The sequence below is a fragment of the Pongo abelii genome, chromosome 8 (assembly GCF_028885655.2).
Source record: "Pongo abelii isolate AG06213 chromosome 8, NHGRI_mPonAbe1-v2.0_pri, whole genome shotgun sequence".
NCBI classification, from domain to species: domain Eukaryota; kingdom Metazoa; phylum Chordata; class Mammalia; order Primates; family Hominidae; genus Pongo; species Pongo abelii.
In genome coordinates, this window is record NC_071993.2 from 2,373,256 (window position 1) to 2,445,344 (window position 72,089).

Sequence of the window (72,089 nt, forward strand, 5' to 3'; positions counted from 1 at the left end):
AAATAGCTAAAAGAGAAGCTTTTGAATGTTCTCACCAGGAAGAAATTATAAATGCGTGAGGTGATGAATACACTAACCACAACTGATTGGATCATTATGCAACATAGATATTATCAAAACATCAAATTGTGTCCCATAAACATTTAAAATTATAATATGTCAATTTAAAAAATAAATATTGAAAAGAAAAGAAAAACAATCTACATAGAACTTCTCAAAGAGAGAAAGGCTTGGTGCTGTATAAAAATCTGTTAGGTGGAAACAGAAAGTCACACATTGTAAAACCAATGTGAATATCAATTTGAATATTTTTTGAGCAGATGCATTGCAATTGATAAAAACAGAAGCCTCATTTCAGTAAGTTTCACAGTAAATGCAAAAGGTAAGGAAGGAGATATAGAGAAACTAGTTTACTGTTTAAAGAACAGTCTCTAAGAATATAAACATAAATAGCAAGTCTCTAAGAATATAAACATATAAGAAGCAACTCAACTCTTACCCACATAAAACCAATTGTCTAACGCTACACTATCCAATACAAATATTGTGTGAGCTGCTTTCATACATTTGAAATTTTCTAATTGCCACATTAACATTTTAGTAATATATTTCATTTAACCCACTATTTCAAAAATGCTATGATTTCAACAGGTAATCAATGTGAAATATTGCACGCAGTTTTCTTTATTGTAAATCTTTAAAGTCTGGTGTGCATTTCCAATCATGTACATCCCAATTCAGACTAGCCATCCATCAAGTGCCCAGCAGTCCTAGGTGGTTAGGAAACGTGGTATTGGGCCACACAGACATAAGGGATTCTCAAAGCAGGGAAATGTATACTCAGTCAAAAACAAAGTGAGTCTATTAATAAATTCTGCTACAAAGGAGGAAAAAATCTTGATCCATTTTCTTATAGGCTAAATGGAAGAATTAATCTAGAAAAACTTTGGGGAGCAAGTTGACTGTTTAGATGCTAGATAATGGCTAATTGCCTGTCATGTTTCAGAAAAAAGACACTGTCATTTGCAACCTCAGGAAAACTGATGTGTGAATTATTCAGGAACAAGCAATACCAATGGCATGTTACATATTATTTCAGAATAGACTGAAAGCTGTCATTTATATACACTGAAGCTGTACTACATAAGTGCTGTGATTTCCACATTTAATAAATGAGTATCAAGTCATTGTTCTCTGATTGTTTACAGCAGACCATCTGAACTAACTAACTGGAGTCTAATTTAAATTGTTGTGAATATTGTATACACCAATTACCCTGATCTGATCACTACACTTTATATGGATTGAAACATCGCTATGCACCCCACAGATAGGTTCAATTATCATTTGTCAATTTACAAACAAGAATTAAAAGGAAACCTACAATGATGTCTTTGAAATAGGTCCAAGCATTTTGAAGTAGATCTAGGGAGTAAATGACATGGGTTGATTACTTTCAAATTTAAGTGTCAAGGGCTTTGATACAACCCCGAACCCACTAAAGACTTTATGAGCAGCAGGAGGAAAGTGTTGTGAGTAAGAAGCATGACAGGATGTGGGCGTCTGAAGGAGAAGCGGCGAGCCCACAGTGTACGCACCCTTGTGAGCCTGGGGATGACAATCGGGAGACAGTCAAAGTGTGGTCCACAGGAAATGCTCTCTCTGTTGGCTCTTTGCTGGGAGTCATCTGTTTTAAAAGACTGTGTCTTTGTAGCTTGGAAGATTTGTGAGTGTCCTCAGGAAATTATTCTAATTTTCCTATGGACTACTTAGAAATCCACATTGGAAATCACCGATGACACGAATCTAAGAATGTCAGGTTTGTCAAACTAAAACAGACAGCATTCATAGAACATATTTACGATTTAAAAAACTATTCATTGTGCATCTGAATCTAATTTAATTGAGTGTCCTATTTTTTTTTCCTGGCAACCTATGTTAATCCTGTTTTTTAGAAACAATGAGCCATGAGTGTTTTTCCCCATCGTCTTCCCAATGTTAAAGACATTCGTTGGGAAGGTGAAGTTTTCTGCCGCGATAACTGGTCGAAAGTCTCTGTCTCTGTGGCCTCAAGCCAGGCCATGTGCAGGTGCTTCCCAGGCTCTGAGACAACCTTGCAGGCAGTGCAGCTGCAGCTGGACAGGTGCAGACTGCGTCCTACCCTGGCTTCTGTTTTGAGAGAGCTCACCTGAGCATCCTGCTCACCTCTCCATCTTGGCTGGACCTGCCTGGAGAGTAAGCCCAGCTGTTCTGCTCCTCCATGACCTGTGTGTCTCCTGCTCCTGGCTATGCTGCTCCTCCGTGGCCCACGTGGCTCCTGCTCATGGCTGTTCTGTTCCTCTGTGGTCCCTGCTCCAGGACGTTCTGTTCATCCATGGCCTGCGTGTCTCTTGCTCCCAGCTGTTCTGTTCATCCGTGGCCTGTGTGTCTCCTGCTCAGGGCCTGTTTTGTTCCTTCATGGCCCACGTGTCTCCAGCTCCCAGCTGTTCTCCTCCTCCGTGGCCTGTGTGGCTTCCACTCCCGGTTTCCAGGGTCTCTCTTGTGATCCTGTGATCTGGAGTCCTGGCCACAGCTTCCTTCATAATATGTTCCCCTCTCCGTAGCCCATGGAACTGTCATCCTATCTAGGAAGACTGCCATGAGCTGTGTTTTTATAAGACTGTGGGATACTTTTGAAAGATTTCAATCTCTGTGAAAACTCACCACCTTGTCTGGAATTGATGGCACCTCATCTTATTACTGGGGGAATGCTCTTCACAGGAAAGAACTCTTGAGGCCCATCCTGTTATCACCATTCGAATTCTTCCCTCTGGAGGATGTGCAAGCAGCGGGGTACCCAGCACCCTTTTGCATGTTGTCTGGCAATATTTTCTCATTTCCTTTACGTATTTTAATGTAATCAGAACAGCTCACATCTGCCTAGCAATCAAATTACCAAGTCAATATCATCCAATGAAGTGCTGAGGAGTCCGGTAATCAAATTCAGGTTAATATTAAACTTTCTGCACCTGGATTCGGAAAGGAGACAGAGAGAAAGAGAAAGACAGTGAGGAAGAACCTATTTCCACTAATCATCAGATATTTATTATATTCTCTGACATTGGTGAAACTGCTTCTTTTCAGGCTTACGTTAAATTGTTTAATCTGAAAATATACACTTCTTCTGTTGTTTGAACTGCGATTGTAGCTACACATGCATGAATCTTTTATACGTAGAATAACCTCAATATGAATATGTCATGCTCATGAACTAAAGTGTATTTTATTTCTAAGTAAAGAATAAGTCACATCAAGGCACAGAAGGGAAAGTTAGAAATTCTTAATTTAATTTTCATTGTTCTACCTCACATTATTTAATTAAATAATAAAATTCATTAAAAATATAATATATACATTGCATAAACATTGTTTAGGCCATCATTTGTAGCATGGAACAGAATAGAAACATATTAGAAATTAAATTAAAAGACACCAAGTATGCAGCATATGGGACTATCTCTGAGTGTTATTTTTTTTCATCTGTAAAGTGAAGTAATGGTTAATTTGTAGCACTAGGGTGAGAATTCAGTGATAAAAAATGTAAGAGTACTTAATAAAGTTTCTTGCACACAGAAAAGTTAAATTAATATTCATGATTTTTCTCTCCATAGAGATTCATAAAAGTTGAATAGGATTTTCACACCTATCACGATATCATTGTACTTTTTATTCAGGTATAACTTTAAATACTAAAATTTATAGATCTCAATTTGTATAACTTGAAGAATTTTTATATAGGATAAACTTGTGTAACCATCATGAAGATAAAATAGAGAATATTTTTAGACACAATTGTGCATGTTCAGGCTGGTATGGCCGTAGATGATAGAGAATATTTTCATAATATTAAGAAGTGCACCTCTTTCTAGTGAATAATCCTCCAAGATTAACTCCTATGTTGACCTCTACTGCCATACACAAATTTTGCCTTTGTTTGAACTTCATGTATGTTATACTCTTGTGTCTCTCTTCCTTTCTTTAATACCACAGATGTGAGATTCACTCATCTAAATTACTTTGTGAAATGGCAGTAATATTTTAATGATTCCATATGAAAAGAAGGGGACATAATGCTGCAAAAATAGCTAATTCTAAGGGCAATTCGCAGAATAACTAACATCTCAGGTGACTAAAATATAGGGTGCATAAGAGAAAAGATAAACGTACTTTAAATGAAAAAATAAGGCAAGATGTTGAAAGAAAACAAACTTAAGGAATTTAGAATCTGCCAGGCACAGATCATGCCTGTAATCCCAGCATGTTGGGAGGTGAAGGTGGGTAGATTGCTTGAGCTCAGGAGTTCGAGACCAGCCTGGGCAACATGGTGAAAACTTGTCTCTATGAGAAAAAAAAAAAAAAAGAAAGAAATTTAGAATCTACTTTATTTTTTCTAATTAAGGAATAGGTAGTCACTGAAGAATTTTGAACAGTGAATTAACATGTTTGAAACTGCACTTACAAAAAGTTAATCTCAGTATTGTGAACATGATAGAAGAATCTGAGATAAGAAAATTAGTTAATAGCCTATTGAAGTGTGCCAAAAATAAAGACAAAATTTATCAAAATCAGCAGCGTAAGAGAAATAAAAATAAAAGCATGTGTTCGCAAAATTTCATAATAACATTTTAAAGGAAAAGGACATATGTGAAAGAAAAAAAATGCAAGATTTTATGACCTCCCTCAATTCCAAATGGGGTTGGTTTACTCAAGAGCAATTACATTCATTTTCATCACTAAAATAATTTCATCCTTGGAAAGAATTTTGTTTTTTTTCTTTAAGAAGAAAGTTATAAAAATCAGGAGATTTATGTGACAGTCTAGAAAAGGCAAAACTATAGAAATGGTAAACAGATCAGTGGTCACAAGTGGTTCTTGGAGGGGAAGAATTGAATAGACAAAGCAAATAGTTTTCTTTTTCAGTGGTGAAATTATTTTGTATCATTTCACAATGGTGGACAATTAACACTATGCTTTTATCAAAACACATAGAACTTTAGAGAAAAAGGAATGAAACCCAGTGTATACAATTGAAGCAACAAATAACCCCAAAACGATGAGGTCTAGAGATTCTAGGGTGAAATGCAGACTGTGATGACAGAATTTAACTTGATAACAAATGTACAAAATAACTTCACTGAAGGCGATGAGTGAAAAGGTTGCTAACATGAATAACTGAAAACGAGTGGAGACACTGAGAAATGTACGTAAGCCCTGTATTCTAGTTGATAAAGTTGTTTCTCAACGGAAATGAGTTTTAACACTTTTAAAACCACATCCAGGTGTGCTGGAACTGAGCCCTGAAGGAGATGGGCCACACACAGCAGGACTTGAATGATCACTATGGAGGCAGGAGGTTACCAGTGAGGAAAAAGAGCAGGCTAGAACAATCCACGTGATCTTGGAACAGAGTTGCAGACATTGGTATAAACTCATGTTTGGCCTCATATAGATACACATAGAAACATTCATGCATATGTTTATTTAAATGGGTTAGTATACACGGGTGTACTCTTCAGCTCTGCCAGCTGAGTGCCCTAAAAGCAGCAACACCGCAGTGGCAACGTGTACATTCAGCACCCAAATCTTGATTTCTAACACCATTCTCCTGTAAGAGGAACCAGGGCTCCTTAGAGAAACACCTGATTCTAGGGCTGGGCAGGAGATAGATAAGATGAGCCCAGAGCATCTTGTGATGCCAGAAAGTAAGGAAGTTCTCAAAGAAACAAATAAGGAGCATTTTGAGTGAAAAAATGAACGCAGTCATATTGGATTATAACCCTAAGCACACACTAGTCCACGAGTCCCTGCTGATATACAAAAGCTGCCAGATAAATTATTAAATTCAGTGAGGATGAACAAATATCCCATGCAGAAGAATTCCAAATAATTTATGTAGATTCTTGGTCCTCATGGAGGTGGGACGTAACATTTCCCTCCTTAACTGCGGGTTGTGCATAGTGACTTCCTTCCAAAGAACTCAGTAGGGGCAGGGGAAACGGCAACTTTGCAGTGGATAAATCTGAAAACACAACTTTAGCCGGATTACCAATATTGAAATAATGTAGGGAAAGTTGATAGTCCTTACCCTCAAAATGAAGTGATGTTAATTGCATTTATCTCTGTGATTTCCCAGTCTACTCACAGGGGAAACATCAGACTAGTGTCAGCTGAAGGATATTCTACAAAACCCTGACATGCAGTCCTCCAGATGGTCAGTCTACAAAACCACCGACCAGCAGCCCTCCAGTTGGTCAGTCTACAAAACCCCCGACCAGCAGTCCTCCAGATGGTCATTCTACAAACCCCCGACCAGCAGTCCTCCAGATGGTCATTCTACAAACCCCCGACCAGCAGTCCTCCAGATGGTCATTCTACAAACCCCCGACCAGCAGTCCTCCAGATGGTCATTCTAGAGAACACCAACCAGCAGTCCTCCAGATGGTCATTCTACAAAAACCCCAACCAGCAATCCTCCAGATGGTCATTCTAGAGAACACCAACCAGCAGTCCTCCAGATGGTCATTCTACAAACCCCCAACCAGCAGTCCTCCAAATGGTCATTCTACAAAACACCAACCAGTAGTCCTCCAGATGGTCATTCTACAAACCCCCGACCAGCAGTCCTCCAGATGGTCATTCTACAAAACCCCCGACCAGCAGTCCTCCAGATGGTCATTCTACAAACCCCCGACCAGCAGTCCTCCAGATGGTCATTCTACAAACCCCCGACCAGCAGTCCTCCAGATGGTCGTTCTACAAACCCCCGACCAGCAGTCCTCCAGGTGGTCATTCTACAAACCCCCGACCAGCAGTCCTCCAGATGGTCATTCTACAAAACCCCGACCAGCAGTCCTCCAGATGGTCATTCTACAAAACGCTGACCAGCAGTCCTCCAGATGGTCAAGGTCATCCCACAAGGTCTAAGAAAGTGTCACAGCCACAAAGAGCCCAAGAGACCTGACTCATAAATGTCACATGGCACAAAGATAAATTAAAAATTGAGGAAAACTAAATAGAGTATGAACTGTAGTTAGTAATCATGTACTAATACCCGTTCATGGTTGTGACAAATGTACCATACTAATATGTTAGTCACACAGGCTGGTGGGTGTGAAATGTGGCAGTTATCTGTAATATCATCTTAACTTTCCTGCAAATTTATACCTACCCTACAATTTTCAAAAAAAGTTTATTTAAAAAATTAAAAAGTTGGCGGGGGGCAATGGCTCATGCCTGTAATCCCAACACTTTGGGAGGCCGAGTTGGGCAGATCACCTAAGGTCAGGAGTTCGAGACCAGGCTGGCCAATGTGGTGAAACACCATCTCTACTAAAAACACAAAAATTAGCCGGGCGTGGTTGTGGGTGCCTATAATCCCAGCTACTAGGGAGGCTGAGGCAGGAGTATCCCTTGAACCCAGGAGGCGGAAGTTACAGTGAGTGGAGATTGCCCCACTGCACTCCACCCTGGGTAAAAAGAAGAAAACTCCATCTCAATAAAAAAAAAAAATTAAAAAGTGAAGGAAACCAAAAACACAAAGTGGGAAAGTCAGGAAACGTTGCTCGACTGTGGCACAGGATCCAGGTCAGAGGATACAACAAGGCCTTGTTTCTGCTTTAATTATGAGTCTGCAGGGGGAAGGGAGTGGAAATTAATATCTCCACATCGTTCAGGGCATGAAACAGCACATGTGTGTTCTTTCCAGAACAAGAAACTGTCTGCCTTGGGGAGCACACACGCTGCCCACACCAGCACAGAGCGGAAAGGAGCAATGGCCCCATGCACTACGCCATTTGGAATCCTAGGGCTGACACTTCTGCACTGGGAAATCACCGCAGCTGCAAATGACTTTAACCCCACTCTCTCACAGACACACCTCCTACCTCAGCACAGGCCTAGAACCACAGCGTGGTCACTGCCAGCGGAGAGCTAGACTGGAAACAACATCTCTTCTCTAATTGGAGTATTGTTAGGCCCTGTGGCTGACTTTCAGACTTCTACTTATTTTTCGGCAGGCAGGCAAGTAATGCAACTTCAGATTATGGGATAAAACAGAGTTTATATGCAGGCAATCATCACTTTGTTCTTGGACAATTTCATCACTAATTCATGAAACGTCCATCTCCACTTTAAAATCTGGGTCATTTCAATGCAATGTGGAACTGTAAACCTCTTGAATCTTATTTTGCATGGAATACACTCAGTTTAGAGACTAAAATTTGGTCCCTAAACTTTAAAAAAGGCCGTGCAGTATGTTACATGTGCAGTGTGTTACAGCATGTCACATGTACAGCATGTTGCAGCGTGTTGCATGTGCAGCATTTTACAGTGTGTTACAGTGTGTTACATGTGAAGTGTGTTGCAGCATATTACAAGTGCAGCATGTTACAGTATGTTACATCATGTTGCATGTGCAGCGTGTTACAGTGTGTTGCATGTGCAGTGTGTTACAGCGTGTTGTATGTGCAGCATGTTATAGTGTGTTACAGAGTGTTACAGTGTGTTGCATGTGCAGTGTGTTACAGCGTGTTGCATGTGCAGCACGTTACAGCATGTTGACGTGCACACTGAGGGCACATCTACTCTGCTCTATCACAACGGCCTTCGTGCTGAGCCAGGACAACATCACCATCAAAAGGAATACAGGGGTTCAGATGGCTTCACTCTTAAGTACTCAAAACAGAAGCTATTCCAGAGCTTAGTTTACAGCATACTGTGTTTCATTTAAACTTTTTATGGCTTCATATACACACAGAAGCAGTAGGAAGAATACAATGAGCTTGCGTATAAACATCATCCAGCATTGACACCAGCATTTCCCAATCTTGTCTAACAGATTGTACCCCACACTTCTCTATACTTCTCCTTCCTCCCCAACACTCTTCCTCCCTTCCTCCTATCTTCCTTTTTTCCTTTCTTTCTTTCCCTCTCTTTTTTCCATTGTTGGAATACTTAAAACAAGCCTTGGACAGCATGTCGTTTAACCTACAAATACTTTTCTATGCATGTCTAATTGAAAATAATATATGTAGCTGATTAGTAGGACAATCATATCATTATCACACCTAAAAGAATTTTAAAAAGAATCCTTAAAGTCATTCATGAGCCTGTCTATGTCCAAATATTTTAATTATCTCATATAAATGTATTTTTAAAATATTTGGTTTATACAAGTTAGGATCCAAAAAAGGTATGAATAATAAGCCCTATTTCATTGACTGAAGCACCTAAAATATCATATACACGCTGCTTTCTTCTTATTCATGTGTAGTCTCATTTACATAAGAATAATTTCAGAAGCAGTATCTGCCTCTTCCTTCTTTCAGAGATGGAAGGATTGTGCCTGATAAATCCTGAAACAGTATAATTAATTATAAACATCTCCACCCTATCATACCTATTGCTTCTGAAATTGTATTTTTATCATTTTTACTACAAAAACAGACCCTGATTATATTTAAATGTATAAAGTCCACTTTAGAGGTGAGTTAAAATGAATGAAGATAGAAGAGGGGAGATGCCTGGTTGAAAATAAAAGAAAAGAGAGAGGAATCAATATTTATTAAAAATGTTTGGCCATCATAGTGTTAGAAAAAAATTTATAGGTTTTGTAAAAAAATATATAATTTTTAATCTAAGAAAACTGAAAAAGTTGTTAAGGCTCTTTCCTGAGACAGACAGGATTATGTGTTAGCTAAAAACTCAGGATGTTGAAAGATAAAGATAGAAAGTCTCTGATTTACAATGGTTACACTTACTAATTTTCACCTTTAAGTTGTGCAAAAGCAATGCACATTTAGTGGAAACCAAACTCCAGATTTTGAATGATGATCTTTTCCAGGGCTGATGATGTGGGGGGGTGATACTCTCTGGCTGTGCTCAACAGGGCAGTGACAGCGGCTCCTGGTCAGTCAGCTGGCCTCGAGGGTCTACACTGATCCTCTCCAGGGCATGGTATTGACAGGTCTCGCCCAACAGTAGGAGAACGTGTGTTCTGAGCACTTTCACCGCAGGCCAGGCTAACTATGATGTGTGGTAGGTTCAACGTATTAAATCCTTCTTAACGACTGTATTTTCAACTTAGGATGGGTTTATCTGGTCATAACCCCATTCTAAGTTGAGAATCATCTGGATTCAGTTTGATCTTAGGTCTGTCGATTTGAAAATTTTAGTTAACTTCCTTAAACCCGACTTCTTTATCTAAAACAGAGGTGGCAAATGTATCTACCTCAAGGAATAGATGCTATCTTTAACTGAGGTAATTTGTGTAGTTGACTAATCAGATTCTAAAGGGTTGATGAGTGACGTCACTGTTGTGGTGGAGTCTTACTCTATACTGTATACTCCCTGTAGCCAGAAAGTTCCTTTTAAAAACATGGGACATGGCCAAGCGTGGTAGCCCACGCCTGTAATCCTAGCACTTTGGGACGCCAAGGCAGGTGGATCACCTGAGGTCAGGAGTTCCAGACCAGCCTGGCCAACATGGTGAAACCCCATCTCTACTAAAAATACAAAAGATTAGCCAGGCGTGGTGGCAGGCACCTGTAATCCCAGCTACTCAGGAGGCTGAGGCAGGAGAATCACTCGAACCCGGGAGGGAGAGGTTGCAGTGAGCTGAGATTGCACCACTGCACTCCAGCCTGGGCAACAAGATCGAAACTCGGAATCCAGCTAGTAACTGCCATCAAAAAAGCAGAGGCCAGGTCTTTTGCAGCTCACGTCCCAAGTCCTCTCAGACGGCTTTGGGTCTCTGCAGCTTCCCAGTCCCTTGAGGCTTATAATAAACGCATTCAGAGCTCTCCCAGGGCTCATTTGTTTTAGAAATGCCTGCCTCGGTTTGCCTTTAGAGCACTGGGTATGGGGAGGACCTACGCTTGGAGCCAGGGCTCTGGAATTCTCTTTGGCAGGGCTATGTGCAGTCAATCATCAGCTGCCCGGGGGCTGAGAACCTAGAGGCTGTCAGGGGTCTTCCCAATTTCCTAGCAGGGCAAGGAGTAAGATCAGGACTGGGAAAAACGGGCTCAGCTGGACTAGGAGCTGCCTCAGAGAGAGGACTTTTATTTTATTTATTTGTTTATTTATTTTTATTTTTTTTTTTGAGACAGAGTCTTGCTCTGTGCCCCAGGCTGGAGTGCAGTGGCGTGATCTCGGCTCACTGCAAGCTCCACCTCCTGGGTTCAAGCCATTCTCCTGCCTCAGCCTCCCGAGTAGCTGGGACTACAGGCGCCCGCCACCTGCCCAGCTAATTTTTTGTATTTTTAGTAGAGACGGGGTTTCACCATGTTAGCCAGGGTGGTCTCTATCTCCTGACCTCGTGATCCACCCGTCTTGGCCTCCCAAAGTCCTGGGATTACAGGCATGAGCCACCACGCCTGGCCAGAGAGAGGACTTTTATGCTCGGAAGAGGGCAGTGCCCATGGGCCCTGGAGGTTCCTAAACAAGAACCTTTTCATCCATCTTGGGAAGTCCCCCAAGAGTCCTCATCAACAACACCCTGGTCTCCTCAAGAACTGGATATCAGCATGGGGTTCATCTCCAGGCAGAAGTCCAGACATGGGGCCTCTCCAGGGTTCATCTCCAGGGTTCATCTCCAGGATTCATCTCCAGGCAGACATCCAGACATGGGGCCTCTACGAGGCTGTGGCTGAGGTGACCAGCAGGATGGCAGGTGTGAGCCCTTGGAATGTGGCAGCATTCACAATGGGAGCTACAGACTCAGTATAAACTCCAGGAAGCCACTGTGTATGTGTGTCTAGACAAACTGATGCCAAGTTTAAAGACAAACGACCTAGAAAAGCAAATGCAATCTTTACACACAGTGGCGGAGGACTCATCGTCCACCAAGATACAATAAAGCACAATCCATGATAAAATATTGATGTATTGGATTTCAATAAACTTAATAACTTCTGCTCTGAGAGAGGGAAGAAACAAGCCACAGACTGAGAGAAAATACCTGCAAAACACAGAAATGATAAAGAACTTGTAGACAAAATACACAAAGAACTCTTAAAATTTGATAGTATAAACAAACTCAGTTATAAAATAAGCAAAAGATCTAAAAGACACCACACCAAAGATGATGTACAGATGGCTCATCAGCATGTAAAAAGACGCTCAACGTCATTTGTCATTAGCATTAAAACAATGAGACACCATTACACACATATTAAGATATACAGAATCCAGCTGGGCGCGGTGGCTCAAGCCTATAATCCCAGTACTTTGGGAGGTTGAGGCAGGTGGATCATGAGGTCAGGCACTCAGACCTGCCTAGCCGACATGGTGAAACCCCGTCTCTACTAAAAATACAAAAATTAGCCAGGCATGGTGGTGGGCACCTCTAATCCCAGCTGCTTTGGAGGCTGAGGCAGGAGAATCGCTTGAACCTGGAAGGCAGAGGTTGCAGTGAGCCGAGATCACGCCATTGTACTCCAGCCTGGGTGACAGTGTGAGACTGCCTCAAAAAAAAAAATATAGATATACAGAATCCATAAAACAAATGGACGACACCAAGTTCTGGTGAGGATGTGAAGTAACGGCATTCTCATTCATTGAAACTAGGAAGGAAAAATGGTACAGACAATTTGGAAGATAGTTTGGTGGTTTCCTACAAAACTAAATATACTCTTACCATACAATCCATACAATACAGCATGTACTCCTTGGTTTTTACTCAACTGGTTTAAAAACTCATGTTCACACAAAAACCTGCACACAATTGAGTATCTTAGCTTTTTTCAGTCTCCCCAAACTGGAAGCAACCAAGATGTTCTTTAGTAAGTGAATGGAGAAATACACTATGATACATCCGAACACCAAAATGTTATTCAGTGCTAAAAACAAATAAGCAATCAAGCCATGGAAAGACATGGAAGAACCCTGAATGTGTATTGCTAGATGAAAGAAAGCAATCCAAAAAGATGGCACACTCTAGGCTTCTAACTCTGTGGCATCCTGGAAAAGGAAACACCCTTGTGAGAACTGACTCCTCACTGGGCACTCAGACCTTACTCTCGCCAGCCAAGGTGTAGGAACAAGTACTCCACGGTACTTATTCCGTGTCCTCCCCATACCCGGTGCTCTAAAGGCAAACCAAGGCAGGTATTTCTAAAACAAACGAGCCCTGGGAGAGCTCTGAACACATTTATTATGAGCCTCGAGGGACTGGGAAGCTGCAGAGACCCAAAGCCGTCTGAGAGGACTTGGGACGTGAGCTGCAAAAGACCTGGCCTCTGCTTTTTTTGATGGCAGTTACTAGCTGGATTCCGAGCTTCGATCTTGTTGCCCAGGCTGGAGTGCAGTGGTGCAATCTCAGCTCACTGCAACCTCTCCCTTCCGGGTTCGAGTGATTCTCCTGCCTCAGCCTCCTGAGTAGCTGGGATTACAGGTGCCTGCCACCACGCCTGGCTAATCTTTTGTATTTTTAGTAGAGATGGGGTTTCACCATGTTGGCCAGGCTGGTCTGGAACTCCTGACCTCAGGTGATCCACCTGCCTTGGCCTCCCAAAGTGCTAGGATTACAGGCATGGGCTGCCGCACCTGGCCATGTCCCATGTTTTTAAAGGGAATTTTCTGGCTACAGGGAGTATACAGTATAGAGTAAGACCCCACCGCGACAGTGATATCACTCATCAACCCTTTACAATCTGATTAGTCAACTACACAACTACACAAATTACCTCAGTTAAAGATAGCATCTATTCCTTGAGAATCCCTGGGGCGGCATTCCACCTGAAAGTAAGGAAGACCCCCGTGGGCATCTCAGATGATGCTCAGGCTCCTGCAGCTTCTATCAAAAGCTATCCTCATAAAAACTCTGTAAAGTAAATATCCGAGGGTTCCTTTCATTTAGAGATTGAATTTTGTTGATGCTAACATCAATGTTCTTGTATTTCAGCTGTATAATTCTAAGAGCTCAGGTTCCATTCAACATATCTATCAGCAATTCCAGAATGTTCTTCATGGTAACTCAGCTCTACCCCACCTGCTGCCATCTTCTGTGAAATGTATGTCCAAGCCAGGGCTGCTATTTTATTATGACCCGAACATGCTTGGGCTGCGCTCTGGACCCAAACAGAAACAAGGGTCTCCTAGCTCCCTGCATCTGGGGCTAAGGCTCTGCTCCTGCGCATGCCACTGTCTCAGTGCTAGTGCTCCAAGACCTCAGGCTCTCTACTCCGTTAGAACAAAAAGCCTGAAAAACAGCAGACAAACGACCAGCTTAGCCTTACAAACACCCACATTGTGCATTCTTGTTTGAAATCAACTAGGAAATGGCAACAAGAAGGGAAGGCCATGATAAATAGAAACATCTGCATTTTATTATTACACTGTGAATAATATTACATATTAGTGTCCTCTGTTATAACTTTATGGCTCTCAAATAAATATTCTTCCTTATTGTCATATTAAATAGGATGATACTTTTATCTGCTCAATATTTGGAGTTCGTAAAGTTCGGCTTTATGAAATTCCATGAGATAGTATATCATTAACACAAAAATCACTGGCTTTTAGGCACCATTGATCCACAAAACATCATACATTTGAAATTCCATGAAAGTACAACATGATATGGTAATGATATGGTATGAACTTTTTTTTTTTTTTTAATCCGAGACAGAGTCTCACCCTGTCACCCGGGCTGGAGTGCAGTCATGCGATCTCGGCTCACTGCAACCTCCACCTCGCAGGTTCAAGTGATTCTCCTGCCTCAGCCTCCCAAGTAGCTGGAATTACAGGTGCCTGCCACCACACCTGGCTAATTTTTGTATTTTTGGTAAAGACGAGGTTTCACCATGGTGGCCAGGCTGGTCTTGAACTCCTGACCTCAGATGATCCACCTGCTCGGCCTCCCAAAGTACTGGGATTACAGGCGGGAGCCACTGCGCCCAGCTGGTATAAACATTTTTATTGCATCAAACGTGCCTGTTCTATATAAAGCCTGCAAGTGTTCCCACATAACACCCATGTGGCTTAGGGAACCCGTTCATTTATAAACTCGATCGGAGATGGCTTATTCTTTGCCTATATCCTTATATCACATGACTCCAGATATGATGTATTAAAGAGCTGTCACAGTGACTTTTTATTAGCACACTGTATGATAATGTAGGATGTAAATGAGCAAACCCTGTTAACATTTCAAAAAGATATTTAGGACCTAAGTCAACCACTTTTTAAATGTTCTGAGCAGAGTTTATCTTTTTCTGTCTGTCCTTGTACATCTTAATTTTCTGTCTGTTCTTTTAATCCCAGCTAATTAGGGGATTTCACTGCCATGTAACGCTGGCCCCTTAAGCTGAGCTTGTAATTACAATGAGGAGGCAATGTTCCATAATTGCAGATTGTGGGTTAATTGGTAATTCCTCATACAGCATGCTTCCGGGTGAAGATTTACACTGCAGTTGTTGACTTCCTTCCCAGGACAGCGGGCTTAACCGTTCATCAAGGTATTCATCCCTCAGAATGCTAGATAAGATATTCTGCTGCTCTGATATCTTAGATTGTCTCAGTGAGAAGAAGAAAACCAGGGAAGGTATCATGGAGAAAGTATCTTCATCTCTGTTCAAAAATAGATTTTATATTAGAACATTTATCTCACACATCTACATATAATGCATTTGGAACAACTGAATGATTTATTTATTAAGACAATTCTGGGCCAGGCATGGTGGCGCATACCTGTAATACCAGCGTTTTGGGAGGCCTAGGTGGGAGGATCATTTGAGGCCAAGAGTTCCAGACCAGCCTGGGAAATATAAGGAGAACCCACTTCTACAAAAAAAGTTAAACTATCTGCATGTGGTGGTGCCCACACCTGTAATCCCACGGAGGCTGAGATTGGAAGAACACTGGAGCCTAGGAGTTTGAGGATGCAGTGAGCTATGATGGCACCATTGCACTCCAGCCTGGGTGTCAGAGCAAGACCCTGCCTGTCTAAAGAGAAAAGACAATTCTAGCACACACACTATTTTAAATAAAATTATTTATCTTTCTCCCAACATTTATTTGCAGAGAAAGAGAGAGAGAGAAAGGGAGAAAGAGGGAACAGGAATGATATACATTGGCTTAATTTCCTAAAATTGTTGTCAACAAGATTTTCTCATTGATAAATCGTTCCTTTCCTGAGTCAAGAAAATTCAATATACCTAATACTGATCTCATCTTTTTTTCTTTTTCTTTTTCTGAGGTCAAGTCTCGCTCTGTTGCCCAGGCTGGAGTGTAGCTGTGCGATCTCGGCTCGCTGCAACATCCACCTTCAGGGTTCAAGCAATTCTCCTGCCTCAGCCTCCCAAGTAGCTCGGATTACAGGTGTGTGCCACCACGCCCAGCTAATTTTTTTTTTTTTTTTGTATTTTTAGTTGAGACAGTTTCACTATGTTGGCCAGGCTGCTCTTGAATACCTGATCTCAGGGGATCCACCCACCTCGGCTTCCCGAAGTGCTGGGATTACAGGCGTGAGCCACTGTGCCCAGCCTGATCCAATCTTTATATTTCCCAACAAACTCTTCACCAGTTTCCCTTGTGTCTGGCATCACGTTCCCTCTCAGGAGTAAGTGATGAAGTAACTCTTGCCTTCTCTTTCCTTCTTTGCACCCCGCAATCCAGCCTGAGTTCATTTCCATCCTCACTTCCTCTGACTGCCGGGTGCACACTTCCTTACTTCTGCTCTCACCTCCTCCCTCAAGATTAAGGCACCCCTCACCTTCTAACTGTGTGGTTTGCCATAACCCTCCAACATGCATATGGAACTCGTTTTTAACTAAAGAGATCTTATACCACCTTAAAGAAAGTTTACATTAAATATCCACTTACAATCTTCCTGAAGAGTCTGTTGGCTTGAACTGCAATGTTGTTTGAGTAAAACTTTTGAAAACTTGATAATAAGTGATTGCTCAAGACAGTCGTGGCTGCCATATCACCCCCACATCAGTGGGCTGCCATGGAGCTCAGGTTTGCCCACAGTTGTTCCAGCCAAAAATATACCTTAAATCACTGAACACGTGTCACTAATGAGGTCAGATGGTCATCTGGCACTGCAATGCCTCAGGCCTAATGCACCCACTCAGATTATTAAAGTGCCCATCTAAAATGCTTCAACCACTTATTTGAAGCAATAAGAAAAAATTGGTGTGGAAATTTATATTTAACTTTCTGTGAAAATTTGACCATTGTTTCACAGCCCCATTATGCCAAGTGAGGAGCTCACAGTAGCATCACTGGCACCATTAGAGCATGTTGTGAGGAATGCAGAATCCTGGGCTCTTCTGCGGACCCCTGAGTCAGGTCTTCACTGGGTCTATGACCCAAGAATGAGTGTGCCCGTGAGCCTCAGAGAAGCTCGGCCCTGCAGCGCTGCCCCCACATCCCAAAGACGGAAAGGACAATCACGACTAAAATGTTGTCATCATTTGGCTTAATTTCACAATTTTGGTAAAAGTCATTACAGCCCTTTGAAAGACTTGGTCGTGCTAGCTCATAATTTCAGTTCTGGCTTCTAAATGTCGTTCCAAAGATCGGCTCAGAAAATCCAAATGAAGAATATGACATTCTGAGGACTTGTTCCATTCATTGCGTTTCTTTCAACTCTAAGAGCTTTATTTTTAGATGAATAATTGCATCCTTTGTACTGAGAACAAATTAATAACCACTAGCATTTAGCAATTTCAATTTCACCATTGGAAGGGCTCATGTACCCAGTCAGAGCGGAAGATCGCAGTGACAATTAGTTAAATTTAGCTGGCCTCGTGGAAAAACCCCACTTTCCAAGGGCAGTTGTTAAATGAGGACATTTGGGTTACTAGGCAAATATTAAATTAGATGAGTTTGCAGAAGCCATAAACACGTTATTCCAGAGCCCTACAAGAAGATAATAGAAGTAATAACAAATAGGCTTTGAAATCACATTTTAATTAGACAAACTGTTTTACACAGAAACCCTGACACAGCACCAGCTATGGGGCCACGATGCAAGTTAAACATATAGCTATGAACCAGTCTATTCAGAAATAAAAATGTACCACTTAATAAGCAGTTTTGCTCAAAATAACGACTTCCATAAATCATTATAACTAGAATAATATTGAATTGGGAATGTGCCCTATTTGACTTTATTATTATTTAACATTATCTCTGGATACTGTAATAAAGTTCCATTTTATGGATGTGTTTTTCAGTAATATGAAAATGTAATAAACTGAAAAGTTCGTCATCCAAGTACTTGATTTACCACTTCAGAGATGGTGAGGGGAGGATTGCTGGAGCAGGGACCCTGAAAACAGAGTATGCTCTGAGATGCAGCTAAAGCTGTTCCTGCACTTGTTCAGTGGGTTTTCAGTGCTAATTTCTGCATACACATCTTCCTTGAACTGCTAACTTTTCTATTTTTGTCTCTCTTCCTCTAGGTCAGACCACGGTCCTGAATTTCAGGGCAGGTGTGCACTGCTTCGTCTTTGTCTCCAGAGCACTTCACTCTACTCCCACACCAGCTTTTGCAGATCTTCTGTCACTGATATAGTTTGGCGTGTCCCCATCCAAGTCTCATCTTGAATTCCCATGTGTTGTGGGAGGGATCTGGTGGGAGGTAATTGAGTCATGTGGGGAAGTCTTTCCTGTGTTGTTCTTGTGATAGTGAATAAGTCTCACGAGATCTGATGGTTACTATAAGGTGGTGTTTCCCTGCACAAGCTCTCTCTCTTTGCCTGGTGCCATCCATGTATGATGTAACTGGCTCCTCTTTGCCTTCCACCATGATTATGAGGCTTCTCCAGCCACACGGAACCGTAAGCCCATTAAACCTCTTTCATTTGTAAATTGCCCAGTCTCGGGTATGTCTTTATCAGCAGCATGAAAACGGACTAATACAGTCACCTTAGGAAGATCTCATAACCTGTCACTGGCAGATGATTCTCCTGGTCATCTGGGAGATGATAAAGCTCCCTTACTTCCTGCACTATTCGCTGTTCTCAGGGGAACCCTGGGAAACACAAAGGCCCCTTGAAAGGCTGTCCCTCTCCCGGCATGGCTGGGAGTTGGGAGATGGACAAGCACTGCAACCAGAAATGATTTGAGTTACTTCTAAAGGCACAAAGAGGGAGGGAAGATATGAGAGGAATCCAAACGGCTAAAGTTAAGCAAGTATTGCTTACAGTGAAATCACAAGCCTTGCAGACCCCACACGGAGTGTGAGCTCTGAGGCTGGCAGCCTTCAGAACAGATCAGCTGCAGAGGAAACCTGTGTGTGCAGAAAAGCTCGAGTGAAGATGCAGGAAAGTCTCACAACAACCAAGTACAAATCTTCTCCTCGGCCACAACAAATCAATGGCATTGTTAGACATGGAAATAATCCATCCCAGCTCTCATATCACCTGTCTCTGTGCCGACTGGCTGCTGGCTGCTCTGTCTTCCTACACAACCCATGCTGCAGTAGCAGCCCTGAGGCTCCGATGTAAACAAATAAACATACATGCATAAAAATGCGATTTAGAAATGTTCTGAGGCACGTCCTGTAGAACACTGTCCATCAATTACCATTCTCTTTCTTCAAATCAACAATGCCTCCTAGAAAACATGGCATGACCAAGATGCTGATCCCCAAAACAAAAAGCTAGTTCAACATTGAAAAATGTATATTGCATTTATTATTTTAGCTAACTAAATTGCATAACATATTTTCATCTCTATAGATGCGGAAAAAGAATCATAGGCTTGATACAATTTAATATTCATTCAAAGTTTAAAAAGTTCGTTTGGGCTGGGTGAGATGGCTCATGCCTGTCATCCCAGCACTTTGGGAGGCCGAGGCAGGTGGATCACTTGAGGTCAGGAGTTTGAGAGCAGCCTGGCCAACATGGTGAAACCCCATCTCTACTAAAAAATACAAAAATTAGCCGGAAGTGGTGGCAGGCATCTGTAATTCCAGCTACTTGAAAGGCTGAGGTAGGAGAACTGCTTGAACCCAGGAGGCAGAGGTCACAGTGAGCTGAGATAGTGCCACTGCTCTCTAGCCTGGGTAACAGAGTGTGACTCTGTCTCCAAAAGTAAATAATAAATAAATAAATAAATAGTCCATTTGCAAACCAGTAATAAAATGAGCATCCATTACCTTACAAAAGATAAGTCCAAAAAACTTTTTGGCAAAATCATACTCAAAGGAAAAATGATAAAATTGAGATGCTTAAACACTAGAACTATGACAAGAGCACTATCTCTTACCACTTCACATTACACTAGATCTCCTAGTGCTGCCATAAAACTAGAAACATAAATCGCAGAATCGTGGAGGAAATACTGAACACTGTAATGATCTCATCTTTAAATTGTTCTATAATTCAACAAAATACCAAACTCCCAACAAGGGAGGTTTTTTCTTTGTTTTGTGTTTTGTTTTGTTTTTTTAAGGTTTCCCTGAGGATATTGATAAGTAGATTCCCAAATTTTATATGGAAAAAACATGGCTCAGATACAGTGAAGACACTGCTGACCTTGAAGATGAATGCGAAGTATGTCAGACACAACATTGTGCATTGCTGGAGAATGGAGGGGAATGACAGTTTCATATGGGAAGAATAAACAATCAGTTTTTCTGTTTGGGCAAATTAGTTAGAAATTGGAAATCTAATATATTAAAAACCTAAATGTAAATGGCTAAAGATTAAACTGTTATAGAAAAAAAAAAACAGATGAATTCTTTAGGAGCTTGGGGTAATGCATTAGGTAGGCTGAAAAGGTTATACCGTGTTAACGAATAATCCCCACATCCAAGCACTTTTCCCCGTTGTTTGCTTAATTCTCCCGCACACAACATCTGCTCCTTGTCCTAGTGACTCCCCAGGGGTCAGTGTCCTCAAAGGGCAGCACAGCCATGCAAGCGGACTGGACGGAGATGCAAAGTCTCACATTTTCATCAAGTGCCGTGCGTGCTTTGCTATTGTTGCTGTTGTTCATGCGTTTGGTGCTATCTATTAAAATCTATGACCAAATCCAAGGCTATGAAGAGCAATCTCTGTGTTTCCTTCCAACCGCTGTAAAATTTTAGCTTGGATACTTAGATTTCGAAATACTTTGTGCTCATTGTTGCACGTGGTGTAAAGTAGGAATCCAACTTCATTCTCCTACAAGTGGAAATACAGTTGTCCAAGCACCATTTGTTGAAGAGACTATTTTTTGTGCCCATTGAATAGACTGCACACCCTTATTAAAATCAGTTGGCCGCAGACGCATGAGTTTATTTCTGCAGCCTCGATCTATTCCATTTGTCTCTCTATATAAGCTTATGCCAGGATCACACTGCTTTGATTACTGTAGTGTCTGATATGTTTTGTAAGTCGTCTCACTTTGGTATTCTTTGTCAAGATTATTTTGACAGCTTGGGGCCCCTAACAATTCCAAATGAATTTGAGAATTTGCTACTTTATTTCTGCAAAAAGTCTTTTGGAGTTTTGGTCGGGATTGCATGGACTGTGTGAATCATTCCATGTAGTACTGACGTCTTCACAGTATTAAGTATTTCAATCCATGACAAAGAAATGTCTTTTTTAAATTTATATTTTCTGTAATTTTTTCCATAAATGTTTTCTAATTTCCAGTGTACAAGTCTTTGATCTCTTTGGTTCAAATATATGACTTTGTAATTTTTCTTTCCTTTTTTCCTTTCTTCTTTCTCTCTCTTTTTTCTTCCCTTTTTCCCATCTTTCCCCTTTTTTGTTTTCCTTTTAAAATTATAGTTAAATGTGGATAACATACAATTTACCACTGTAACCATTTTAACGGTACAGCTTTTTGGCATTAAGTATTAGGTTGGTGGAAAAGTAATCGCTGGTTTTGCCATTACTTCTAAATCAGCAATTGCTTTTGCACCAACCTAATACATTCATATTGTTGTACCAATCCCCAGAACTTTCACCTGTCCTCACAGAGGCTATGTACCATTAGTGTGAATAACCCACGTCCCCCTCCTCCTGCCCCCGGGATCGGCATGGTACCTGCTGCCTCTATGAGTTTAAATAATCTAGGTACTCAGACAAATGGAATCATACCATCTTCCTTGTAGCTGAGGAGTCTGAGATTCAGAGTACAAGGGCTACTTCATCAGGACCACGCCCCACGCTGACGGCCTAGCAGAAGGGCCCAGGCCTTGCCCTCCCTGGATGGATGACCCGCAGATTTGCTGGTGAGGAGGAGGTACAAACCACACCACCCTCCTTCAATTGCACACCAGGATTTCTTTTCCATTGCTTTTTCCATTCCACTTAAAATAGCGTTTTAAATCTAGTCACATGTTTGATACTACCCAAATTAAAAGTATAAAAAGTAGATGAGCCCAATATACATACAAATGGGAAATAATGCTAGAACTTAAAATGTAGAAAATTTTATCTGCATGAAATATAAGCTGAGAAAATCCAGAATATAGGTACACATAATTCTTAAATACTCACTTGTTCCCTAAACTTCAGCCACTTGTCATTTTTGGTATTCTGATGGTGTGAGATAAGTAACAAAGGGAAATGGCAACAGTAATCAAAGAGTCACGTGATCACTAGCTGCGATTTTGTGACATAAGCTTGCGTGGAGAAGGCAGTACGTTGGCTGTGAACCAAATAAAATTGTTCCCAAATATGGACTGTGAACCACCTTTCTTATTTTTTATTTGAACTTACTATGTCTACATAATAGTTATACATATTTATGGGATACATGTGGTATTTTGACAAGCATTCAATGAGTAATGATCAGATCAGGGTAATTGAAGTATCCATCACCTCAAGCAGTTATCATGTTTTGTGTGTTAGGGACAGAACATTGCAATTCCACTCCTTTAGATCAGTGTGTTTAGATCAGCTGACAGGTGAGGGGAGAGGAGGGTGTGCTTAGATCAGCTGACAGGTGAGGGGAGAGGATAGTGTGTTTAGATCAGCTGACAGGTGAAGAGGGGAGAGGGGTGTTTTTAGATCAGCGCTGCTGTCCTTCATTCCCATCTCAACCTACATTGGTGGGAGGTGTCTTTCCAAGGATCCTCTGTGTATGCTGCAGGTGGGAAGGCTGGGGGTACGGGGGGCCAGTAGCCTGTACGCACTGTTGTCCTGCTGGAGGCCACAAGCTTCTAGGGGAGCCCTGCCTCTGGACGTATTTTGAAATATACAATACATTGTTACAATACTTGCTACCGAATTCTCCTTCTCATTTCATCTATCTTACTGTATTTTTGTACCCATTAATCATCCCCTCTTTATTCTCTCCTCCCTGCTACCCTTTCCAGCCTCTCCTACCACCCTTCTTATTCTTGTAAAATCCAAAATCCTGGGCCATAGATCAAGTTAAGGAGCTATTCCAATCAGCACATTTTTGATGCTACCATTAGCAAATGTAGCCTCTTTAGTGAACTAAAATTTAAGCAATCATGCCAAGATTCCTTTAAGAGGAAATGAGAGGGTGGGTGGAAGACTAAGAATATAAAACCACATTCTTTAGAGTGAGTGAAAACTTGATAAATATTCATCGATGGTCCTCCTATTCATGGGAGCAATTCGTAACGATTGTGAAGAATAAAATAAAAAGTAATTAGAGATGATTAGAATTCTCAAAATCACATGCTCAGATGAAATGAACTATAGCTTCAGAAATCTTCAAATGGCAATTTTCTGAATTAATTTTAAGTTTGCATCACCTAGCATGGTCGGAACATATCCTACTGATTGCTCATACTGAGAGAATGTCATTATGATGATTCTAATATTGTTCAAAATAAGTACTGGAGTTCGGCAAGTTCACTGTAAACCTGCACTACGATAAGACAATTTGGAGACAATGTAAAGATAATGAAGAAAATCTGGAGTAAGTATTGAAGTCTCAGACCCGATAACCGAGCTGAGCACCTTAGGTGATGCTTCTGTGAAGAACCTGGCACTGTCTTCTGACTGCATGACTTACCATCTTTCACTAGGATGAGCACATGCTCTGACTGTGATTATGAAGAATGTGTGTTTCTGTGTCTTTTAGCCTTTTTGTTTTTGCACAGCGATTCATATTTTAACATAATTTTGATGATGGACTAACTTTGTTAGGGTCATAGATTTTATTTTAATTTATTAAGTTAGATATGTACTTTGAGAAGATTTAAATTAGAAGTTGCAATTAAAGATTGGGTGAAGATTTTGAAGGGTTCAAATTATTTTCTATTTATTCTAAATTAACATAAAAATAAACATTACCAATCACCTCACTTTTAAACCAATTTCTCAATGGAGTTGAGAAGTAGGATATGTTTTTGAAAGCAAAGCATATCCATATTAGAACGATTAGACTAACTCTCATTTATAATTTGAAAATATATGTATGCAGCAAACTCTTCTTAAGGTTAATTTGTAAAGTTCCAGGCTAAAAATTGTGTTAGAAATAGAGAAAACAAAACTGACAAATAATTTGTTTTGAATTACCTATTTTTTAATGTATTCATTAAATATTTATTAAGCTCTGGTTCCATTCTCGGCTGTGACCTCTGTGTAGGGCGATCCCTCACAGCCGTGTTTCCCAGGCTTGCCTGATCATAATCACCGAGAATCAATGTCATCAATATCCTGGTTTCCTGTTCTCTTTTCTCCCCACCATGTGGGTTTTGTCTTCATGTGTGTTGCCTCAAGATTATAAGATGCCATTTCACCTCCAGCACCATGTTTATGTCCGACACAGAAAGAAGAGGGGAAAGCCAGGAAAATAAAAACTTCCCCCAAATCCTTGGAGGTTTTGGTTCATGTGTCATTGGCCAATGTTTTTTGGTTTTCAATTAATCAGAAAAATAAGCATTCCACCTAGACATGTTGCTTTCCCAAATAAAATTACAATTTAGCAGCCAATGAAGAGGGAAAAATACATATTGCATAAGCAACCTACAGTGTGTGTTGAGTAACCAATGAGTAATGCGATGAACCTGTTGAGAGGAAATGGCAGGATCATACAAAATCCATTGATAAGAACTCTGTCTGTTTATCTGATATTAAGACCAAGCATGACCTGCTCCTTCTCACTTCTTCATACCCTTCAGAATCTATGTGGGCCTTTATTATTTATTTCTTCTTCAAGAATGCCTTTGTTTCTTATATTTAATAAAAATCTATGTGTTTTAATAAACCGATATAAATTTTAACAATAAAATTTCTAAAAATCAATCTTCAAAAGTCACAATGATTTTTCACAAAGTTTACTCACAAAAATGTTGAAGTAACCTGCATACCTGACAAAGTGGGTTGGCTCAGTCACTTAGAGGAAAATCATAGGAATGAATAGCAGGTAGCCATTACATTGTAAATAGACTTGAGTGTAAATTGTGATGAATTGGAAAGATACTCATGATAATTTTATTTTAATACAATGACCAGTGTACTCAATTTTATGTAGATATGGTTATACACAGATGTGTTTATTGATTTGCATTAATATCTATATGTTGATGATCTTAGATAAGAATTTTACTTTTTTAGTTACTATTTAAATTAAATTAAATATATTACAAGTAATTTGGTCAACATTGGAAAAGGAGGTAGAGATGAAGACACTGAAAAAGTGCTTCTGTGTCAAGATTTTAGTGTATTAGAAATGAGAGGCTAGGCGGGGTGGCTCACGCCTGTAATCCCAGCACTTTGGGAGGCCGAGACGGGCGGATCATGAGGTCAGGAGATCTAGATCTTCCTGGTTAACCGGTGAAACCCCGTCTCTACTAAAAATACAAAAAATTAGCCGAGCGTGGGGGTGGGCGCCTGTAGTCCCAGCTACTCGGGAGGCTGAGGCAGGAGAATGGCAAGAACCCGGGAGGCAGAGCTTGCAGTGAGCTGAGATTGCACCACTGCACTCCAGCCTGGGGGACAGAGCAAGACTCCGTCTCAAAAAAAAAAAAAAAAAGAGAAAGAAAAAAAGAAGTGAGAACACAGGAGATGGGGAAGTCATTCTCTACAAATTAGGAGGCAAGGTAGTGCAATTGCATGAACGACAAACAGGCAAGCACAAAGAAGATGTCAAATTTATATATATATACATATATATATAAATTTTTATTTTTTAGATAAAGTCTCCCTCTGTCTCCCAGACTGCAGTACAGTGCTGGGATCAAGGCTCACTGCAGCCTCAAACCCCTGGGCTCAAGTGATTCTCCCACCTCAGCCTCCCAGGTAGGTGGGACCAGAGGTGAACATCGCCACACCTGGCTAAAGATGTGAAAATGTTCTATTCAATCCAGTTCAGCCTTAAGGAAAGCAGCTTTTAATAACCTCCTAGCTTCTTGCTTATAAGTTCTCTAAAAACAAACAAACTTGTTTTCTAATATTCCCCAGCTATCTTCTTATCCAATCCTGTACTATTTAATTCTGTTATATAGTGTTAGCAGTGTGTATTGTACTAAAATATTTGATCAATAACTATTGAATTGGTGCCTATTTGGAAATATTGATATTCTGTTCTCTATTTCATTTTCCCATGACATGCGTATAATATTTCATCCAAAGCGGTTACAGTCTCTCTTTATTGTGATTAGAGAAGTAGATAAAAGTATTTCAAATTATAGACAAGAAAAAATGCAATTAATAATAAACTTCTAAAACTAAAAATTGTACTTTCTTCAGCCAGAAAAATAACCCTAAAGCCAGAATTGGTCATGAGAATCAGGAGTTTCTAAATACAGTTATTATGTCAGAATTTAAAGTGAGAGGATTTGGATCATGGGCTTTCTTTGAAAATGTAGACAAGAGGCAATTTCTGTTTATTACCTCTATACTGCGGGTGCAGCTCCAAGTACGAACATATATGGTGTAGAGATTGGAAAAGGCCTAGACCCGTTCCTTTCCATTGTCGCAGGGTGAGGAGGGGAGGGGGGTGTGTTTAGACCAGCTGACAGGTGAGGAGGGGAAGGGGGTGTGTTTAGATCCACTGACAGGTGAGGAGGAGAGGGGGGTGTGTTTAGACCAGCTGACAGATGATGAGGGGAGGGGGGTGTGTTTAGATCAGCTGACATGTGAGGAGGGGAGAGGGGTGTGTTTAGACCAGCACTGCAGTCCTTCATTCCCACCTCAACCTAGATTGGTGGGAAGTATTTTTCCAAGCATCCTCTGTGTGTGCTGCAGGTGGGAAGGCTGTGGGGGTAGCAGCCTGTACCCACTGTTGTCCTGCTGGAGGCCACAAGCTTCCAGGGGAGCCCTGCCTCTGGACATTTGCAAAATAGCACGGGGCAAAAATGTGGGGTCATCGGTAGAGGGCAGGGAGAGATAGAGATTCAGATGGCCCTTGTATGTCCCAATCGCTTCCCTCTGTGCTTAGATTCTGAAGATGGATCAGTTATAGATAATTTGAGAATCAATAGCATCAGGGCCTCCACCCCCTCTCTAAATAGGACTCTGACATTACCCAACTGGCTAACATTTACCACTTGGGGATTCACCATTTCGTATGTAGGCAGGAAAAGTTCCTGAGTGCAGCACTCCCTGGAACCCCTTCTCTGTGGGCTAGAAGGAACTCAGAGATGAGTGTGTGTACCTCAAGAGGATGGCTGGCATGGGAGGAGGGGTTCTGCCAGGAGTGGCTGCTGCATTGGGGTTGAAATGGCTTTGAAGCAGATTAGTGGGGCCAAGTGCTGGGGCCAAAGAAAGTCAGAGTCACAGATGAGTCTCAGGAGGTATGCAGGACCCATTAGGAAGAAAATCCAGCCTACATGATGTAGAACCAAGGATGTACAACACTTGCTTTGTGCACCAGAGGTGAACAGGGCATTTCCTGGAAGTGAGGAGGGCCCAGGCAGACAGACTCCGCCATAAGCCACGGGCCAGTTAAGACCTGCATGTAGCAGAAGACCCTGACAGGCAGAAAGGGGAACTTTCCTCAAAGTTTTTTCTTTACACACCACATTCAACCCCACCTTTGGGGTTAGACTAGCTTGAAATCTAAGAGATACACCTTTTACCTAAAAGCACTATTTCCAATATTGCATCAGATTGCATGACTCTATTGGACTTTATTCGTGCTTACGACCTGTAGGAGAGAAATTGCAGGAAGAGCCAATTAGCTACAATGACATGCGCGCTGTCCATTAATGACCTTGCTACAGAAAGGAAAGAATGAGTCCCAGGGCATCTCTGTGAGTAACAGAGTCTTTCATGACTCTAGGAAGGTTGAGCTTGGGCAGCTCTGGATGTCTGAGTAGTTGTTTTAGGAAAGCATCGGTAAATTCTGACTTAGTCACAACATTTCACAGCAAATAACAGAGGTTGGACAATCACACCACTTTACAAAGAAGCAATACTTACAAATGAGAATTATCTAAAATAAAGGCAGTCTGTGCTATCAAGGTTGCTTTAGCTAAATCTGACAGATATAGTAAAAAATATCTCCAATTTTAAAGGCAGTAAGATGTCATGATCCAGAAGCTCAGGTGACAAGGCTTTAATTAAAGATAACAACATATTGGGAGGCCAAGGCGGGCGGATCACCTGAGGTCAGAAGTTCAAGACCAACCTGGCCAATATGGTGAAACCGCATCTCTACTAAAAATACAAAAATTATCTCTACAAAAAATACGACCAGGCAGGTTGGCAGGTGCCTGTAATCCCAGCTACTTGGGAGGCTGAGGCAGGAGAATCGCTTGAACCTGGGAGATGGAGGTTGCAGTGAGCCGAGATTGTGCCACTGAGCTCCAGCCTGGGAAACAGAGCAAGACTCCATCTAAAAATAAAAATAAAAATAAATAAAGATAACGGTATAGATGCTGTGGATGAGTGGGCCCCAGCCATGAGCTCTCTGCGCCTGGTGGGACAGAATCCACTGGAGGAGGAAGGCTTGTAGTGTGATGCCAAAGAACCCAGCAAGTAAATACAGCCGCCTGAGTGAGGTCCTGAGCAGTCCAGTCCACGTGACATGGCAGGACTTTTGCACATGGAAAAATGAAAGGAAAATGCAAGAAAGTCCCATGAGGTTGTAACTACAAAGAGAGAGATTAAAGTAGAGTCCTTAAAGAAAGTAAGTTTGCAGGTGGGTGATGGAAAATACACATTTGAATTCTAGGGTGATAAAGGAAGCATATCTAGGTTGTCTTCGTAATTATTTTAATCATTATAATTTTTGGAGAGGTTTTGAAAAAGAGGAATGTCCAGTCCCAGTCAATATGAATGGAATTGATTTTCAAAAGCAGTCGATACACAGAGTAAATGAAATATTACACATGTTTTGGAAGAACTGATGTAAAGTCATTAGGAAAAAAATACTGTAGAGAGCTTTTCATTAAACAAAGTGATTTGATTTAAATAATTATATACTGTATGTCCTTTGATGCCTTGAGATGGAATCATAATGTTTAACTGTAACTGTTAAACATTCTTCACTTAGCAAAATTAAACAATTTGATGTCTGTTGCCTGTATATTTGTTGTAAAATTTCACTCATCTGTAAATCTGCAAGTATAGCAATCGCTGATCTAAACCACCAATGACACAGATCATTTTACAAACAGGGCTTTAATTTCCAAATTTACAGAACTCATCACTTTAAATTGAATTATACATACAATATTATATACATATTTGTGTTATAAATTTATTAATTATGGTAAATATGATATCAATAAGTAATATATAGATATAATTTCTTTCTCATAGTTTCAAATAATCTCTTGAGGATGTTTAAAACATAAATCCCAATCATTGTACATTGTTCCAGCTTTGCTGCCTGTTTGTTTATACACATGAGAATATACCAGTATATTTCTCTTAAACTGTTCCTAAAGTAAAGGTGAGGAAGTAAATGTTTCTTTGAAGGACATTAGCACAGTATTTGATACCTTTGGTAGTATTTGATACATATTGAATGAAAAGAGAGCTATATTGTTCATCACAATATGAACAGTGATTATAAGAATTATATCCTGTATAGGTAAGTTATACAGTAATCTATCTTATCATTATGCAAAGAAGCGCCTCCACATTTAAGTTAGTTGTGTATTGCTTGAAATATGAGCATAATAATTATACTCATTTTTGTGTACTATTTTTGCAGAGTGAAGTGTCAATGCAGGTCTTTTTTTTCTTTTTCTATTGCTTTTGTTAAGTAGAAACTGCCTTTGTGACAAAGAGGTTTTACCTTAAAAACCCTCAAATTCGTTTTCACAGTTCATCTGAAGCTCTCTGTATCATTTCTGGCACAGCCAGAGAAGGCTGAGTGAATAAGTATAGAAAATGATCTCGGAACAAAATCAGTGCTTTTATAGAATATCGTTTTTAAATCCTAGTATTTTACCATCTATAAATCCTTAAACGCTATCATGGAACTTTTTCCTCTTAGCTTTTTTCAATAATTCCATAAATAAATAACTTCTTTATTAACATTCAAAATCATTTTATAAATTATATAAAGGTTTGATATGTATTTGTCGTTTTTCTGAACTCAGATATTTATATTCTCAAAATATGAAAAATGCATCAAATTATGAGATAATATTTGACATACCTAAATTACTTATATCTAGTGGAAATTATGCACTTCCTGTCCATTTTTTTAAAAAAGTAGATGTATTAATTCTGAGATATGAGTAGTTATCTGAATTTTCCTGTATTCCACTCAACTAAAAAATGATCATTTTTTAACAGAAAAAAACTATAAGCAAAGTTCTGCTTAATTTTATTGGCAATTCTGGCATTTTATTTTATTTGTATGTTTGTTCATTTGGCCTTATCTAAGACCATCCGTCACGGCTAAGGACCTGCCCAGGCATTGCATCTTATTTAAGATCCTCCTTGTAAGGACTTGCCCAGGCATTGCTTCTTATCTGAGACCCTCCATCAGGGCTAAGGACCTGCCTAGGCATTCCCTCTTATTTAAGACCCTCTGTCAGGGGTAAGGACCTGCCCAGGCATTGCATCCTATCTGAGACTCTCCATGAGGGTTAAGGACCGGCCCAGGCATTGCACTGTATCTAAGACACTCCATGAGGGGTAAAGAGCTGCCCAGGCATTGCATCTTATCTAAGTCTCTCCATGAGGACTAAAGACCTGCCCAGGCACTGCATTGTATCTGAGACCCTCTGTCAGGGCTAAGGACCTGCCCAGGCACTGCATCGTATCTAAGACCCTCCGTCAGGACTAAGGACCTGCCTAGGCATTGCTTTGTGTCTAAGACTCTCCATCAGGGCTAAGGACCTGCCCAGGCATTCCATCCTATTTAAGACCCTCCATCAGGGGTAAGGACCTGCCTAGGCATTGCATCTTATCTAAGACCCTTGGTCAGGGGTAAGGACCTGCCGAGGCATTGCATCTTATCTGAGACCCTCAGTCAGGAATAAGGTATCTAAGTCAGGGCTAAGGACCTGCCCACGCATTGCATTGTGTTGGCAAGCCGTGCGCATCTCCTGCCTTGGGCCTCATTCCCCACCCCTGATCTGGGTCTGGATGATTTTATTTATTTTCTTTCTGGATCTTTACAGCTTGGGTTCTACTGTCTCAGGGTATAAATGGCATATGATGCGTATGAAGATGCCTTTTGGTCAGTTTAATGTTTTTTAGGTTTTTATCCTAGTGTTGCATTTCTCTGCATTCAAATCAAAGCCACTTTCATCCTTGCAGCCTGTCACATGGGGAACTTCAGGGATAAATCAGCAGAAAATCCAGGTCTGCAGTTTATGACGACTTTTGTTGTCCATCTGATTCTTGCCTTATCAACACAATAAACAACTATTCTATTCTTAACTTTTAAACCTGTAAGGCTACCTCATTTTTTAACTTTTATAACCAGCCTTTCCTTCTGCCAAAATGTTCTCATTTAAAACCCTCTCCCATTCTTAAAATTATTAATGATGACCAGGGTTTAATTGAGTCACCTTAGTGTGTTAATTCCTTTCATTGGGAAGTTAGAAAAGAAGCCAGGTGCCGTGAGGAGTCTAAGCACACTGGGGAGGTTGAATGAGCGGAGTGGAGCCACGTTATGGAGGGGCTAGATGGAGCAACCTAAATATTTTATCTTAGAACACTAACGTCATCGGGCTCACAATATATCCGTCCTTCTTGGAACTGAATTATGCCTGCATTGGACCTAGTTATATTGAAGAATTTTAGGTATAATCAGATAAACTTACATTTTATGCACCACTCACATGCTGCATGGAGGTTCATGTCTGAAGCAAACAGTATAATATTTAGTATTTAAAATTCTGGCCTTACTTCTGTTGGTTTCCAGATGAACTTTAGAGGACAGTTTTCTCCCTACTGCAGTAGTGATTACAGTAACCCAGCCGCTAAGGGAGAAAGATTTTTTTTAATTAATTAATTAATTTATTTATTTATTATTATTATACTTTAGGTTTTAGGGTACATGTGCACAATGTGCAGGTTAGTTACGGATGAAATTGGAAATCATCATTCTCAGTAAACTATCGCAAGATTTTTATCTTTATTGCCACGGGCCATTGTCTACAGGCCGAAAGGGGGCAAATGAATTTGGTGATGGTCTTCAGAGCCTGGTTTCTCATCTTTCCTCAAAGCTACTATGGAAGCAGGAAGGTGTCATACCTTCCCTTACCTGTCATAAGGGTCACAGCTGATACTCCTATAACAAAAGACAGGTGAATGAGAGAAAAGTATCACAAATTTATGAAGTCAAAGTTTTACATGGTGTACGATCTTTCAGAAATGAAGACCCCCAAACCCAGCAACAACTACTTTTATGCTTAGGTTCCATAAAAAATGGACAGCCGTGTAGAAATGTGTTTGGACAAAAGGCTGTGATCTATCCGTAACAAAGTTGAATGACCTGAGGTCAGGAGTTTGAGACCAGCCTGGCCAACATGACGAAACTCCGTCTCTACTAAAAATGCAAAAATTAGCCAGGTGTGGTAGCAGGCACCTGTAGTCCCAGCTACTAGGGAGGAGGCAGGGGAATTGCTTAAACCCAGGAGGTGGAGGTTGCAGTGAGCCGAGATAGCACCACTGCACTCCAGCCTGGGCAACAGAGTGAGACTCCGTGTCAAAACAACTAACCAAACAAACAAACAAATACCAAAGTGAAGGGAAACCCAGCAAGGACTGCCTGTTCTGCGTCTTCTTGACCTCTTTGTAGGTGTTCCTTACTCCCAGGGACACGGCAGGACTCCCCTGGAATGAAGGTCTTCAAAGGAGAGGGGTTAAGGGAGAAGGTGACCTTTAGGTGCCATGGCAGATGGATGTGTTTGGGGAGCCAGGGGACTGACTGTGGTAGCCACCTCCAGGATGACCTGCAGTCACCCTCTTCTCCTGGTATTGACGCATGTGTTTGGGCCCCTCCAACATTTAACCAGGGCTGCTGTGTGTGAACAATGTAATATGGTGGAGGTGATCATGCCTGACTTCTAGAGCTAGGACATGAAGGCATTGCAGCGAATCCTGTGGCCTCTTGGATCATGTATTCCGAAGGAAGCCAGTCACATGGGAGGACACTCAACAGCTTTGTGTGCGGCCCACACAGAGAGAAATTGAGGTCTCCAACCAATGAGCTTTTTTCATTGGATACCGTGACTGTCGTGGTTTGCAGACCCTCATCCTCTGGAGAACTCTGTTGTCTTGTTAAGCAGATACTTTCCAGCCTTTAGGCTCAGGTCAGTCATCACAGCTTCCAGTGTGTTGTTTCTCTTCTTTGCTGCTTTCCTTCTATATCCTAAACTCTCCAGGCTCTTCCTCTGACTCTATGGACAGAAGGCAGCAGGTTTCTGTTAGAAGCCCTCACCGTGCTGCTCTGTGACAAAAGCCACCCGGGGCGAACTTGGGTGTGAGAAAGAAAAGAAACTGCTAGCAAACCGCCCTGCATTCTTTGCTTCACAAATGTGGATTCCCCTCAACACCAACCTGCCTGGTCCTCAGGTAGTTGTGTTTTTAAAAATGTTTTTCAGTAGCTTCTGAAGTAGCCTCTCATTCCCACTTGCTATAATCAGTTGTCCAGGATAATCATTGAAGATGTAAATCCAACCATGATAATCTCTCTAAAATATCTGTGAAGCTCCGTACTACCATAAATATTACAACTGCTTACCATAGCCCCACATTGTAAGGAACACGTTTATAGCTCTGAGCTGGTCTTTACTGCTCCTGTCTTCTTAACCGCATCCTAGCCACGTGACTTTCTCTTTGTTTTTCACATGAAAATGCCTCAGTGCTGTTTTGCTCTTTGAGAAAGGTTTTTTTCTGAGCTTTTGTGTGGCTGTTTCCTTCTACTCACTTTTCATGTCTCCAAAGATCTTCCCTCAGCCCCGTGTGTGTATTCCTTCTCCCTCCTCACTGACTGTATCTCATCCTTTTATCCATTCACACATTTATAGCTTTTTGAAATGACTTTATTGTTTTTAACTTAAAACATTCCTATCATATGCTTCTTCCATTGAAATTTAAACTTAATGGCTCCAGGTCTGAGAAATACAGAAGATTAGATTTTCAAGTCAGATTTCCACAAATCTGATTTATCAAGTATCACCTTTACTATAGAGGCAAGCTGATGTCTGGGATCTGCAGCTGACCTCCCCAAAAGTGTTCTCACCCAGCTAACCAGACCACCTTGCTCTCACCCAGCTAATCAGGTCACCTCTCCCTCACCCAGATAACCAGGGCACCTCACCCTCACCCAGCTAACCAGCTTGCCTCACCCTCACCCAACTAACCAGCCCAACTCTCCCTCACCCAGTTAACCAGCCCAACTCTCTCTCACCCAGCTAACCAGCCCACCTTGCCCTCACCCAGCTAACCAGCCCACCTCACCCTCACCCAGCTAACCAGCCCACCTCGCCCTCACCCAGCTAACCGGCCCACCTTGCCTTCACCCAGCTAACCAGGCCAACTCTCCCTCACCCAGCTAACTGGCCTGCCTTGCCCTTGCCCAGCTAATCAGGCCACCTCGCCCTCACCCAGCTAACCGGCCCACCTCGCCCTCACCCAGATAACCAGGCCACCTCACCCTCACTCAGCTAACCAGGCCACCATGCCCTCACCCAGATAACCAGGTAACCTCACCCTCACCCAGCTAACCAGGCCACCTTGGGCCTGAAATATCTCTAGTTTTAGACTCAGATAGTTATAAACTTACATAATATTTTCTAGGGAGACATGCCCCATTAATACAAAATTCTAGATGTGTCTATTAAAAAAAACACCAGACAATCAAGCATTTTCTGCTAAAAGCACTCCATGGACAAGAAAATGGAAAATGACGCCAAAGAATAGCTTTCTTTGAACAATCTCCTCTGACAACTCCACACACAACCATTAGCATAATAACAGCTCTGAGAATTATGTCCCCCAAGTTTTAAAGCTCTGTGATTCAGGCTTCTAGAAACCTATTTAATCTCTGGACCCTTCTTTGTAACATTAATTTAGAAGACTCAAGGCCTCCTACAGCTACCCAAAGTAATAAGAGGTGAGAGCTCACTATTCTACCCTTTGAAGTCAGGGTGATGATATAACTCAGTTACATTGTGAGTGAGGGGGCATTGTTTCTGGTTATGTTGGGAAAACAGGTGGAAATGCACACTACCCAGGATAACACCCAAGTACACTCACTTCGTTTAAAGTAAATGAAAGCAGCAATATGTTTAATTTTAAGCAGTAATATCTAAATATTTCTACCCACTTCAGCCCCTAAATTATATATATTTATATATTATATATATTTATATATATGTAGTATGTATGTATATGTGTGTGTGTGTATATATATATATATATATACGTATATGCATTCTCTGAAAATAAATTTGGAAATACCAAAAAGCCTAGAGCTGTTTCAGCTGACGGATCAGCCCACGTTTTTGTTAGAAACATGAGTGCAGTGCAGGAGACAATGAAGGAAGAATACGGCTTTGTTTGGTGGAAGCATAGCATCGGGGCTTAGTAATCTCTCCTTTATTGTGTGTCTGAGTTGGAACGTCTGGATAATAATTTAGCCTAAGCCACCAGAAAGAGATGGAGACTTATATAAATCATACAGCTCTGAGTATACTGCTCGCTAAACAAATACCAACAGAAAGAATAATGTTTGCCTAATGGTGGTGAAATGTCACATGAAATGTGTGCTCGGCAAAGCAATCACCCTCAGCCTGCACAGAGTGATCTGGAAAGCACGATACTCAAGGGCGTCAGGGGTCTTCTCTTCCTTTGATCTTCCTTTGTGAGAGAGAGCTTCTTTCTTGGATGGAAGTGAAGCATTTTTTCTTGCTTTTACATCTAGATTAGGGTTTGTGGGGAAAAAAGTGATAAAAGATGAATCCAAAGACAAGGAAAAAAAGATGAAAGTAAGGATTAAAACAAGAAAGAAAAAGAAAGAAAGAGACAGAATCTTTGGATTAATGGAAATGGATTTCTTTTAAATAGCTATTGTCATTACTCACTAGAATATAGCCCCTCACCGCTCCATCTCCCTTGCTCCTGTTCACCCACCACAGTGCCTTGGACACAATATGTATTCACAGATTATCGATGGGGAAAGGCAGAGAAGAAATGAAGACGTTCTAGAAAAATTAAAATAAAACACACCAGAGGTTGTGTCTCAAATATTAGCAATGGTACCATAGTATTTTCTGAGTAGCTCTTTAGTTCAGTTCTTCATACTTTCTTTTCTAACTACAAATTTAAAAACGGAAAATATATCATCTGTTTTCTAGCTTTTTCCCTAAAGTATGTCCTAAATTGATTTATTTGGAGATTAATATAAAAAGAGACCAGTGTTCTCCTTAGAATCACCATCTACGTTAGGAATGGTGTGTATAAAAATACCACTAGGTTCAATCAGTAGCTCATTTACATTAATAACTTAAAAATTTATCTGGAATATTTATAGTAATTTTTTAGATAACCAAGTCTATTTTGTTTTGCCATTTAGGTCACTTTTTAATCTTTAACTTGTAGTTGTATCTGGAGATATTTTCTGAGCTGTCATCTGAAGATACGAGTAAGAAGCATAATGTCTAATGTGGTTGACATTTCAATCTGAATTTGACTATTTTGTATGAATGATAAGCATATTATTTCCAAGTAAATGATAACTTTTTATGGAAGAGGGCATTGTGTTATGTACTATATAAGAATAAAATAAAATATTCTCTTTCTTCAAGCATCTTAGAATTATATAAACCACATGTGAAGAGATGTTAGACAACATGAAAGTTTTACTAAACATGCAACATTATTAAATGCTAAATGATAGCGTAGCATAAATTTGTAGCATGGAGCTAATATTTCATAGTTTATCTAGGAATTATCTCTGGAGAGTATGAAGTGTCTTAATATCTGTCAAAAATATAACTGATGTTGGGAAATATGTTTGTTTACAAGTAAGTTGTGTCAAGTTGTGTGTGTCAAGGCATTTTGTAGGTTTGTCATTTGATAGAGGAACTCTTTGAATTGGTGGGAGGTACAATTCCCTAGTCTTCTAAAACTGGTTCTTGTTTTCTATGTCCTGGGCTTGAATAACGGGATATAGGGGCAGCACCTTCACAGTGATTATGGGGAACTGTGGAGGAGCCGACCCCAGCTCCTGAGAGTCTGTGCTAGAACAGCCTTCTCAGGTGCTCTGATTGAATGGTGCAAGAGGGCAGGGTGACAGGGTCTGTCCTGAGCCATTGCGGATGGCACTTTATGGCTTACAAGTGTCTTCAGGTGACACAGCCTAAAAATTCTTGAAAATGGGTCAAAGTGGAGAGAATGGGAGGATGAGAACCAGTGCTTTCCCCATCCCGTGCATCAACACCGCTGCTCCTTGAATCTTTAAGAACAGATGAAGTAGTAAAGTGAACACATCGAGCAACACTCCCTGCTCTGGATAGGCTTTTCATAAACCTTTGTTTAATAGTCTATTTTAACCAACTGAAGAGAAACAAACAAATAAATCATGGGGCCAGGTGTGTGGCTCATGCCTGTTATCCCAGAACTTTGGGAAGCTGAGGCAGGAGGACCCCTTGAGCTCATGCATTTGAGACAAGCCTGGGCAACATAGGAAGAATCCATTTCTACAAAAAATTTTAAAAAATAGGGGGGCCTGGTAGCGTGCAGCTGTCGTCCCAGCTACTTGGGAGGCTGAAGTGGGAGGATCATTTGAGCCCAGTGGTAGAGGCTGCAGTGAGCCATGATGCATCCAGTGCACTCCAGCCTGGGTGACAGAGTGAGACCCTGTCTCAAATAAAATAAAATAAAATAAAATAAAAAGGAGAAGTTTCTTTCAATGTATAGCAAACACAAACATCAAAGTACACTAGTGGTATCAGGGTGTTTATAGAGGAGTTGCTTGAGCTGCAAGATAGACGAGAACTAAAGGTGGAAAGGAAGCAAGCTCCTGAAAGAGGACAGGTGTGGGGACATCCAAGACTCTCATATTCTACGTCATTCCCTGAAGGCGCGGGGACATCTGGGACTCTCAGATTTTGTCATTCCCTGCAGGTGCGGGGACATGGGACTCTCAGATTCTAAGTCATTCTCCACATATCACAGCAGGAGGAGACTGATTCTGGAGAGATTACCCAAACTGCTCAAGCAACCCACTCAATCTGCAACTGAGCGGGGTCTAAAGCTCAGGGCTTTCCACTCCTCGTTCTGCATTCCTTCTTCCACCAGCACCTGTTGTCTCTCCAGTGACTTAATGCTTGGGCCCAGATTAACACCTCAGGAAGGTTATGTACCTTGCCATGAGTTACAAGTACTAGAGTATAGCGCAGGTGCATTATACCAGTCTGATATGAGGTAAATATGTGGTATCAATGAAGGTTTATGGACAATAAAATTAGGAGTATTTGAAATACAGATGTTCTTGGACTTACGAAGGGGTTATGTCCCAATAAATTCATCCTAAGTTGGCAATATTGTCAGTAAGAAACGCATTCAATACACTTAACCTATGGAACATTACAGCTTAGCCTGGCTTACCTTAAATGTCCTCAGAGCACTTACCTTAGGCTGCAGTTGGGCAAAATCACCCAACATTACTACCTAGTTTCAGAAGGTTTTGCATAATTAACCAGCTATGTCTGCTTCATGAGAAGCAGGCCCCTTAAGCTCTTAATTTAGATCAATGACAATTAGAAGACCTAACTCTTAAGGATAAGGGCTAAAAAGGGTTTAACTCTTATTTGTTTGTTTATTGTTTTTTTTTCTTAAGACAAATGTTTTTTAGAACAAAAGGCATAGGTTCTTCAGCAAATATGGGCATTTGTGTATTACAATTCCTTAAACTCTGTGTGTATGTTCTATGGTTTTTGTTCATATTATGTATTTCATTAAAATACTTTTTAAAAGCAACTGATATTTTTTTCTGAACATAGCACTATTTTTCAAATCGCGTGTTTTAACAGTGCCATAATCCCAGGAGGAAAGTGCTATTTGCAGCACCTGCCGAGCCGGGGGTCCTCAGGCACTGGGTTGATGTATTTACTAAACTCAGAAACAGACATCTTTTGATGCAAGATGAAAGAGGTTAGCCCACACTGTGATAAATGTTCACATCTCAAACTATTCATAAACAAGGAAATGCCAGGGCTCCTATATGGCAGTCCAGGCAAAATAGCCTAAAGAATATTTGAGACAAACATAGCAGGAGTTTATCTAATGACTCTTCTTGCCCCAGGGTCACTGAAAAAAGGGCTCCCATTGCAGCCAGCATGGTACAAGGCCTGGGGCACAGCGTCAATGGCAATTGGGGTACTGGCTGCACCGCAACACTGCATAAACCCATGGCCTCGGTGAGCTTCCTCTTACTCAACAGCAAAACTGCGATCAAAAGTAGACTGTACTTCTCAAGCCATTAGCCCGTGTCTAGCACAGAGTGAGGACTCAAAAAATGCTGATTTCCCGGTCAGGAATTATTTGCTGAAACACCACTGAGATCTATATTGCATCTTACTGGAAACAACATCATCACATTAAACACATAGGAGGATTTTAGAAACATTCTCTTGTGCAAAACGCCACTCTATTTGAGTAAGTTAAAACACAAAAATTGTCAGAACATTATATTGACTGTGAGATATTTATGGTATCAGGAGGGCACAGCAGTTTAGGGAGGCGGGATAACAACGTACGTCCTCATGGAGAGAAACGTGAATGGACTTCAAGGGGATTTCTGGATTCGGATTAGCAGAGGAGACTGGCGAGAGCAGATGGTGGGAGGAGCTGCAGCTGGATTGCAGACTTTCCTTTTTCGTCATTGGATGTGTGGATTTGGATCAGTGCAGACAGGAACTCTCAGATCCACAACCAGTCTAGAGAGGTCCATTTCAGGCCCTGGGGCAGGGCACACAGAGAGACTGTTCATGTGACTCAGACACGCTCCACTCTTAGCACTTCCAAAGCTCTGAGTATTTCAGAGATTAGATGAAATTTATGCCCAGTAGAAAGGACATGGTGGCTATTGTTCTCTCAGGATCTAGAGCCAAAGTCCATAGCCCTCAGCTTAAATTTCCAGAGTCATTTCCAAAGTAAATTTCTGATAGGATTCTTGCAGTAGGATGACATCACAGGAATTCAACAAGGTAGTTTCTGATAGCATAAACCCAGGAAGTCAGGCATAGAGGCAGAAATGAATGACAGACAGCAAGAAGGTCATTGAATGAAATAACCCAGATACCAGCTGAGAACCCTCATCTTTTATACATTTGCTATGCTGGGTTTTAATCCCCAGGGTCATGGCCTGTGGCAGCTATACTTAGTCGAAATTGTGTGTGTGTATGTGTGTGTGTTTGTGTGTGTGTGTGTGTTTGTGTGTCTTTCCTGAATTTCTAGGGAGAAATGCTCTCATGGTCCCAGCCTCAAGAGAATGTTGGACTCCTCTTAAAATTTTAATTACTCACTTAATCTTTCAGTTGAGAGTAATTTTTAGTGTCTCCTAGGTGTGGGGCACCTCTAGGATAGAAGTCCTGTTGGGTTAAAGGAAAGAACAAGTTACATGGGCAGATTTTAACTCCAGGGACTTTAGTGAAGATGATTTCATAAATGCTCATGCCTTCCAATAAATAATTGTGTAAATATTTTTGAACACGAAAAATCTACTATATAGTTCACCATAGAGCATTTTCTATAAGCTATAGAGTGAAAAGAGAAAGATTTTTATCCATATCACTAAAGACATTACATTAATGAGAAGACTAAAGGAATGCTTATTTTTTGAAATGTCACCTACAGTGAAGCCTGCGTCCCTGTGTGAAATGGTATAATGTGTATGGATGATGCATTGGACATTGCTGTAAGTTAAAACAAATGCAAAATCATAGGATATCAGAGCGTAAGTTGACCTTATACACTATCTAATTCAAATTTCTAAATCAAGACAAACAAAAATTGAGGGAATTTATCACCAATAGACATGTCGGGCAAGGGATGTTAGAAAACATTCTTCAGAAACAAAGAAAAAGTTATAGTTTAGAAACCCAAATCCACACAAAGAAAGGAAGAGAATGAGAGAATAAACAAAGATAAGCTGAAATCTTTTGTATGTCTTTTCTTAGTTGATCTAACAGGTAGCAGTTACTTTAAATAACAAGAAGAGCAACGCTGTTAAAGGATGAGCACGAGGAATTGGGAATGTTCTGTTCTAAGGCACATGCACAGCCCCTGAAATGGTGCAGGGTTATTTGAAACAGCACTTGGACTTATTGTAAATGTATACTGAACATTCAAGGGCAACCACTAAAAATAATTTTTTGAAAAAAAGCATAATTGATATACTAAAAGTAAACAAAAATACAATCGTATAAAATAAAACCAGAGAAGGCAGAAAACGAGTGGCAGGCAAAAAAAAAAAAAAGAAATAATAAGATTAACAAATAGAAAGCAGTAACAGATGTGGTAGGTATTATTCAGACTACATCAAAAATGAGTTTAAATGTTAGTGGTCAGAATACTCCACTGATGAACGGGACTTCAGGGGCCCTTCTGACCCTGGAGGGACTGCCCCTTCCAGAGTTAGTTAATTCCCAGATATAGCAAACAACCTGCCTGTAAGTGTGCTTGTCATTAGCAAACTGACTAAGGCCGAGTCGAAATCCCCAACCACAGGCTCTCATGCTCAGCCCCACCATACCTTGCCCTAGTCACCCCAGGGCACATTTAGTTTTTCCAGTTTGGTTAAATATTTGGACATTTACTCTTGGCATACATTTAATTCATAAATATAATATTGTAAATTTAAGATTTCAAAAAACTGTTAACTTGATTTTGAAGGTACATTGAAATTGAGAATATACAAATCTTATAAATGCCTAGCATTTAATAAAAAAATTAGGAAACTATAGAATGAAAATATGAGCCCCAAACAGGACAAAACACCAGCCATTAGGAACCGATGCAGCAATTATAGAAACCACGAAGTCAGCACATGTGCACTTTAAAGTAACTGTTGCAACTGTCATCAAATATTAAAAGAACATTTTTTAAAAGTTCTTTTAATCTAGCAATTGTCAACCAGATACCATGCAATAAAAATAACTCAGATAAATTTAAGATGCCGTATTCCTGGAATTCAACTCTTAAAAAATTCAACTTTTAAAAAAAAATAGCAGGGAGAAATATAGCTTAGATACATGTTACATAATCTGTTAATTTACAAATACAAATATATGCGTCCAATAAATAAGCATATTAATCCTCAATATTATTTAAGAATTTTTGGCAAAATTCTAATGATATCACATATTTGCAATATTTTGTAATTCTTAGGTCACCCAGATGTCTTATAATATTTTGATATAAAAATATATTTATTTTCACCTTATGTTTGATAACTGAATCTACATAAAGAAATCAGAGTTTATGATGTTGTTCTAACACTTATTTTGAATTTTTTATCTCCAAATGCCGGTTTCAACTTTCAATCTTCCAGATGTATTATTTCAGATTCTTCTTGCCCAAAGTTAAGACTGTTAGTCTCAACTAACGTGATTCCAAATTTCATCACACCAATCAAGGAGTTCTCAGCCATTGCCTGCAGAAGCACTGTGGAACTACCTTGAAATATCCCATTCTTGCTGGTGATAATTTTCTTTTTAATGACAATAACTTAATCAATGTAATGAATCCTCCCCAAAAAATAAATTCGTTCAACAGCTAGAGACTTTTATGTGACCAGGAATCTTACATATGCTTCTGTATTCTGAAGAGTTGGATGAAAACATATTGTGTGAAATATTCAGCAAACTCGGATCGAAGAGGAAGAATAATTCCTCCACATTCCTGGCTTCAGTTGGATTTAGTCCACATTTTATTTATTTTGAGACAAAGTCTCGCTCTGTCACCCAGGCTGGAGTGCAGTGGTGCCATCTCGGCTCACTGCAACCTCTGCCTCTCTGGTTCAAGCGATTCTCCTGCCTCAGCCTCCCAAAAAGTAGCTGGGATTACAGGCGCGTGCCACCACGCCCAGCTGGTTTTTGTATTTCTAGTAGAGATGGGGTTTCACTGTGTTAGTCAGGATTGTCTTGATCTCCTGACCTCATGATCTGCCCACCTTGGCCTCCCAGTGGCTAATTTGTCTATTTTTGTAGAGACAGGGTTTCGCCATGTTGGCCAGGCTGGTCTCGAACTCCTGACTTCAGGTGATCCACCTGCCTCGGCCTCCCAAAGAGCTGGGATTACAGGCGTGACTCACTGCGCCCAGCCTACTCCACATTTTAAATAGATGTTGGATTCAAGATGTATGTACTTGGTCTTCGTTCCTGATTCTCCCAACAGTATCTGAAACAGATGTTCTTAAATAGTTTTTTCGTATTTAACTCTGTTGTGGAAATGTTTAAGTTTAAATATATACTGAATATAATTTAAAAATTCAGACACTGACGTTACTGAGTCAGTTACATTACAAAGCTGTAAGGAAACTACATTATCTTTTAATGTATAATGTGATGATATGTTAAGGGAATGGGTAAATATTAAATTCAATAATTTATATATTTTTAAAATATATTAAGGGAAAGTGATATGAGATTAAAAGTTTATAAGGCTAATACATTTTCTCGAATTGAGAAATCAGATTTCCTCAGAGGTCCATAGAAAATGAAAAATAACTTTGTTTACTTGTATTTTATGTACATTTGGTAAATAAATATGCTTCAATTCATGCCTCTAAGGCTCATCAAACTATTAATTTAAAATATACTACAGCTGCATAATGGAATAACAGCAAATTTTAGAATTATTCAGAAGATAGTTTTGCCATGGTCAAGATTAGTTATAAAATTAAGGTGTATAAAACAATTTAAAATATTTTGGGCCATTGATATAACTGACGATAGTATGGATGATATAAAATCAGTCTTTGAAAAACTGCTGCATTAGATGGGAAGTTATTTCTCTGGAGATTGTAGCTCAGGTGTGTGTCAATAACTTCAAGTTTCAGTCGCAGAACTCAGCTGAGACAAAATCATGGGCATGTGTGTGTGCACGTGAGAGAGTATGAGTGTGAGTGTGCGTGTGTGCACATGTGTAGGAGAGTGAGTGCACACCTATACCTGTCGGTGCATATGTGGCAAGGGTGCACATGTATGCATGTGTGTGCATCTGTGAGACTGTGTGTAGTGTGCATGTGAGTGTGATCACACACACGTATGACTGTGTGTGCATGTGTATAAGTGTGTGAGCATATGCGTGTGCACCTGGGAGTGTGTGTGAGAGTGTGTGATTTTGTGTGAGAGTGTGTGAGTGTGTGTTAGTTATGAGTGTCTGACAACAGGCAGTGGGGGATGTATGGAGATGATTGTAAATAAGTCTGAAAGCATCGTGCCCACTCAAACATTTATTTACTTATTTATTTTTTTATTTTTTGAGACGGAGTTTCACTCTCGTTGCCCAGGCTGGAGTGCAATGGCTGATCTCAGCCCACTGCAACCTCAGCCTCCTGAGTAGTTGGGATTACAGGCACCAGCCACCATGCCCAGCTAAGTTTTGTATTTTTGTAGAGACAACATTTTTACCATGTTGGCCAGGCTGGTGTTGAACTCCTGACCTCAGGTGATCCACCTGCCTCGGCCTCCCAAAGTGCTGGAATTACAGGCACGAGCCACTGTGCCCGGCCTGTATCCCATCTTCAAAGGCCCTTTGGAAGCAATATGACACCAGCAGCACAGACAGACCATGTCACTCGGCTCTGCGTTAGGACTTCAGGACCATGGCAGTCTCATCACTGTGGGTGGGCGAGGAGACAGGGAGTACCCACGGCCTGGACAGCTGATGCCAAGACTTGAGGGTGAAGGATAATGCTCAGACAGCATTTTCTTTGATACAGAATTCTTGGGCCGTTTCTCTCCAGCTGAGTTAACACTTTTCCCCTTGGCCTGGAGAATACTCGCCAGCTGCGCTTATGGCTGCAGCTTACGCTGAGATAACTCTGCCACGAAATATCTTGCTTTTATTATTATTTTCGCATCCCTCTAATATATCGATTTTGGAAATAAATCATTCTATTTAGAGCATTATTTATTTATTTATTTATTTTTTTGAGACGGAATCTCTCTCTTGTTGCCCAGGCTGGAGTGCAATGGCATGATCTTGGCTCACTGCAACCTCCGCCTCCCAGGTTCAAGCTATTCTCCTGCCTCAGCCTCTTGTGTATCTGGGATTACAGGCATGCACCACCACGCCCAGCTAATTTTGTATTTTTAGTAGAGATGGGGTTTCTCGATGTTGGTCAGGCTGGTCTTGAACTCCCGACCTTGGGTGATCCACCCACCTCAGCCTCACAAAGTGCTGGGATTACAGGCATGAGCCACTGTTGCCCGGCTTATAGCATTCTATTTTTAGTAGTGGTATTTCCATTTACAAAACATAGTAATGCTCAATCACTGAAAATATCAAACCCTGGAAAACGTAGCATTCCTATGCGTGATGTTAACATTGTTCTCCAACAGTTCTTGGCCAAAGATTCATTTGATGAATCCGGTTTTTCCGAACTGGATGATTCTGATCATTCAGACGATTCTGATGTTAGTTCTCTTTAGAAATAACTCCAAGTGCAGTTTTTATATTTTCACACTGAAAATTAGTCAGATATGCTTCAGCCTCAGAGCATGTTTATGTAAAATTAAATGAGCGCTGGCAGAGAGCTGCACTTTTTTTTTTTTTTTTTTTTTTTTTTACTAACAGGAAATTAAAAAGTTCTCAAGGGGAAGTCTGGCCCATCTACATTCATAATTCCAAAGACACCTATGCATTCTGCTGTCTGTGTAAAGTACACACCATCAATCTTTGTGGATTTACTCTTGCATGTTTAGTATACACAATTTTATTGGACCAGTTCCAATCTCAGAAACGGGAAAGTATGCTAAAGCAGTAATTTTCTACAGTCGCTGATAGTTGTATCACCTGGGGCTGTTTTTAATAAATGCTGGTATCTGGACCACATCTCATGATGCTTCGGTTTCACACATCTGTGTGAGGTCCCGGCATTAGAACTTTAAAACTTAAACAAGTGTGTTCTAAGAGGTTGCCAGGGGATTAGGGGAGCCACAACTCTAGGAATTCTAACCCATGCTTTGGATTCCCTTGTATTGACAACCATATCTCAAACCACTCTGTCTTGCTTCCAGAGGTCTTACCATTGTCTTCCATTTTTTAACAGTGGCTATTCAATATTTTCCCTACTCCCTGTGTTTGTAATGAATATTTTCCCTACTCTGTGTTAGTAATGTAAAATACCCCTTCCTTACACTAAAAATTGTTCTTATTTTCTCAGGGTTCTTGGAAGTTGAAATTCCGTTGGGGATTTGGGGCCATGCTACCTGCTTCTCTTCCCCCCGGATGTTCATGACTTAACCACCTATATTGCTCATCAATGCCTTCTTGACTCTGCATGGATTGTGCCTCCTTACTACCTACCCGTTAATGCAATCTATCCTTATTTTGAGCAAAGAGACTTAACGTCAATTCTTCGTGGAATAAATAATTCTTTTGTCTGGAATCTTCCTTCCCATCTGTGTTATTATCTTCCAAATGTGGCTTTATCCTATTCATGACCCAAGAGTTCATTTTCCCCCACTTCAGTAGGCAGCTGAGCTTCTACCACATTTGTGCCAATTTGTTCAATTCAACTTCAATGAATGAGGCCATGACCAGGTGTGTCCAAGACATGGCAGTGGGAAGCACATCACACAAGCTCACGAAGAGCTATAGATGGTACCATGGCAGCTGCATAATGCTGCAAAATCTGCTTATGAAGATGAAAGGCTTTGTAAGTCTCAGTTTCCAGCAGAGAAGAACATCAAGGCACCATATTCCAGTCTGTGCTATTGTTTTTAAAAAACTCATAGATGGACAATATTTCTTAGGCAGTTAGACAAAATGGCTAGGTGTCTGTGTTAATTTCCATGTATTTGCAAAACTATGTGCGCCAAATTACAAACTTCTCGTGTATGCATATGTAAACCTACAGAATGAGAGGCTGTTTGTAGCCTGTTTCTCTTCCTCCTCATTTTTCTCTTCTTCACATGCAACTCTTAGCCAGCCATAAAAAATGAAATGCGGTTAAACCTAACAGTAGAACAAGTTGAAATTGTTTTAAAATATTGCGGTCAAATAATTATATTCCAAACAGATTAAAATCTCTATGAAACGAGGCTATATAAGAACTATGAACCTCAGAACCTCATTTTTATTTCACACTATGGAATTCTAAAGTTAACTGTATCTGTTATCTGCTTTGTTCCACGATGTTAAAAATCTAGTATTTTTATGATTGCCAGCAAAATATTTTTCTCTGGTAATGCAAGAAAGCAGGCTGAGGAACAATAAGTTAGGGAATTGAATTGGCATAATTCCCAATTTAATAACACAAATGTCTAGGGACATAAGAACTTATAGAATTTTGTCAGGTTGGGATTTATTTTCAACATAAAGAGAAAAGTAGTCCAGTGCAAATAACAGAATATTGTAAAATGAGAAATTAAATCATTTTACAAGATGCAGAATATATTTATGTTTTCTACTTTGCAGTTGGACAATAAGAGAACATTATCTCAATAATGTTAATGTATTTTATTTCTAATCTATCTGATGACCAAACTCTAACCTAACAAACGTATTTTTATTCAACTAGCGAAATTCAAATCAGCTATATCTGTTCATTGTTTTATCTCATTTTAAGTTTCTTAACCCTTTTGGTGTTTAGGAAAAAAAAGTGCAGGTGGCTGCCAGCACTAATTAAAGTTTACATAAACATGCTCTGAGGCGGAAGCCAATCTGACTGATTTTCAATGTGAAAATAAAATATAAAAACTGTTCTTGGAGTGATTTCTAAACAGAACTCACATCAGAACCATCAGAATTGTCTATGTCAGAAAAATCGAATTCATCAAATGAATCTTCAGGCAACGACTGTTCAAGGAAGGGTGTTAACATCCACGTAAGAATGCTACGTTTTCTAGTTTTCTAGGATTTGACATGTTCAGTGATCAAGAATGACCATATTTTGTGAATGGAAATACCGCTACTAAAAAAAGAATGCTATAAACAGAATGACGTCTTCTGTTTCCAAAGCCGATACACTAGAGTGACACAAAAATAATAATAAAAACTAGATATTTCATGGCAAAGTTATCTCAGGGTACACACTGCAGCTGCAAGTGCCCTGGTGAGTATTCTCCGAGAAAACTGGTAAAGGGTTAAAAGGTTTAGCAGTGAATGATCTAGCTTAAGCCAAGTGGGCTTATGCTTTCAATATCCATAGCATGGCCAGTTGCGATCAGTTATCCAAGTCACAACCGGGGTGGCATAGAAGCCAACTCACGTCAGCAAGCTTCCAAGGGACAAGGTGGCTGTTCCCTGTGACTCCACCCTCGTTGATCTGGAGGGATCATATTCAATTTTCTTTCAGAATTTGCCTTATGCATAATGTGACTCCTTGGCGTCTATTGAAGCCCAAATCCCTTGCTCTCCATATTTGCTCATTCAATTAATCAAAACAAAACAAAACAAAAAGGCAAAAGAAAATCTTAACTAAAAAAATACTTTGCATTCCAATTTTAGAAATAAAAAAAATTTTGAAAAGTATCCACTCCCCAAAATGTTAATTTACATTTTAAAATATAAATGCTGAGAAAGCAAAAAATTGCCCTTAATTTATACAAATTATTTGTGTATGGAAATGGTGTAACAGATACATTTCCTTTTCTTATAGTTCGACTTCATAGTTGGACAATAAAATAACATTCTCTTATAGTGGAGGAAGAGAATAAAAACACGCCATGAATAATATTAACATTTCCTGTTAGCCCTGATTTTATATGACTGGCTAAATACTATCTAGTTAATTGCCTCCTGATTTCCCAGGAATACATTTTATACTTTTTTATATACAAGAAGTGGACATTTCTCAAATATATATATATATTTGCTTTGCTGCATTGCTTTGCTGATTATTTCCTATCGCTAAAGTGCTCAAGTAGTAAAATTCACACTTGACAATTTCTGGGACCAAATACTCACGGCTTTAACTTATCTTAGAAGTGGTGAATTGCAACACCTTCCAATGGGGGCTACTAGGGAGTCCTAAAGCGAGAGGCGCCCACTCAACAGCAACCAGGCGTTGGCATGCAGGCATGGGTGCCACGTCATCCAGAAAATTGATGTCTAAGTGAATCTCTCAACTTCACACGTGCATGATATCCTCATGTGATCCAAATGGACCCCTCTGAAATATTGAATCTGGCTGGTGGCCTTGCAGATTTCAACCCCTGCAAATAAGGCTGAAGTTTCAGAACCTCAGATCACTCCTTGTTCATATTGTTCAAATTAAAACAGACTCAATGGTTTCTTGGGAAAGATTTCTATTTGCATCAATTCCACAGGAGAAAACGTCCCTCTAGGGAGGATTTTAAGGCTGCAAACCCTCCTCTTCCATATTCATGCAGTGGCTGTAACACTGAGGATTTTCTCATAAAAGGTGGAAACTCTTCTCCACTTGTTGCATCCAGGTTGGTGAAGTGACTCACAGTAGCCAGACAAACATGACCTAGCGTGGTTTCAAAAGCACATTGGAGCCTTCCATTACTGTTCTTAGGACCCCACTACTGCCTTGGGAAGCACCCTGGGCTAACCAGCTGGGTGATGATATACGTGTGGCCCCATCATCTCTTCACCCTAAAAGACAGCTTTCCAAACACCAGATATGCGAGTGCAGTCACCTAGATAATCCTGTTGCCATGGGACGCTCCAGCTATCCACAGGTGCATGAGGGAGCCCAGATGTTTCCAGCCGAACTGGCCAAAGCCCTGTGAACTTCCTGGCTGACAGACAAAATTTTGAGCTAAAGGAAAGGTTGCTGTCTTAAGCCACTGAGATATGGGAGTGTGGGGGTTTTTAAAGCAACAAAAGCTGCAGGCGCATCAAAATCCTAATGTAAAGCCAGATCCAGAGTGTAGAAGAAACAGGCATGAGGGGTAAAGGGTGGTTGCAGAAAATGCTTTTAGTAGGGTCCTTTCTCTCCATCGCAGCATCCTCAGTTGGTTGTTGTCATGGGTTTCCACTTTGAGGCAAAAAAAAAAAATCAAAATTGCCAAATCAGAATTTGTCAGCTCTGTTGTGGGATAGTCAATTATAAACGGGACTCAAATCTGGCTGGCTGGGGCTTTGATGGTGCTAGCTTTAGGTTAAATGTATAAACTGTAGCTGAAAATGTAGCCCTCTCTCTGGGAATTGTTGTTACCGTCCTTGCTAGCTGACAACAATTGGAAATATGAGTCTACAGGGAAAAGCAATGAGGAAACCTATGTGTCTAAAATGTAAAAGATAAAATTAAATTGTACAACTTACCACAGAGAAAACAAAAAAACAGAAACAGATCAAGAAAATGTAAGAAAGCTTTAAATATCCCAAAGTGATGAGATAATATTGGTAACATGAAATTTTAAAAAATAATTATAAAGAAAAAAATCCCAATTTTGAAAACTACTGGATAGCAAATGCCAAACAGTGGAGATAAGCAAATCAGGGATAATTGTACTGAATAGCACAATAGATGCAGATTCCAAATGGATTTTTGAGCTGGAAGCTCTGTGGGGCCCAGCTCTGCTCCTGGCTTCCGGCCCCTGAGCTCGTGAGCTCCATGGAAGCCTCACCTGCTCCTCCTTTGCTGATGGTCTATTGACAGGTACACCTTCTGGGCCTCCTACCATGTCTTATGCTTCTGAGATACCTTTTGAGATGCTAACACTATTGCATTTTGTCTGCCCCTGTGTGGAGCGGAGTTTAGCATTAGGAGTGACTTCCCACACGATTCCCAGCTCCGTCTTCACCAAATGTGCAGCCTGACCCTGAGTCCTAGAAAACTGTGCTGGCATTTCCAACAAGCAGGCCACCTTCCAATTCTTTCTTGCTGCCAAATCAAATATAAATATTACCAGGATAAATATATAACTAAATAATTTTTAAAAATAGGATTGGGGGGGCCGCACACGGTCGCTTACGCCTGTAATCCCAGCACTTTGGGAGGCCGAGGGGGGCGGATCATGAGGTCAGGAGATGGAGACCATCCTGGCCAACCTGGTGAAACCCGGTATCTACTAAAAATAGAAAAAAAATAGCCAGGCATGGCGGCATGTGCCTGTAGTCCCAGTTACCCGGGAGGCTGAGGCAGGAGAATCGCTTGAACCCAGGAGGCGGAGGCTGCAGTGAACCAAGATCGTGCCACTGCACTCCAGCCTGGGTTATGCAGAAACTTGATAGAGTCTTACAACAATTTAAAAGAAAGAAAGATTAGTTTATATTCCAATTAATCTTCCCCATTTCCACATATATATAGCAATTATCTTATGAGTACATGTCAAGGGATTTCTAGTATCTCCAAGATGTACACAGTGAGAAATTAATCATGGAACACCACTTAGTATATGGGGTAATATTTTTCACAAACAATAAAAGTCATTGCTTGTTTTCCAGTCAGTGTTTCAACATGATGTTAACTGCAGACTTTAATATACTTAGAGCTGAAAAGTGCTTCCTTGACCAAAGTGTGCTTAGCAAAAAATGTAAGTTAATAATAGTGCTCTGATTTTGGCTTTAAAAGTGTTTTAGAGCAGATGACATTGAAACAACAGAGCTGTTTAAAAGTCTAATTGATCTCTTAAATTGTTTAGAAAAACATATTAAAAGGAATAACATGTATTTCTGCTTAAAATGAATGGAAAAACTGAATCACAAGTGAACTGCACCAAAAACAATAGAAATCAAAGAAAATATGCAGGTTTTATAACTTTTTAAAAATGCTTTTAAGTCAGAAATCCTAAGTTATTGAAAATTTTACTGTGTCATTTATTTTCAAAATTTTATTTTTTAATTGACAAATAATAATTGTTCATATTCATGGGGTACACAGTGATGTTTCCATACCTCTAGTGATTAGACCAGAGTCATTAGCCCACCGTCATCTCAAAGTTGATCAAATATATGGCTATTTGAAACCATATATTATTGTTAACTATAGTCATCCTACAGTGGTACAGAAACCAGAACTTCCTCCCACCCAGCTGAAATTTGTATCATTTAACACACCTCTATCCCTCCATTTCCCCTCCCCTTCCCATGCTCTGGCATCTTCTGTTCTATTTTTTTTTTTTTTTTTTTAAGAGTGTCATGGAAACCTCAGCTATGGGGAGAATAGAGAGCTACCTGATATGTATCTTCACAGTGTTCCCAGAGTCCTTTACCCAGACTCTTCCCAGATCAGTGTGTATTTCTCTTGATGTTATTTATCAGTGTCTCCCAGGCCTGCTACTCCCCATGCCCAACCACATCATGCAAACACTTTGAAGCCACAGTTTGGCTGAATATTGTTGTGCTCAGAGTAGGAGAATTGTACCAGAATTTAAGCATTATTCTATAGGATGGGTTATCCTCTTCATACATTTTTAATGTATTTTGGGTTTTATTGCTAAAGAACATGAAATCAGCTGATGGCCTCTGCTGAGTATGTCCTCCAAATTAATCCACTACATGTTCAAGACTGTCTCTTGATGCACATGGAAATCCAGCTACCATGCCTTTCCAAAGACATTTTCCTTCACCAGAATTGCTTTTAGTAATTTGTTAGTTATTTTTAACCCTTTTCTCCGAAAGCAGTTTATACACTTTTTGAAGTATTCCTCAGTCAAAATGTGTAAATGCCTGTGAGCTGAAATAAGTTCTATAGGGAGATGTTACTGATTCTGCTAATAAATGAATTACTCAAGCACTTAACATTTAGAAGTGAGGTATATCTCCATGGCTTTCATGACATTAATTATTTCATATTCTTATTTTCAGTCCCAAGTAGGCCCTGTTATCTGAGGTTCTGTCTCTAAGTGCAGTGTTAAGGTTAAAAAAAATTGACAGTCCTGGTCATATCTTAAAACTCCTCTTCCATACACAAATACGGTGACTCGGATGTGAGACTATAGAAACGAAATCCTGCCCCATCAGCTCTCTTACTTGGGTTCTTCACAGAGAAATTTAAATTCTCATTTGTGAAATCCTGACCAGAAAGAATTTATGACAGTTCTAGCCTCTTTAACATATTGATCCAGCTTGTAGGTTCAGTTTATCTTTGAAAATGGTCATTGACCAGATATTCTACACAGTGGTTCAAAATAACATGTAGAGAAAAGACTGTTATTGTCTCATAAAGACATGTATTATTCAACCCAGGCCTTTTAAAATAGCTGCTTTAAGCTCACATTAATTGACATTCCAATAAGGCAAGGAACAAAGGTTTGATTCTTTGGGTTAAGATAGCACTGCCTAGTAATATAAAATATGCATATAGAAACACTTGGTCTGTGGGATATATTTTCTAATTTCATCCTAAAAAACACATTGATGACACTTTCAATGTAGAATTAATGATATTACAATGCTTATTATTGATTTGCATAATGAGCGATGCAATGAGCATTAATGATTTTTCCATTACATTCCAAATAAAAACGTTCCTCCGGTAATAGAAAGTCTCCTTGATGAATGAGTGACCTGCATTTCAGTGAGGACTGAAACTGAATCCGATACATTTTTACCTTCTTCTCCCATTAGGCTTCAGGATGAAGCAACCAAGCTTGACGACACCAAAGAAATGATTCTAAATCAAGCATGAAGAATTTGCCAAAGACAGATTGCCTGTTGAGGGAGGTTTTGAAAGTTTCTTTACTGGAAATATGAATAAATGAAGTTAATTTCAATGGCAAAAGATGGTTATTATAAAACTAATATGTGTTGTGTGTTGAGTAATAGCTCCCCGAGGATATGTCTATGTTCTCATACTCAGACCTTGTGAATGTGACCTTCTTTGGATAAAGGGTTTTTGCAGATTCTCAGGACCTTAGATGAGTAAGATCCTCCTGGATTACATGGGTGGACTCTAAATCCAGTGACAAGTACAAGTATCCTCATAAAAGTCAGAAGAGGAGAAGACATGAACACACAAAGAGAGAAGGAAATGTAACCATGGATGTGAAGATTAGAGTGATGCTCCTAAATGGTCTGGAACCACGGGACTCACCAGAGGCTGGAAGAGGCAAGGAAGGATCCTTCCCTAAAGCCAGTGGACAGAATGTAGGATTTCCACAAGATCTTCTGGGATGTGGTGTCCAGACATTGCAGGAAAAGTACATGGAAACAAATAAAATAACTTGGTTGTGCCAGTGCATTTGGAAGATTTAATTCAGAAGATGCATTCACCAGACTGATCAGGAAAAGCAAAAGACCAGTATTTGCCTGGAAGCAAAAGCAATACTGTCACAAAGGCTGATATTCTTATCCTGCAAAGCCCAAACATTCTCGTCTATGGGAAGCCCTGCAGGGGAAACCAGATGGAAATCAAACATTGCTTGTTGAGCATGATATCAGAACTAAAGGGATTAGTTAGCCAATTTTATTATTCAATAGCACTGATATGGTTTGGCTGTGTCCCCACCCAAATCTCATCTTGAATTCCCATGTGTTTGGGGAAGGACCCAGTGGGAGGTAATTGAATCAAGGGGCAGGTCTTTCCCATGCTGTTCTCGTGATAGTGAATAAGTCTCAGGAGATCTGGTGGTTTTATAAGTGGGAGTTTTCCTGTAAACGCTCTCTCTCTTTGCCTGCTGCCATCCATCTCCTTCTTGCCTTCTGCCATGATTGTGAGGCCTCCCCATCCACATGGAACTGTAAGTCCCGTAAACCTTTTTCCCTGTATAAATTAGCCAGTCTCGGGTATGTCTTTATTAGCAGCATGAAAAAGGACTAATACAATCACTGAAGCTAAATAGCCTAAACATCTATTCCCTGATAGAGATTTTATTGCCAATAAGATTAGAATATTAAAAATCTACTTTTTAAGCTTCCGTTTTTTGATGTCACTGGGAGTGTTTGCTTCTGCACATCTTTTCACTTGTTTTTCTCTTATTCAGAACCCTGATAAGTCTCGCTCATCTAGCAGCACACTCAGTTTTTAAGTGACTATTTTTTTTCTGCTCCAATCCACTAGACGTTGTTTTGAGGTTAACTGTCAGAGGGCATTTTCTCCCAATTACCGACTTCTGATGCTAGCTCACTGCAAATCCTTGTTGGTTAGTAATCTGCAATTCTGGCTGCCGAGGTGTGTACATGCCTATGACATTACGCTTATCTTTACCTATCTGTAATCCAAATCCAGACTCTCAAAACTTTGTAGATAAAATTAAATTGGATGGCAAAGGTAACTGACCTTTAGATAAAGCTATTTGAAAGAATTTCAGTTAGATGTGACAAAATAAGAACATAAAAATGTAAGGCTTCTCCAGAGAGAGATAGCTGATAAATGGTTAGAAAAGCAACTTCTTTTCTAAAATTATTCACTCTGTTATCAAAAGAAAAATAATCACATATTAAGCCAAATATGCTTTCTGAACATTTCCTACTTTGAAAGAGGAACTATATCTTACCAGAAAAACAAAAAAAAACTGCAACTGGAACACAGTCTGTGCCATTCACTGGAGACATTTAAAGCCTTATTCATAAAAGGCCAAATATTAACAACGTGATAAAAACTGAAAATTAAGTTTTTGTTTTCATAGAACATTGTTGGCTGCAGTATTTACTACATTGTGGCTCTGTAATTATTCCGAATTTACCATATAAAAGATTTTCAATTATAGCTTTAGGATGAAGTGACTACTTAGCATGCATACAAATGGAAAATTCCAGCTTCTGCTATTCTAATGCCTTTTACTGATGAAAATGTAATTCTTATTTTTAGATTTTAGAAGATGGAAACTGTAGTCAGAAAAAAATTGCTAGACTGCATTTGCTGTTCCACTTAAATTAAATGATATCGTATTTATTCCTCAGGTAAATTGGTTTTCACAAGTATATACCAGCATATCAGAAACCAGACCCTATTTTCCCCCACATATATAATCTATTTTTGGTGACATTTTCAATCAATGATTAGGCATAGGGCCACAGATCTGTTAAATTATTAAAGCACAGTGTACTAATGCAGGATCTCCTTAAAAAATTGTCATAGAATTTTTCTCCCTCCAAAGTAGTAGATCAGACAAAATGAGCTGGATTTTCTGAAAATGCATTTAATTCTGAAGCCTGACTTATAGGCTAAGAAGTGCATACTCAGGGCACACACTTTGGTCTAGACTTAGAATGTATTTTTCAGGGCTGCATTTCTTAAGGACTAGAATCTATTGAAGCCAACTCTGGCATGTTACTTTTTAAAAGATGGCTGTCCCAGCTCAAATGTCTGCTGGTTGTCTCTGTCACACAGCATGCTTCATCCTCCTTAGGACCAAATGGGTAGCTCAAGTACATCTTTCTCATAGTGATGAATGCTGTGAAGAGAAAAAGCAAATACAATTGCACTAACACTTTCCCAGCATCTTCTCGCATCATATTGGCCTGGCCAAAGCAAGTCTTGGAACTGAGGCCAGGGGGAATGTGGAACATCACTTCAATGTTCTGGGGAAAAGGGTGAACATTCTTGGAAGGGGACCGGATTTTTTTCAATCTATGATAGTCAATGTTCTACCCGTAATTCTCACTGTCTTCCCACTTTAAAAATATGCTTAAATCCATGGCTAGGATCTTCTCACATCTCCTCCCATGTTGAGTTTCGTTTTGTCCAGGATCCTGTGACCTGTTTTACATTCATGTTTCTCTCTTCTTCATCTTGAGAACTGTGAACTAAAGAGACAATGATTTGCCTCTGAAACACAAAATGTACCTAGTGAGAGAGAGATGGATTCCCTGCAATGAACACTTTCACATGAAAAAAGGAAAGCAAAGATAAATAGCCGTTTCTGGCCCATAGTAATTCTGAAATCTGTTGAGTAAATGCTGCAAGTCCTCTTTCACCTGAGGGCAAGGATTGTTTCTGCCTTCTGATAGGGCCTCCTTCACTCTTCTGTAAAGACACTGGAAAAAGCACCTTCTATACAGCTTTCTACCACAGAAAGTTTTGGGTCCAGAAACTGTCATATATTTTAATCGTTTTAATCTGCTGTTTTCTATTGCTTTTGCGAAAGCAACCAATTTAAGAAATAAACAGTCAAATGAACAAACAACTAAAAAGCCATGTATAATTTTTGTTTCAGATTTTAGTTTCCTTCTTGTACCAAAAGCCTGTGTGTGTGTATGTGTGTGTGCATGTGTGTGTGCGTGTGTATGTGCATGCATTTGTGTGCATGCATGTGTGTGTATGTGTGTGCATGCATGTGCATCTGAGTCAATGCTTTACTTTCTAGACATGAGTAGGACCTACCGTGGGTAGGTCAGGCTGCTATGGAACAATACAATCAAATTTTTAGAACCTCTTTTTTCTTTTTTTTAAGATTCAGCTAGGAATACCTTACTAGGCATCAGCTTGGTTTGTTTTTTTCAGATGACTTAACGATAAAGATCGTTGGTTTTATTTTTACCTTGAGGCCATTTTAACGTGATACAATTTTCTTTGCTAGAGAGGAAGAGAAAAAAAAAACATATTTAGTTTCTAACCCATGGAAATCCCAGAATTTCTGAAGTTTTTGTAATAGTTTATTTGAATTATGCCTCAAAATAGGCTATTTCATTATTTATTTCATGTCTCTCCTGATGTTCAGTCATATATGCAGCTACTAAGAGACAAGAGATACTTTCATCCATATACTTACAGGTTCTCCTCTACAAACCCAAAGAGCCAGGAGGGGTGTGTGTGTGTATCTGTGTGTGTGTGTGTATATATATATATATTTTAAATATATATACTTAAATGTTCTAAGTGACTATATGCAATGTTTTGAGTTGTTTTCTAAACCTTCTCAAGTATTTAACTAGGGTTATTATTTTCTAAGCTGTCTATAACATTTTCCTTGCCATTTTCCAACATTCTATTAGTTTTTTTTTAAATCACTTTTAACTTCCAACCACCACTTTGTCCCAAAACAAACATCAAAATGTTAGATTTTCGTTAGGAAAGAACTGTGGTGTGATAGCACGATTGCTGATCTACTAATTGCCACAGTAGTGCTGCATGAGAAACAGCCGTAAAACTTCTGACACAAGACACATAAATGTCTGTGGAGGTCACGAGCGTGCAAGCTGGCATTCTGGCTGTGGGTGGTGGGTGGCACGTTTGATTCCTGCAAGGCTTGCCCGTGCTCTCTGGAAGTTGACAGCTGAATGTCTGATGGGTCTATTGGATTGACATTGACAACTCAAATCCACTCTCTTCTCTCATCCTCTTCCTGGGATCTGTGGGCTAGTCTCAGGATGTCCTTCTTGTGGCAGTGACAGGGCAAGACCAGCAAGGTCAGACATCATTACACTCACACTTCTCCAGCTCTAGCCTGCATCACTTTGCTAACATTCCCTTTGCCAAAATGAGTTAAGTGTCCAGCTCAAGATCAGATTAGGATACCCCTGAAAGCCTCATGACAAAGAGTGATAATGCTGGAAAAGAGGAGAAATAAGGGCCGATTTGGGAATCTATTACATAGTGAACGTCAGCTTCCAGTTTCTAAGTAAAGGTAAATTTGAGAACATTATTATGGTCCAGAGAGATGGAGTACAACAGACTAATATATGATGAAAGTGAATACACACACTCCGGAAAGTGCAAATCAGTTTCAGAAATATGAGGCCTCCACTATACAAGAATCATGTACAAGTAAAACATTAAATCAAGGACTGAAGAGTTTAATGGATTCTTTAAAAATAGTATATTTTTCCTTTCATTATAGAGGAAGAACACTCTATTCATTCTTCCTCACTGCCTCATTCACAAAAGAGGGAAAAGGCCATCACACGCAACAAAAGAAAACACTGCAACAGAAGTTTGAAAACAAACTCCAGAGGAACGGGAGCAACTGTCATGTAGTTCATCTGGGGCCAAGTGTAGGGATTTGTGTCTAGTGAGAAGATTGAGCAACACTGTCTAGAAACATGGATTGCTTGATGATGTTTCTTAAATTTCCAGATATTTTGACAATCTTTCACCAGTGGCACATCTACCGCAAGTGTATTATTCAAACATACAGTCATACGTGGACATAGAATTTCTATTAATTAGGAATTACCCTCATGTGCTCTGCTGATTAAGAGCAAGACCTGCGCCTCTCCAAGTGTGTCTTCCAAGCGTCCCCCGAAGACAGAATAAAATTAAATTAAACAGAAGCACCTCAAGAAGAAGCCAGATATAAAAACATGAGTTTGTGTTAAATCTCTTGTTTTATATCAATCAAGCATGAACGCTTCTGCTCTACATACACTCAAGTGTACAAACACACCACATGCTTTCTTCCCACGTCTGCATAGAAGACTGATGACCAGTTGACAAGCACTACATTTAAATCTCTTGTTTTATATCAGTCTTACACGAACACTCCTGCTCTACTTACACTCAAGTGTACAAACACACCACATGCTTTCTTCCCACGTCTACACAGAAGACTGATGACCAGTGACAAGCACTGCATTCATGCTTTGTGTTCCTCTATTTCTGGGCACGAGGTAGCTGAGACAGGGATGTTTGAAGGCAAATATAGGAAAATACATAAATATATTTAAATTTATCAATCAGTAATTTTGCACACTTTATGGCTATAAAGAAATTGAAAAATAAAATTAAGAAAATTAAATGTATCTATAGTCCTAACACCAAAAATAGTCACTGTAGATATTTTATTGTGTATCATTTGAATATTATTTCTATGAATATATATATGTGCTTCCAAACAAGAGAAGTGATGGTATTTTCTATCTATAAAATCTTTCAAAACTGTATTTTAACTAGGTGGTAAATAATACCATACTCATCTTACAACATTGAGGTCTTTCTTTTTAAACCTTTATATCTCTCTTTTTTTTTAAATAATATTATTGCTTAGTTATATTTTTAGATAGAAAATTTATTAACATGTCACAATTTGCTACTTTTGTGAACAATTTATATCAGTTTAAAATAATTAATATTTGACTGATTTTTGCTTTTCACTGTTAGTCCTTCTCTTTATTTTTCAATAAAAGATCCTTTTTTTTCCCTTTGGCTTAAAGATGGAGAAGAAGGTATCCAAGGCAAGTGTTTTATGAAAAATCGAGTGGGAAAAGCTAGCAAAAGATGGGCCAGGATCGTATAGCAGTTCTTACAAGGCACTGCCAAATGCCCTGCTCTCTGGAAGCCTTTACTACCAATTTCAGCTCAAAAGTCTCATCCTGCTCTGATTTCTGGCACAGTTCATTTGCTGCATCACTTCCTTGACACCTGAAGCAGGCCCGTGTCCGCTGTTGCTGCTGTCCCTCCCATAGGTCCTCCCTGGGACCAACTATGATTCCTGAGGAAAGCATGGGGGCCCTTGAAGCCCAGTGATGGAGCTCAGACCCTGTAGCCCCACCGCCTGCTCATGAACTCGGCCACTACCCTTGCACAGGAGACCTGGGCATGCTACCCATCCTCTACATGGCTCATGGCCTGTCCCTGAAAAATGAGTGAATAACAAAACCTTCCTAACAGGGTTGCTTGGGGTTTGCAGGAGATGATACGTGTGAAGTGTTCAGCACAGGGCCTGACACACGTCCAGTGTTGGACATGTTCTGCGTTTTCATGATGAAAGAAGGTAGGATGTGCATGGCCTCATGCCTCTACTTTATCTGAGCGGATTAACTGGCTCTCCTCATCACTGGCTCCTGTGGTGGCTGCTAGAGCTGCAGGTGTTGCCCATTGTGGTTGTTTGCTCACTCTCAGGGCATGTGCAGATAGATGTGATAAGTCTTCCACCTTTATTCTTCCCATGAGGTTTTTAACTATCCCTGCATTCTCTTTCCTCCTATCTCTCCTTCCACGCTTCCCCATCCCTGTCCCCTTTCTGTTCTTTCCTTCTTTCATCTCCTTTCCTCCTTTCACTCACACATACACATCCATGATGAGCTCAGGCGAATTGGACTCTGCTTTGTCCCCACTCTGAGTTGTTGCTTATTGAGTCTCTCCTTCTGTGCTCAGCTAACATTAACAGCGCCTTTGTCAACCTCTCATTTTAGAAATGACCTTGTCTTCTTACCAAAAATCTGACACAGAAGCCACAGCCAGAGGGGACAGACCGTGGCTCATTTTGGTTTGCTGCAATGTCTCAAAGGACATTGTTATCTACTCTAAGAGCTTTAGTTTTCATCTATTGCCGAAAAGTGCACTCAGTAATTGCACGTGAAGCATCTGACAAAATCAACTCATTGCAAAAATGCTTTGCAAACTAGATATACAAGAGAATCTCCTCAACCTGACATAGCCCATCTGTGAAAATCCCACAGCTAACATCATAACTGAGGGTAAAAGACTTGAATGCTTTCTGCTTAGGACTGGGGAAGAACACGAGAAGTCTGTTCTATTTCTATTTGAGATTGTACTGAAAGCTGTAGCTGACATAATGAAGCAAGATGATATATAAAAGGTGTGAGTCAGAAGTGAAGAAGCAAAACTGTCTCTTATTAGAGATGATGTGGCTCTGTATGTAGAAATCTCAAGGTACTTAAAAAAGGCTATTTGAACTAATAAGTGAGCTTAGCAATGCTATGTAATACAAGGTCGATGTGCCAAAATTAATTGTGTATTTCTATACACAGCAAGAGCAATTGAAAATTGAAATGTTTCAAGAGTGCCATCTAAAATATTAGTTAAAACAGAAACAAGTGACACTTAGTACTAATTTAACAAAATACGGGCAAGATCAGAAAAGCACAAAACATCATTGAGGGAATTAAATACATATGTTTTTCATGAACTAAATGACTTAGAATAGTTAAGAAGCCTATTCTGTTCAATTTAATCTAAAAATTCAATAAAATTTCAATAGAAGCTTCACTAGTTTTTGCTTGTATAAATTTATATAAATATTTAAAATGCAATTTTAATTTAATATAGATTAAATTTAAAAATACATTTTAAATATATGAGGACATTCAGAATGACCTAGAATACTCAAAATCATTTTTAATAACACAGGTAGAATACTAATGTTATTTCATTCAAGACTGATAATAACCCTACAGTAATCAAGTTAATGTATTATTGGGAGAAAATAGGTATATAGATGAGAGATAGACCAATAAACATTGAAGAGACAGCAAAGTCCAGAAATAGATCCACACTTCCATTATATATTGTTTTTTGACAGAAAGGCCAAGTTAATTCAATGGAAAAAGGATCATTGTTTAGCAACTGAGATTAGAAACACATATTTGTGTGAGGGAAAAATATTAGAAACACATATTTGTATGAGGGAGAAATAGCCTCTATCCTTATCTCATGTCATACAAGAAAAATAACTCAAAACTTAACAACCTCAGTATGAAAGTTGAAACTATGAAATGTATATGACTATGTTGTTCATTATGGTGACTGCTAGCCACATGTAATTATTATACATTTAAAATAAGGCTAAGTCCTACTTAAGATATACTAAAGGCGTAAAATGCACACCAGACATCAAAGGCTTAGTACTAAAAATGTTGAATAGCTTTTTAATAAACCTTATATTGATTCTATGTTGGAATAATATTATTTTGGATGTGTTAGATTCAATAAAATACTTTATTGAAATGAATTTCCTTTTTTCTTTTTACTTGTTTAATGTGGCTATTGCAAAATTTTAAATTGCATATGTAGCTCACATTGTATTGACGTTGGACAACACTGAGCTAGAATAAAACTTAGGAAAAACTTTTACAATCTTGGGTTAGGAAAAGATTTCTTGAATAAGGTATGAAATAAATTATAAGATGGCTTGATAAATGAGACTTCATCAAAATTTAAGTTTTCTAATACTTAAAAGATATAGTTAAGAAAACAAGAAGGCAGTTAACAGACTAGAAAAAAATACGTGTAAGACACATATCAGAAAAAATAAACTTGTTTCTAGGAAATATAATAAGTCATAACTCAAGAATAAGTAGATATCCAAAAGAATTTAAAAATTAACAAACTGTGTGAACAGACCCTTCAAATAAGAAGAGAGATGAATGGCCCATAAGGCCTTGGAAGGCTCCTCAGCTCCATTAATTGTCAGGAATCTGTATTAAAATCATGGTGAGAAACTACTGCACGCCCACTGAAACAGTGGACATGAAGAAGACTATCAATGTCCAGTGTTGGTGGGAGTATGGAGCAAGTGGAACTCTCCTGGGTTGCTGATGGGATTACAAAATTTAAACTTTAAATTTTGTTTAAGCCACTTTAAAACTTTTTGACATTGTATTATGAAGTTAAACCTGAGCTTACATACAGTACAACTCAGAAATCCCACATCTATGTATTTGCCCCAAAGAAATGAAAACATAAGTTCACACAAACACATATACTTGAGTGTTTATAGCATCTTTGTTCATAATAGCCAACACCTGGGAACAACAAATGCCCATCAACAAGGTCCTGGATAAAAAAAAATATGTTGTTATCCTACAATGGAATAACAATCAATAATAAACAGGACTGAGGTACTGAAGCCTGCAGCAACATCGATGGATCACAAAAATATTTTTCTGAACGAGCAGACACTGACACAAAAACAACCATACTAAACAGTACTGTGGGCGGGAAACTTTAGACAGGGCATGAAATCTATTCTGACAGCAAGCGTGGCAGTGTTTCCCTGGGCCCTGTGCTGGTGGTGGTTTGCAGGAAAAACACACAAGTGCCCTTTGTGGGCCAATGGAAACATCCTACTTCTTGAGTATGATGGTGGTCACACAAGGGCATCTATTTGTCAAAACTCATTAAGGTGTACCCTTAAAGTGGTGCATGTCCTTGTATGTAGAACATACCTCAAAAAACCTAAAACAAATAACAGGGCCTGGCAAAATCATTTCCTTTAAAAGAAAAAGGAACAATTTTATACACTGATGTAGACTTTTGATGTGCAAATTAAACTCATAAGGAATGTACTTGGTACCTCCATTTTCCTGATAGCCAACTCAGAGACATCAGGACGTGGCCAAAGAGTGGAAATGTTGGAGTCGGGCTCAGCATCTGGTCTTGGAGAGCACGTGTTCAATCCCAATCACACAGCCTCCCACATTGACCTTGAGAGTCGGGCATAATGAAAGGCTGTGTAACAGTCAGTGTGTTTCCACGTCAGTGTCTGGGGTAGCCATGGATGGTGATTAGAAAGGCCAGTGCACTGTGGCCTACTTCCAAGGAATTGTGCACACCTGTTCAATTCAGTCACAGAAGATATGTTAGTAAATTGTAACTCAGAGATCTTTGTTTTTACAGATGTTTCTTACAACTGATTCATCAGAAAAAGACACTAAAAATGTAAATAATACAGTTGCTTAATTTGAGGAATACAGCCTCTGAGAGATGTGTAGGAGAAAGAAAGAGAGAAAGACAAAGAAGGAAAGAAAGAAAGAAGAAAGAAAGAGAAAGAAAGAAAGAGAGAAAGAGACGGAGGGAGGGAGGAAGGAAGGAAGGAGAGAAGAAAGAAAGAAAGAGAAAGAAAGAAAGAGAAAGAAAGAGAGAGAGGGAGGGAGGGAGGAAGGGAGGAAGGAAGGAGGGAAGGAAGGAGGGAAGAAAGAAAGAAAGAAAGAAAGAAAGGGAAAGCAGGAGAGAGAAAGAAAGGGAGAAGGAGAGAGAGAAAGAAAAAGAAAAAAGAGGAAGAAAGAAAATAGACAAGGAAAGAAGGAGGGAAAGACGGAGGGAAGGAAAAATGGAGGGAAGGAAGGGAGGGAAGGAGGGAAGGAAAGATGGAGGGAAGGAAGGGAGGGAGAGAGAGAGGATTGACAAGCCTTCACATCATAATTTATGTAATTTCACACAGTAGCTTGAAAACACTGAGGGGATTATTTGTTACCTGGTGGTTTGGCTCCTATGTAAACTCACCTCTATATATTTTTCTTCTTTACGAATACCATGGGGCCCCAAATCATGACCAAGAAGAACAAGAATCTGTCTCACCTGAAGCCTACTGATGCAGATAAACATGAAGCCTTGTCTTGACATAGACAGACAGGCCTGTATGTGACGCAACCAGGAACCAGGACTCCATAGCAGCAAGATTTGACCCCATCTTACCCCATCACACTGGCCATGTGAGGCCACATTACACCCCAGCAGCCAGCAGAACGCCAGCAGCTCCCTAGCTGACATGGAACAAGACAAACACACAGACAGACAAATACATTGTCACGTTTGAGAAGGGCAAAATAAATAGTCTTTTGTTCTTTTATGAACATGTAAGTTAAAATGAAGATCCAAAGAAAATGTAAACCAATATATAGTTTCAAAATGCCATTCAACAGAAATATATATCTTTGAAAAAAGTACTTTCTCTAAAAGAGCAACATCTTACAAATTGTATTCTAAATATAGACATTAGAAGTTGGCTTTTTAAAATGTACTGAAGACGCTATATGATGTTGCAATTTCTTCAGAAACAGAGGATTAAATATTGATGCCCAATCAATAGATAATGCACCTAAGGTGACAAGTGATTTCAAATTGGACTTTAGACAATAATACAGAGTCCTCCTAATGTCCTTGTTCAGTTGGCTCTAAGTACAGCATTTGTTAAAAATGGTTTTCATTTTGTAGTTTAGTGAAAAATCAAATATTTGATCCAGATCTTAGAATGCTTTTCTTGAAAGAATTGAACTTTTTATCTTTAAAGATAAATCCATGCTCCTTTTCTTCCTTGCAGTATCAGTTTTGTGGGAGTGATACCCAGTATGGACCATGCACACCCACCATAGAGCACAGACGCAGATCTACAAATCAGGTGTGCCTCTGTGATTAAAACCAGGTTCCATCTGGAAATGAACACAGCACATTAACAAATAAAATCATCTCCTGGCTCTGAAGGTCATCATTTTATAAAAGGGCTCTGAAATAGAAAGTTCTTCATCATTTTATTTTTTTCTCAAATCTACAGGGATTCTAAAAATGATTCTTGCGTGTGTGTGTGTGCATGCGTGTGTGTTGTTTTTATGAGCCATGCCCCAGAACTGTATTTGGAACTGCCATTAAAATATTCAGTCATCTGTGTAAAAACAAAGAATTGTGTGTTATATCCCAGAGGGAACCCCAAATTGTCACTGTCATATAGGTACAAACTGATGTTTGGCATCTACTGTATCCAAAAGGAGCAAAACTTACAACAGTAGCAATGAAGATAATAAAATTGATTTGAGTTCAACAAAGGGGACAAATTTTGGGTACTTATTGGTTGGGGAAGAGTCAACTTACAGCCCTCATAACCAGACTTTAACACATGGGTAAATGTGTAGGTTAAGAAAGAAAAGGGGTTAATTTACAGCTTCATTCAGAGAAATGCAATTGTAGAAAAATTTTATGGATACGTATCTATGGTTATGTATATGTGTATGTATACGCATATATGTATAGCAGTATGTGTGCACATGCAATATGTATATGCATGTATGTATAGTGTATTTTTACCTACATATTTTGTATATGAGCACATAACACATAATAACAGAATAAAAGTTAGAAATGAACGCTGAGCCTATGGATAGCAACAGACAGTTGTCCTGTGTGATTTGCCTTTGTAGAGAATGTAGACCCTGAGTAATATGAGATATCGAGACAAAGAGGGGGCTGGAGGGAGAACGGTGACCAGCTATGCTGAGCCATCATTTGAAGAAGAAAATGGGTGCCATGAGAAAGAGTCATCTTAAATATTCTCCATGTTTCCCAACACCTTCTTGTCAATATTTCTGTGTCTTGCTTGAGTGGTGTCCATCAATGGAAAGGCCCTCAGAGCCCTGCTGAGCTGCCCTTTCGAGGAAAGCAACCGACTTGCCCATCATGGTTTCCCCTCCCCACTGGGTCTCCCTAGGGACACAGGACTTGCCTGTCCATCCCCACAATCACATATGCCAATTCGTGGCAATAAACTTTTTTTTTTTTTTTTTTTTTTTTTGAGATGAAGTCTCACTCTGTCACCCAAGCTTGAATGCAGTGGCGCAATCTCGACTCACCACAACCTCCACCTCCCGGGTTCAAGCAATTCTGCTGCCTCAGCCTCCCAAGTAGCTGGAATTACAGACACCTGCCACCATGCCTGGCTAATTTTTTTGTATTTTTAGTACAGATAGGGTTTCACCATGTAGGCCAGGGTGGTCTCGAACTCCTGACCTCAAGTGATCCACCCGCCTCGGTCTTCCAAAGTGCTGGGATTACAGGCTGAGCCGCCGCGCCCTGCCTAAACTTCTTAATATAGATCTCCTACTGGATCTGCTACTGTGGTTGAATCCTGACTGATGCATGCCTCTTCTGGGAAGTGGTAAAGAATCATAGTTCTACCAAAGACAGAACAGCTGCCTTCATCATTTATTGCACAAGATGACTATGAAGTTAGATCCCTGTTAGGTTAAATCAAAAATCATTTTTTATAAAACTGCAATTAAGGCTAAATTTTAACCTTTTGAAGTTTTTGAAGCCTGAGTATATGCAAAGATATTTAATATCATATTTACGGTATTTTATATCACATTATGTGGTGAAGAAAAACAACTGCCTTACTTAGGAGTTAGGAGTCCAAGATCACTTTACTTCTCAGTGGGGTAACTGTGTGACAGCCACCTCCGTTACTTACATTAGGCTGCCTGATTGGGAAATATGATGCCATGTGGCGTATGATGCCATGTTTATAAAACATGCCCATACAACACATATGGGCATGTTTTATAAACAACAAACTCCTTGCTAACACGATGTGAACCAGGAGCTGGTCTGTAGGTTCCCGAGCCTAGAAGCTGTCCTGGAAATGTTCTTATTTCCAGCAGAGTGAGTTCCGCTTTGGGATGGCACTGCAGCAAGGAGACAGCCTCCTAGAGAAGCATGGAATGCAAGCTACTTTAGAAACCCGTTAGAAGGCCAGGCTCAGTGGCTCACGCCTGTAATCCCAGCACTTTGGGAGTCTGAGGCGGGCGGATCATGAGGTCAGGAGTTCCAGGCCAGCCTGACCAACATGGCAAAAACCCATCTCTACTAAAAATACAAAAATTAGCCAGGTGTGGTGCCGCGCGCCTGTAATCCCAGCTACTCAGGAGTCTGAGGCAGGTGAATTGCTTGAACCTGGGAGGTGGAAGTTGCAGTGAGCTGAGATCACACCACTGCACTCCAGCCTGAGGGACAGAGTGAGACTCTATCTCAAAAAAAAGAAACCCATTAGATAGGAAACAATATAAACAAAGCAAAATAAAACAAACAAAACACTGCTTGTCAGGTGTAACAATTTCAGCTCTACCATTTCCAGCTTTTCACATTCTTCAGCCGTAGTTTGCTATTTGCCACCTGCAATCTTAACTGAGCCCCTGGCTGCGTATTCCTCTAAATAACTCCTGCTTCATAGCCCTCATAATGTGTGTGCCTCTGACTTACTTTTAGGCTCTATCTCTCCTTAATATTGTCTGACATTTTCAGCTATTAAGCTCCTAGAACTTTTGAATTCTCCCCTTGAACCATCTCAAAACTTCAAATGGACCATCAGCAGCAGTTGGAATTTCATGTTTCCATGTGATTTGTCCCAGAAACTCCCTCGAACATTGAGCCTTCTCAAGTCATTCAGTGCCGATTGAGAGCCGAGATTCTCTTCTCCATTAGCAATAGGGGATTACTCCCCAGGAGATGGGCTTTGGTTGATATGAGAGTTGTATGTCACTTTCTATCTGGGATGAGCTTAGAATTGCTCTGGAAATGCCCTTGCTTTTGCTTTTTCAGGTAGTGGGTGGAGGAAGGCTCTTGTTCTTTGTTGTCCTTGCTCTGCTGTTAACTCAGATTCTAGCCCCGGCTCTCACTTTCTTCACAGACGATTAAATGCACCCTCTGTGGGCTACTTTTATGAGTAAAATTGTCATCTGTGCATTCCGCACTCCTACGTTTACTCTCCAGTCTGGATCTCTTCCTAATCCTCAGACATGTGTCTAACTACTAGTGGTCATCGCCACTGTCTTGTGGGCTCCTCCAATTCAGTGCGTGGAAACTAGGCTCACATCTTTCTCGAAGCCACTCATCCCAATAAACAAGTGGGCATTATCCAGTTTCCCGAGACAGTGGTTCTGGCCTTGTCAGGGATTCCTCCTGCCCGACCTCATATTTAAGCATCCGGATCTGAACATCCAGGGTGGATTTAGCTCAGCAACCCGGCATGTAAGACTTAATCTATTGTCCCTCAGCTCTCACAATTTCTTACTTCTTCCAGTTCCTGAAAATAGTACTCTGTATTTTGGCCAAAGTGAATAATTTCCAGTTCCCCAGCACACAGTCAGGTAAGAAACAGAGAGCCCGATGTCCAGAAGACGGGACCCCAGCTTCACATTTGTCTGGAAGGAAGCTTGCACGTCATTCAATGGATCCCAGCCTCAGGTTCATCATGGGAATATAAAACCAGATTAGATGATCTCTAAGGTGTGCTCTGGCTTAAACTCTAATCATATTTTAACAGAACTAAAGATAAGATACACTGCTAAACTTTTAAAATTAGTATATATATATTTGGATTACAAATTGTACATTGGCTTACAGAACTTTGAATCATCAGATTTCAGTTCCAAAATATCTTACTTCCAGGCCTCACGTGTGTGTTTCAAAACAAAACAATATAAATGATATAAAGAATGATTTAAAAGGCTTTCATCTGAGAACATACATAAGTAGTCACAAAAGCTATCACCTAATATACTTATGAATCATTTGTGTAAATACAAATAAAATATTATGTCTATTTCACGAATAATGGCTGTAATTATACAGAGTTGCTCCTCTTTTAGCAATTATTATATTTTCTTAAGCCACCTATTTTCTTATTTTGCTTAATAATTCTATCAATTATCTAAGTACTATCTACTGTTATATTGTACAGTGGTACCATCTTCTACTTGAATTACCTCAATGGCTAAGAAAGCCATAAGTTTGTAAAATATTCTCAGGACTAAATCTGCTTCTGGGAACAACGTGAAAAGTCTATATAGATGAAATAAATGCTCCAGACTCTAATTGTATATTATGTATACAAAATGTAATTTTTTTATATATAAGACATATCTAATATAAAATGAGAGTCTAGAACACGTAATATATACTTCTATATTATATAATACATTATAACATATATATTATATAATATAATATATACTTCTATATTATATATTATACGTAATGTATAATAATTACATAGAAATTATATATATCATGTGTGATTATATAGATATGTAATTATTATTATATAATATAAAATATATATTCATATACAGATACAGATATACAGATATATATTTGTCCATCTATAGATAGTAATCAAATAGATGCATACATGCACATAACATATATATGGGAATCCCCTATAATAACTATGATTTTTGTTTCACATTTAATTCATCCAAATCCCCGTTAATACATAGATTTTGGTCCTATTGTATTAACTAGCTAACATGAATGAAATTATGTATAATTTAAAATAGCTGGGCGCAGTGACTCATGCCTGTAATCCCAGCATTTTGGGAAGCCGGGCAGGTGGATCAACTGAGGTTAGGAGTTCGAGACCAGCCTGGCCAATATGGTGAAACCCTGTCTCTACTAAAAGTACAAAAAAATTAGCCGGGTGTGCTGGCAGGTGCCCGTAATCACAGCTACTCTGGAGACTGAGGCAGGAAAATCCCTTGAACCCGGGAGGCAGAGGTTGCAGTGAGCCAAGATCACGTTACTGCACTCCAGCCTGGGAGACAGAATGAGACTCCATCTCAATAATAATAATAATAATAATAATAATAATAATAATAATCTTTTGAGAAAATGCTACATAGAATGTGTGCGTTTTGGTAAGTGGATGGTGGTTGGGAACACTGGGTGTGAGGATGGCTGGGGACAACACTCCCTAGAAGCAGTAAAGTGAACGAAAGAGAAACTCCCATAAACCCACCTCCCGTCTCCATCAAGTGTGCCACGCCTTTCTCCGCAGGGCTGTCGCGGCAGAAGCCCATGCTGGTGCACCTGTTGCTGCTTCCACCACAGAGCTTGACACATGACCACCTTCTTGCGTGGAGACTTTTTGCCATCCTGAGGGTCTCACCCCAAGAATATATTCTCCATCATTCTTGCCTCTCCTGCCCACAGCAGACGTCTCTATACCCATTTCACTATAGGGGCACCACCGTGAGTTCACTCAAGAGCACATCTGCCTGCAGGATTTGATTATGCTTTAAAAGAAAAAGTTGTTGTATTGTTACAAGAACACTTGACATGGCTTCTGCCTTCTTAGATTTCTGAGGGTGTAGCACAGTATTTTTGACTGTAGACTGTGTTGTACAGCAGCAGGTCTCTAGAACGTATCCATCTTGCATGGCTGAAGCTTATACCCATTGATTAGCAACCCCTCATTCCCCCTCCTATTAGCCCCTGGCAACCACTATTCTGCTCTCCGATTCTATGAGTTTGACAATTATGTATCTTATATAAAAGGAATTAGGCAGTGTTTGTTCATTTGTTTCTGGCTTATTTCACTTAGTGTCATGTCCTCCAGTTTCATCTATGTTGTTGAAAGTGGCAGTGTGTCCTTCCATTTAAGGACTGAATAATAGTCACTGTAGGCATATACATTTCTTATCTGTTTCTCTGTTGAAAGACAC